Source organism: Triticum aestivum, chromosome 2A (assembly GCF_018294505.1).
Source record: "Triticum aestivum cultivar Chinese Spring chromosome 2A, IWGSC CS RefSeq v2.1, whole genome shotgun sequence".
Taxonomy (NCBI): Eukaryota; Viridiplantae; Streptophyta; class Magnoliopsida; order Poales; family Poaceae; genus Triticum; species Triticum aestivum.
In genome coordinates this window covers 737,773,662-737,845,750 of record NC_057797.1, presented here as the reverse complement: position 1 = coordinate 737,845,750, position 72,089 = coordinate 737,773,662, and the positions used below count along the sequence as shown (strand labels likewise).

General features: G+C 47.0%; 2 protein-coding genes and 1 long non-coding RNA gene across 9 annotated transcripts; 1 reads left to right on the top strand and 2 right to left on the bottom strand.

Moving 5' to 3' along the window:
- Positions 1-14,112: 14,112 nt before the first annotated feature.
- On the bottom strand, positions 14,113-20,355 carry LOC123190721 (uncharacterized). 7 transcript variants are annotated; one of them, XR_006496522.1, is made up of 8 exons: positions 20,252-20,355; positions 19,943-20,151; positions 18,801-18,897; positions 17,572-17,743; positions 17,401-17,472; positions 16,358-16,487; positions 15,602-15,708; positions 14,113-14,768 (listed from the first exon to the last, which is right to left on the bottom strand). It is a non-coding gene; the product is annotated as an uncharacterized lncRNA (long non-coding RNA). The 7 variants fall into 7 exon arrangements; XR_006496520.1 differs by having other exon boundaries at positions 17,401-17,743; XR_006496521.1 differs by having other exon boundaries at positions 17,401-17,740.
- Positions 20,356-25,088: 4,733 nt separating this feature from the next.
- Positions 25,089-29,487, top strand: LOC123190720 (AP2-like ethylene-responsive transcription factor AIL5). Its single transcript, XM_044603427.1, has 9 exons — positions 25,089-25,314; positions 25,427-25,784; positions 26,121-26,203; positions 26,370-26,378; positions 26,465-26,553; positions 26,694-26,767; positions 26,964-27,014; positions 27,113-27,189; positions 28,284-29,487. Exons 1-9 carry the CDS (start codon positions 25,254-25,256, stop codon positions 28,916-28,918), a joined length of 1,437 nt encoding a protein of 478 aa, XP_044459362.1. The 5' UTR covers positions 25,089-25,253; the 3' UTR covers positions 28,919-29,487.
- Positions 29,488-61,747: 32,260 nt separating this feature from the next.
- Positions 61,748-65,020, bottom strand: LOC123190719 (phosphatidylinositol/phosphatidylcholine transfer protein SFH6). Its single transcript, XM_044603426.1, has 9 exons — positions 64,902-65,020; positions 64,785-64,834; positions 64,587-64,686; positions 64,037-64,135; positions 63,574-63,687; positions 63,302-63,467; positions 62,692-63,080; positions 62,211-62,285; positions 61,748-62,124 (listed from the first exon to the last, which is right to left on the bottom strand). Exons 1-9 carry the CDS (start codon positions 64,989-64,991, stop codon positions 62,104-62,106), a joined length of 1,104 nt encoding a protein of 367 aa, XP_044459361.1. The 5' UTR covers positions 64,992-65,020; the 3' UTR covers positions 61,748-62,103.
- Between the last annotated feature and the right edge of the window lie 7,069 nt (positions 65,021-72,089).

Below are 72,089 nucleotides of genomic sequence, written 5' to 3'. Positions count from 1 at the left end.
GCATATCATCGACTAGATTCCACAAAGCATATCATTGGACTCTACACTAAGCATATCATCGGATTCACTAAGCATATCATCGGATAATTTGCATTTGTAAGTATAACAATAAAACATATATATATATATATATATATATATATATATATATATATTCAAATTACTACAGTCAGTATAACATACCATTTCATGCCGATCAACCATGGTACTTGTCAGGCGGGTCACGAATGGCACCCCGACAAAGTCATCATGTGGCGGAATTATGTCCCGTAGGTTGCACACCTCCTTCTCGCTCAGCCTCATTCTTTGAGCTACGATGGCTTCATGAAGTGGGTTCTCATCATCTTCATCGAGTGGGTCCTCATTATCTTCATCATCTTCGTCATCTTCATCATCTTCCACCAGGTTGAGATAAATGACAGCCAGCTTGGGTCTTTCTGCTCTGAAGGAGAAGCTGATCAACTCACCACCAGTAAGACGCATGCGGGTGAGGAAACGGGCCCATCCATCTCCTCCAATCTGCGACATATTGCGTCCTTTCTCGACCTCCATAGTGTACGCCCCCTCGGAGCCTCAAATTTCATAGTGTCTCCTGTGAGCTTGTTGAATTTCAACCTCACATTGCATGGGACGATCTGTGTAAAAAAGCAAAATGACACAATGCAGTAATGCCAACACTAAAAATAAAATAGTTGTTACATTTCATCTAATTTCTTACCGCCGCATGACGAAAACTCGGCTAGAAGTAGATGCCAAACAGCTTGCCAGTTGCAAGGCTATTGGCGCACCTTGACTTGCACACTACTAGGAAAAGGGCTATAGATGATATGGCCACTAATGGCGCACCAGATATGTGGTGCGCCACTACTATATAGTAATGGCGCACCATGAGTTGATGCGCCATTAGTGTGGTAGACACTAATGGCGCACCAGACCCACGGTGCGCCACTAGTAACAAAAAGTTTTTTATATATTTTTCCAAAAATACTAATGATGCACCAGGGAACAGTGCGCCATTACTAGTTTAACTAGTAATTGCGCACCTGCCACGCAGTGCGCCACTACTATTTTTTTTTGCAAAACTACTAATGGCGCACCTCAAGCCGACGACCCACCACACCCTCCCCCGCTCCACCGCCGCCGACGACCCACCGCACCCTCCCCTGCTCCACCGCCGCCGCCGCCGCTGACACCACCCTCCCCCGCTCCACCACCGTCGACGACCCCCCGCATCCTCCCCCGCTCCACCGTCACAAATGAATGCAACTAAAAATAAAAAGCAATTTTGATTATATTTTCAAATAAAAATTTTGATGATATTTTCAAATAACAAATTTGATGATATTTTTTTTAAAAAATTATTGTTTTTATAAAAATTTATTACTGTTTCATATTCATATGCATTTTCTAAAAAATTATTAGATGCAACCAAAAAAAATAAGTTACTTATGGCGCACCTCTGGCTGGTGCGCCATTGCTATGCAAAAAAAAGTTACTTATGGTGCATCTCTGGGTGGTGCGTCATTGCTACCTAAAAAAGGTTACTTATGGCGCACCGCTCGGGGGTGCGCCATTGCTAACCTTCCCCTCTCTATCCCTTTCCCCCCGAGCGCCGCCTCCTCCTTGATCCCAATCCCCAATCCCCCGAGCCCTCGACCTGCTGCAACGCCGCCGCCCCGACCCACTGCGCCGCCACCAGTCACCCCGCGCCGCACGGAGACGTCCAGGAGGACCGCCGTCGACTGCTTCTTCATCTACGGGTTCTCAATCGACCGGAGCTGCACTGTATCATCGCCATCGTCGTCTTCCCCAACCTCGGCCTCCCTCGTCCACCTCGTCACATCGCTCTGCCCCGGCCACCCCCGACCTCCCGAGATCATTGTCGAGCACCTCGGTGAGGCCCTTGACCGATTTCCTCCTTCCCCCATCGGGTTCGCCGCCGTAGCCGTCGTCGTCAAGCTCCTGCTTTGCCTCGCTGCTGCGCTGTCACTGCAGTCGGCCGCGCCCGCGCACACACGCACTTGCGTGTTGCCACCCACGGCTGCGCTCGCCCTCGCCTTGTTGCTGCTCCTCCCTCTTGCTTTACTCCTGCTTCTCCTCCTCTCAACGTCTTGCCGCTGCTCTTCTCTGAAACCTCGAAACTGCTGCTGCTCCTCCTCTCCACTTCCCTCCTGCTGCACTTTTCTGAATCTGAATCCTTGTTGTCTCCCTCTCTCTCTGTCAAATTTCTATGAATTTGAGAAGTGTACTGTTCAGAATTGTGTAATGTTCAGATTTTATATATTCTTGCAACCTATTAAATGTTCAGTTTAGATTCGTGTTTGTCTAGTTTAGATTCGTGATATATAAGGTATAGTGATACACAACATGCAGCTGCAGCCCCCATAGATACTTTTTTTGTTTTGAAAAAGCCGATATATGAAATGTGAGAATTCTTAAAATATGAATTACCGTGAAGTAGCTTGGTTGTGCCAAGAAAATGCTGCATTTTCGGTATTGAAAGGTTTATGCTGATTCAGCAAATACATGTGGCCTATTGAAAATTTAGAACTTGTGATCAGGAGATGTTTGGGAAAAAGGAGTGTAGGTACTGTTCTTGTGTTGGGATAATTTTGTAGATTTTTAGGAGCTAGGGGAAATAGGGTTGTAGTTGTAAACTGAAAATGGATCAGAATGGAAAAGTGGGTGTTTTTCTCAAAAATTTCAAAAGAGTAGGATGGGTCTTTGTTCAAAAATGATTTATAGGAATTATAGGGTCTCCCAAAAATTTTGTTGCAATTTTATAAAAATTATTTGAATTAGTTTTAGTGCAACAGAGGCAACTCAGAGTTTGAAAATGGCATTAAAGGAATTTGTTTTTGGGGTAAATTCTATTATGAAAAAACTCCTACTGTTATTTAAAATATAAATGAAATGATTTGGAACACCAAGCAAGAGTTAAGTTTCAAGTTGCTGAACCTTTTCATATAAGCTTGCAGAAGATTTAATTGATCATACAGAAAATGAAAAACGAAGGTCATACCGATCCTAGTTGGTATTATTTTTTATGGCTAGAAGATATATTGTTGTACCCCGAGTGAAGGGAAGGAGTTTGCTGGGTTTTGTCTCCGACCATCGTGTCGTGATGATTTTGCAAGTACCCCGAGAGGCCCTTGAGTTTGCCGGAATGTCAATTAACTTCTGTTCCGGCAAATTCGGGTACTCCATATGTCCTATTTTCAGCAAAGATCATGCTGAAATTTTTCGTGAATTTTAGCATGACTTCGCTAAAAATAGGACATATGGGGTACTTGCGACAAATGCATGGGCCGGGGTATCTTAGTACTTAATTAAGTAGGATCAACTGCCTCTTGTGTTATACATATAGAAGTGTGATATCAACTCATAGTTATTACTAGTGTCAGTTGCTCGTAATCGATAAACCCTAATCTGGAAGAGGAACCACTCATCCTATGTAGTTTTGAATTATGAACGTAGGATATGTCGTCATCGGACGACGAAAGTCTCCCGGGGGAGTGCGGCTGGTGCCACGACGATCGAGGTCTGTGCGACATGCCTCACCTGGACGATGATCGGCGCTTCAGCATTAAGCTCGAGGAGACCTTCGAAGTTGAAACGGTACGCAACGACGACAAGTGTTATTTTCATAATTAAGCATGACTTCAACTATTTCAACGTGTAATTTTCATCTTTTACAATTCGAGTATAGCTTATCCCATGCCATGCAAGACGCTATGTCTTGGAGAGGATGGATTTTGAAGACCATGAAATTTCTGAAACAAAGAAAATTCACCTAAGGACTCATCACGATGTGGATTTTGAAGTAAATCTGTATAATTCTGGGAGCGTAACCCATTTTGGTTGCAAAAATTGGGAAGCATTTTGCAAGATGTATGGTTTTGATGAGGGTATGCTTGTCACCATGGATCTTGGTGATCCTAAAATCGAGCAAGACAATATGGACATTTGGGTCCTTGTTGATACGCCTCCAATTCTACCGCTATGTGAGTTTCTCAAACATAGTTATTAGCTAATTTATATTGTTTATTTCAAAATAGTTGACAGCTTATTTCCATTGACAGCTTATTTTATTGTTCAAAGAATGTGCGGGAGATGGTAGACAAAACCCACTACACCGATGGCTCGAATTAACAACTTACAAGGAGAAAAATCATCTGGTCGGATTTTGTACTGACATTGAGAATTACAATATCTACAATCAAACTCCTCAACATTATGGTCAATACGTGCCACTAGTGCATGTGTTCAACTACGGTAACTACCATGGAGATACCCTGGTAAGATTTTTTACTATTACGACATCCGTGCATCTTTTGCATACTTCTAAAACTAGTACATCATTGCTAACTATGAAGTTATTACTATGTTTTTCAACAGATAATCCCAGAGAATTGTGTGCCTCATTTGATGTATCAGAAAGGTAGTCTTAATGTTTTGAACATACAGCCAGGTCATCCTACGAATCTCAACTGTCCATACGAGATTTCTAAAAGAAGTGGAGACATGAAAATCAAAGGATGGAAAAAATGTATGGACGGTTGTAAGGAGGTTCTTGGAAGCAAAAGGAAGCGAAGCGCAAGAATTGGAGACAGGATGATCTCCATTCTACATAATGGAGAGTCAGGGTCTATATTGTTTTATACTATTTTACCTTAAATAGGGTATTTAGGTCCTGCCTAATACTGATGATCATGTGCTAAGAAGAATTAAGTAGGGTTGGTTCGATGACTATCAAGATGATGATCGTATGACTTATTATTAATAACGAGTAGAAGTTGTATGATGATGATTAGTAGGACTTGTTAGGATTAGTATTACTTCCGACAAACTCGCTACTTGCGGTCTCGAGACTTGTAATGTTCTATCTTTGTTCGGTCTTTTGAATTCGGAGACTAATATGATGAATTGTATTTGGAGACTAATCTTCTATTGTATTCGATGAATCTGCTGTTGCTGTGTAGTGTTGTCTAAATTCTGTCCAATAATATATTTTGTAACCTGTGAAAATATCAGAAAAGAAAAAAATAATGCCTAATATTCATACTAGTGGCGCACCACCACATAGTGCGCCATTAGTAAGCCAGAGCACACTAATGGCGCATCATCCACCAGTGCGCCATTAGTATGCCAAAGCACATGGGTAAATATGGCCCCCTGGGAGGCATACTAATGGCGCACCATGGGCTATACTAATGGCGCACTGCGTGGTGCGCCATTAGTATATCAAATACTAATGGCGTGGTACTAGTGACGCACCTGTAGTGCGCCATTAGTAGCGAAAACATGTGTGCCACTAGTAGGCCTTTTCCTAGTAGTGGCACAGTCGACATGGTGGTGGTGGTGGCGCCATTTTCCTAAAGCAATATGAGCAAAGGATTAACGATCCATTTCACAGGAAAGAAAAACAGTAGCATGTGATATTTTTGGTTCTTCTTTAGTTATATTTTCATAGTGGAACCCGATCCCAAAAAGTAAACAACAAGCTCTCAATTAATTTACTAACACCTTCTATAATAGAACCAACAGCTAGCAGGCCAATGCCAAATTAGCCAACAAGACTCACAGACAACAAGTTCTCAATTAGCTTACTAACACCTTCTAGAATATCTCTAGATGAAGAGATTCTTCCGCGAGAAGCAATTTCAGGGGCACCTATTGCCAAAAAAACTATTTGGCCCCTACCAAAGGTATAATCCTAAGATCTGTAATAAGTTATCTACCAAATCAAGGTACCACCTACCAAGACACATTTCATCTAATTTGGCCCCTATTGCCTAAGATATCTGATTAAAAAAACAAGTTGCAAATTTAATTGGGATTAACTTAGCACTTGCAAACTAAATACTTGTACCACCTACCAAAGCATTTCAACTAAATTGGCACCTACATTTTGCAAAAAATAACTTATTATAGAAAAACGAAAGCATCTACTTATCCATATGAAATTCGTAAGCCCTTGCTACATCTAGGTATAGGGCAACCCTCGGGGGCTGCTGACGAGAAGGGGGGATGGCATGGTGACCTCGGTCGGGGGTGCTAATGAGGGAAGGTTGGCGACTTTCCTATGAGAGGGGCAACGACAGCGGTCGGCGAGGGGATCGAGGGCAGTCGGTCAAAGTCGCCTGGCCAGAGCTCGCGGGCGGCGACAGAGTGGGCGGCGAGAGGGTGGAGGAGCAGCTAGCATAGGGGCGGCGAGAGGGGGGAGGAGCATTACCTGCGGCGGCGGTGGTGGTGGCGCGCGATGGCGGAGGAGAAACCCTAACCGCAGCTGCCGGCGTCGGGCGGAGGGGGACGATTGAGAGATGAGCGTGCGGGGGGGGGGGGGGGGCGGGCTGCGTGTTTTGTTTTGTTGTAGCAGTAGCGTGGGTACAGGGAGCGCGCTACTGCTAAGGCTAAGCATGTAAAAACATCGAAAATATACATTGGTCAGCATTGATCTTTTTGTGTAGAATCTAAATAGTCAACATGAATCCTCACCGTACCTGTATAGGCACAGGTGAAGATTCATATTACAGCCACAAATCCTACACATACAGTTCAATGAAGACCAAGTGCTCGAGATAGTTTGAGAAGTAACATATTTAAGGTGGTAAACACCTTGTGCGCTTAGCAGTATGGGACTAAACTTAATTAGTTGCAAGATGGGATGATACTTAGCAGCAGCGAGTTTTAAAGAAAAACACTGCTACTAAGTACTTTAGCAGTAGCGCATCAAGGGGAAGGGCGCTACTACTATATCTAACATGAAGGCAACACCGTGGCAATTGTAGTAATAGCGCTCGTTTCACCTAGAGCGCTACTGCTACTGGGCTATTAGTAGCGCGGTCTTCTGAAGCTCGCTACTGCTAATTAGCAGTAGAGTTTGTTTTTAAACCTCGTTGCTGCTAAGATTCTGTGTATAACGTTTTCCCTAGTAGTGATGGTCAGGGCGACATGCATCGTCGTGGGGTCTGGCACCGTGTCGTCGTCGGATCCCGTAGGGTCATCATCGGAGACCTCGGGCAAGCTGGCCAGCATGCCCTGCTCGATCCGCCTGGCACAGCGGGACTGGCAGGCAACTACAAGGGCAACCACCTCATGCTTCATCTCCGACGACAGACTATCACACAGAGTGTTCCTTCTCACGGTTATGGCGGATGTGGAGCAAAGGAGGAGGATGTCTGATGTTGTGGAGTTAGCGAGGTGTGGTCGCCTTCAAATAGCGGATTCCGATGAGGTCAAGCGTCCAGATGCGTCAATGCGCGGCGCCGGAGTTGATTCCTCGATTGGCGAGCCTACTTAATGATGGTATTCGGACAAACTGGCATTGAACGGGCATGGTAGATATCCCATACAACAAACGTTGCCGTGACATTGAACAGATGCAGACAACGGGGACGCGACGCAGACGGCTCTCTCAGTCGGCATGATGCATCAATGTCGACGCCAGTGAGAGGTCGCATTCGCTCTAGGCCGGCGTCATTGCATAGTAGCCGCTCTATAGCGGCATGAATGCGGGCAGCTGGTGTCGGGTGGGAATGCACGCGGGCGAGGAGGAGGGTTTTGGTTGGGTCTGGATTATCGGGCGCGGACGTGGCAACAGTCTAGACGCCCGCACGCCCCCCCCCCCCCCCCCCCACACACACTTTTGTCTTCGGTTTTTGTTTGCGATAAAATGTGTATTTGAGCCGCCGAACAGACTGATACAAGACTGTGTTGGATGACACAATATGTCTGGACCTCAAGGTCAGAACGTGCCCGGGGGTTTTGAGAATCCGCGTTGGAGATGCCCTTAGAATCACTCGCGCGCGTGCTGATAATTAGCCAACAACCCAAAAATGCTAGACTTACAGATGGCTCCTACGGATTTTGCCTACAGACTCATTAACCTGTAAATCATGTCCCGCTTGATTTTCTGTAGTGACACCCTCTTCCTTTGATTTCCTGTCACATCTTGACATCTCATCCTGTAACTTGACTTCAATGAAAATTGTTCGTAGGTGTAGCGTTGTCCGCCAACTACCTCCGAGCAATGGATCCCATTATCGGTGATCCCATTAATTAAGACATGGGAAAACAATCCAGCGTTCAACTGATCCTTACTAACCCACTCTATTTGAGATGCAATACTCTCATAATCTGTAAGTCGGGGTGACTTTTGTCTAAATGTATTTCAAAGCTTGTGTAAACAAGATGCTATCGTACGGAGCATTCTTTGAAGAAACACATCTATGTGAGCCCGATTGCTGGTCATAGTCTATAAGGTAGGGTAATATTCAGGAAGCTCATCAACAACTCAAGAGTATGACTAATAAGCTCCACCCGTGGGGTTTATCTTTTGACAGCCATGTACTAACCGACTATAGGCGAAACTTCTGCACGCTAAACTGATAATTTAATGCATAGTCAATTATTCAGTTGTGAAGAAGTCTAATCCTATTATTGTAGGTGAAAGTTGAACTTAACAATCTCCACCGAAAATTCTGATATATCAAAACACTATTTGGAATAGATGACAAACTAATGTGCCTTGAGATCTAGTGAGGGACTGTTGAGTTATAGATGGGCTTTGGCCCACATAAAACAATAATTCCTCGTTAATCTCTAAGGCTCATGTAGATGCATGACAAGTGGTGGGAAATTTAGTACCATACTGCTGATGAAAGAAGAGTTGAACCTCTTTATACGGGCTGCTCTATCACATGCATTGAAAGCTTGGGAGAGGAGTTGTACACACGCGCTCCTCCTCCGCTGCCCGCCTCGTTGCGCGCCACGGGTTGCAGGAATGAACCGAGCTGAGCTCACACCTATACACTTTATTTTTTAATCTTGGATTAATTAACGAGTCGCTAACAGAAGTGTTACTTTCCAAGACGTTGGACCGTGGGTTGTTCATGGACTAGGTCGTGGGCCTAAGCCCAGGCCCATCTACCCGGCGGCCTATATAAGGAGGCGTTGGCCAGTGCAGCCAACACTCTCACTCCCTCCTCGTGCAACTATTGCCGTCATCTATTGTTTCTCTCCTTGTGCTGCATCCGACGATCCCATCCCGACGACTGCGTGCATGGCCTGTTGGGAGAGTAGGTGCCTCTGGAACCCCGTTGTCCAGCGTCTCGGTGCGCGTGCTCCCGATCCGTCCTCGTCTCCGTCCTCTGTTTCGACTACTTTCCCTGCATCTACTCCATGTCCGCCTACAAAGCCGCCAAGAAGAAGGCCGCGGACGACGCCGAGGCTGCTGTTGTCGCCGCTGCGCTGGTCTGACCAACCGGAGGGTATATTTTGTTCATCTCCTACTTGCCCGTTCATGTCCAAGTTGTATATGTTGTGTTCATAGATGTTTCGGCTATATGTACTGTATGCAAATGCTTAAGTGTCAGTATGAGTTGCATACTGTGATTGCCATGTTTATTATCTACTCGTGGATTAGATTAATATATAAAATGTGCTAATATATCCAGCAGGATGCATAAATGCCTGAGAGAAGTTTGCGTTTTCAAATGGACGTACGTACTTGTTCGCCATGTCGCACTAACCACTGCAACCGAGGCACCTACTCTCCAAACAGGCCGTGAGCTCCATTTATGTTCGTCGTCATGAAACACCCCCCACAAAAAAAGAGCTTTCACAAACACTGAACTGTGGGCAGGCAGGCATACTGTACACGTTGAAACTCCTACCACGCGCGCTGAGAAAATCAGATTGGGCGACACCGCGACGGCAAGCGGAGCGGAGCAGCCGACAGCGCCATTGTGATTCTACTGACGGCTAGACAGGCGAGTACATAGGTTCCACAAAACTAACACGGAGTCTGACCAGAGCCGCCCAGTAGTGGTATATTTTGTTAGTAAACTGGACGAGGCCTTGATTTGACTGGTACACCTCCACGTCAAGCAAACAAGTACTTGTATACATACATTGACAAATTGAAATACATATCAACACATGGTGTGCCATATCCGGAGGTGGTTGCCATGGACCGACCGACGTGATGATTGATGAAGCCATGGATGCCGCAAGCCCGCAACCTTGTTGTCTCCCCCGGTACTCGTGAACTGCGATCAAAGTATACTTTGTCCAGTTTCTTGAGACATGTGTTGCTGGTGGGTTGGAGCACAGGTATATACCGTACTTCTTCCGTCTCATAATGTAAAACGTTTTTTTTTTTGACAAAAAACGTTTTACATTACAGGGCTGTTTGGTTTGTGACTAATTTTGCCAAAAATTACCACATTTAAGATTAGATAAATTGATTAACTTAGATGAGTGTTTGATTCAAGACACACCTTAAGCAAACCACACTTGTGCCTCACATGAAATACACACAAAAAAATGTGGCAAGATTCCCTTAGCCTTAGCCAAGCTTGACAAAAATGTGTGACAAAATATGGCAATGCTAGTCCTAGAACCAAACAGCCCCTACATTACGAGACGGAGGGGTAGCTTTTAGAGTCGACAGTGGAGGTACTATTGTTTGTTTCCACTATACTCAGATTAGTGGCCGACTGGCCGTCAACCGCTAACCTTGGATCGCAAGCGCGCGGTGCTACTTGTGCCATCTACGTTGAGACCGAGAGCTCACCAACAACACGTACGTAGCCTTTCTGTCTGCCTTCCCTGTCTAGCTAAGCTCCATGACACAAACGAATCGGCAGGTGGTGCTCCTGCTTAAACAATCCTCGTCTCCTACCCCTTGGTCGCCATTCTCCCACTCCAAAAATGCATGCATGCGTGCATGTGCGACCTCTCCAGCTGGATCCCCTGACCTCACCCTGTCACATTATTGTCGCCCGGACTTTTCCCTCCAGCGACCGAGCCTGTAGGTATATACTGTACCTACGTGCGTGCTCGAAACGTGGTGCACACACTGATCGCCACGGCGCATCGCATCGCATGGTCAACCACCATCAGCAAAACCGTTACCACCTTTGGCTGTGCTGTCGGCGCGGCGCCGCTACTACCGTTTCTGTCCGAGAGAGAGAAACAGCCGGTTAGTTTGTGTAGAAGTGCATGCTCTAGTCAATGTAAGCAAAAAACCAATCTAATGAGTCCGCAGTTCAAAGGTAGAACATGCACATTTCATCTCTGCACCTCAACCTACGTACGCATACCGTACCAGCAGTTTGTCATGCGATCCCAGATTTTTCTGGAGTGGTTCGGAGACCAAACCTACCACCTTGCACCTGAACCGCAAACATGCAGGGAAATGCATGAGTGCTATGCACGTGTAGGCTGCGTCCACGTCGAGGGCTCTCCTTTCCTTGGTCTGATCCGTGGACGCAGCTCGCTCGCTAGCTAGCTGAGCTTAGTTTAAGCTTGGTTAGTACGTACGGGAAGCAAAGTAAAGACTAGCTGTAGGTACGTGTGTGTGCTTCCGTGCATATCCCTTTAGAATCACTCACTGATCGAGCGCGCGTACTGATGATTAGCCAACAACCTCCGGTCAGGGCGATGGCTCCCATTATCGGTGCGCATATGCGCCTGCCCCAGTGCCCCTCGTCCCTATCTCGTGCGGTGACTCACTAGCTGACGTGCCCTCCCGGCCATGAGAGGATCCGTGGTTATCTATCCCGTAGGCGTAGGACACCTATACCTCCCTATCGGGGGGTTGTTGGTGCATGTTAGCATGTAGGGTGGCACGGCTACGGTCACCGCGTTGCCTGCATGCCGGGGACGGGGGGCTACTTGGCACTTGGCTTTGCCGCCGCCGCGATGTTTAATTCGGATTCAGAAAGTCATACATGTACTAGTATATATGTAATTCACTGCCACATTATTGATCTGCATGCTGACGACGAATGTGAACGAGACCATGAAGACACTGCCGATCAGGGCATCTCCAGCCGTTGGCCCCCCCGATACATAAAAATATTCCCCGGGGGCGAGTCGGCGATACATTCGGCGCTGAGGGTGGTTGTGCGCCCAGTCGTCGCCCCCAGCTCATCCCAGGCATCGAAATTGGCTCACTTTGCAGCCCAATTTTGACGAATAAACGGCCCATATGGGCGAGAATAGACCCATATTCGGCGTGGTTTCGCCGTGTCTCGGCGTTCAATTATCAACACAATTATTTCTTATCACATATTTCATCACAGAAAAATCAAATACTTCAACAAAATAGTACAAGAACAAATAATTCAATACAAATTATATAGTTCAACAAATAAAAACTCGCATTTCATCACACAGCGTCCCCCTTGAGCCTACATAGGTGCTCAATCAAATCTTTCTGCAGTTGATGATGCACCTGTGGGTCTCGGATCTCCTGACGCATACTGAGATAGGCAGTCCAAGTTGCCGGTAGCTGGTGATCAACTTCGGCTAGAGGACCCTGCCTGTAGTATGGTTCAGTGTCAAACACTGGGTCTTCTTGCTCGCTCTCGATGATCATGTTGTGCAAGATGACACAGCAAGTCATAATCTTCCACATTTGATCTTTGGACCAGGTCTGAGCGGGGTACCGAACAACAGCAAATCGAGATTGGAGCACACCAAATGCCCGCTCGACATCCTTCCTGCAAGCCTCCTGAAGCTTCGCAAACCAGGCGTTCTTACCTCCTGCCACAGGGTTTGAGATCGTCTTCACAAATGTTGACCATCTCGGATAGATGTTGTCAGCTAGATAGTACCCCTTGTTGTATTGGTGCCCATTGATCTCGAAGTTCACCGGAGGAGAATGTCCCTCAACGAGCTTGGCAAAAACAGGAGAGCACTGCAGCACGTTGATGTCATTGTGAGTTCCTGGCATAACAAAGAAGGAGTGCCAAATCCAAAGGTCCTGTGTGGCTACCGCCTCAAGCACCACACTGCAACCGCTTTTGGCGCCTTTGTACATCCCCTGCCAACCAAATGGGCAATTCTTCCATTTCCAATGCATGCAGTCGATGCTTCCAAGCATCCCAGGAGATCCTCTTACTGAATTCTGGGCTAGGATCCGAGCAGTGTCTTCCGCATTGGGTGTTCTCAAGTATTGTGGCCCAAACACTGCCACCACTGCCCGACAGAACTTGTAGAAACACTCTATGCTGGTGGACTCGGCCATGCGTCCATAGTCGTCGAGTGAATCACTGGGAGCTCCATATGCAAGCATCCTCATCGCTGTCATGCACTTCTAGATGGAGGTGAACCCAAGAGCGCCAGTGCAATCCATCTTGCACTTGAAGTAGTTGTCGAACTCCCGGATGGAATTCACAATCCTGCGAAAGACCTTTTGGCTCATCCGATAACGACGCCGAAATGTTCTCTCGCCATGAAGTGGAGCATCGGCGAAGTAGTCGGAGTAGAGCATGCAGTAGCCTTGGAGACGATGCTGGTTCTTTGCTTTCACCCGCCCCGGCGCCGAGCCACCTCACCGCGGCTTTTCATTGCTCGCCAGCAGCTGGGCGAGGGCGGCGAGCACCATGAGATGCTCTTCTTCCTGGACGTCGGCCGCGGCTTCCTCCTCCAGCAGCGCGGCGAGCTCTTCCTACTCATCCGAGTCCATCGCCGAGACAGGCAAAACGCCGAACACCTTGCGCTCGGTGGGCGTGTACCGGCCGTTAAACCGCGCCTCCGCAGCCGGAAACGGCGGCCGGAAACGCCCAACTGCTGTGGGAGGGGCTGCAGCGGCGAAGCGCTGCTATTTTCCGGCAGGGAATGGCTATCTAGCGGAGCAGGGCGGCGGCCGTCGCCGGGATATAGCTAGTGGTGGCCGAGGGCGCGGGGGGTGCGAGGCGAGTCGGGGGAAGAAAACCTTGACTTTTCCCTGTCGGTGTGGGCCAGGCGTGCTTTTCCCTAGCGCCGGAGCCCCCAACTGCTCCCCAGCGCGCCGGGTTCGGCCTGTGACCGCCGGGCGGAAAAAAGGTCCGAACCGGCGATTTTCGGCGTCCTGAGGACGCGACTGGCCGTTTTTTCGGCGCCGGCGCCGAAAAAGTGATCCGAGGGGCCTGTTGGGGCGCGGGTGGAGATGCCCTCATAGTCTACTAGCTGCTCCCAACTCTCCCGGTGATCCATCGATCGATCAATCTCCGCTGGCTGCTCTGCTCAGCCATGCGGTGCGGGTCTGAATGTGATGTGAATTGCCATGCTTTCTCCATTGCGAGCTACCAGTCCAGTCGCCTCTATAAAAACTAGATGACTCGTTGCGCCAATGGCGCAAAGGCCGAGAGGGAGCCAAGTATTGTAAGAATATTTACACACCCAAGTCAAAGACCAAATGTGGCCAACACTCCTGCATCCTCTGCTTGGAAGCCGCCTCTTTTCTCACCGGATCTAACAGAGATACATGATTCTTCAGGAGAAAATTTTAGAGAAAATATAAAGCATGGAACGCTTCATTGAGACCATACCACCATATCTTCATTTAGTTTCTTTGGAAATCTAAAGGTCTAAGAGGATGGTACATGTGAGAAGCTGTGAATCCACAACAAAAAACTAAACTAACTTCCAAACAGACATTTCAAGTTTGGAAGCCACAAAGAAGCAGCCCAGATCTCTCGTTGTAGTGCAGGTACATGTCCTTAATCCTGCATCCACAGCCCATAATTTTTCAACACCTAAATCCACGAAATCCAACCAAAGGAAATCATGGCAGAAACATGCGCCATGGCTTACGTCTCCGAGAAGGACTTCTTGGCATTCTTGTGCAGGTTGGACACAGCAATCCTCGCTACGAGCTGCAGAAGAACCACACAGGCACCTTCCTTCACCTTGCCCTTGGGGAGGAGGAGGGCAACACTTGCAGCGCCGCAACAAGGCTTGCTCCGAGTGTAATCATCATCATTCTTAGATACCTAAACAAACAACCAAAAAAGAACAGGTTATGAGCAATCAAAAAAGAGGAATTACACGCACGAAATAATATTATTCATTTGACAATTAGTCCCAAACAAAGATAGGACACAGCCGCTTCTCTAGGAGTGCCCATACGATTCGAGTTTAAATTTCAACACTATTTTTCCAACCCATATAGCACACAGGATTTATGTATGCGTCTCGGAAAGGAAAGAAGCTTAAATCCCAGTCTCAATACAGCCAAAACTACATAGAGATACATTTCTTCAACGAATCACAGAAGTGTAAAGCTAAGATTAAATTATAAAGACTATATCCCTCCTTCCCCACCAAAATGTGGCCACATTCAGGCTTTGACATCCCTTAACTAAATTTCAAACCATTTGAAGATCACAACCAAATATACTTTCTTAGAAACACCACCATGTAAAACACAGTAAGCATTCTAATACAAAGTTGTGCTCTTGCATTGATATGTCCAGGATTAGATCTCCTTAACCTTACTCCCTCCATTCCAAAATAGATGACTCAACTTTGTACTAACTTTAGTATAAAGTTGGGTCATTTATTTTAGAACGGAGGGAGTACTTTACAATGATACATCTCTGGGATAATCATCATGTTTGTGGAAAACATAAAGGATTATATCTAACTAATGCATGATGTTTATTAAACAATTAGCACCTGAATGCAAACCTAAGGGCCTCTGCCTAGCATGATAAGGAAAAAAGATATTAAATGTTCAATCTGATTCTTTTGCTATAAATAATGCCTCAAAGTAATACTATAAGAAAGGAACAAAATAGGAAGAGACAGGGTACCATGCTCTCACCTACAATAATCTATGGGTTTTCTGTAGTACTGATCAAACCATCTTTAAATAGCAGTGCTGAACGCCAATTTTTGTTCGACACGCCAAGAGGAACCCAACAAATACACCTGCAAGCAATAAAAGATGGGTTAAAAGTTCACCCATCTAAGCAGGTATCCAACTAAAATCAGAAAAAAAGATATAGAATGGTCTAATTCCTTCAGGATATCGGCGAACCGAATTAGAGCAGATTGACAGGAGTATAAATACCTCGGAACTAAACATAGTAAAGTAAAAATAAAAATACTTTATCAGCACATTCTTTGTACCAAATAATTGCATAAGGTCATCGAACTACGCTGGTTTAAACAGGGCACATGGTTCAAAGTCAGAAATGGGAGGGGATGCTCCTGGCTGCTAAAGCAGACATAATTACTAAAACAAAACATTAAGCATACTGCAATAAGTAAGTTCTGTTTTCAATAGAATTCATGAGATTATTCCATTCTCAAGCAAGTGCACACATGCAGAACGCCTTTTGAGTGAAGAAGCACAATGGAAGACATGATTGAGGCAAGATTATAAATAAAATAAAAGGACAACCAACAAAATATTTGCGACAAATTATTCCAACAATATGGGTCATTAGTAAATTACCAGTATCATGTACCCCTTGGCTTCCTCTGCAAACGCCTGCTAAAGCAGAGTAGAGAGGTACCAAGTAGCTTGCTTTTTTGCAAGACACACAAGCAGGTGTGAAGCTGCACAAGAAGATACGTTAGAGAAGTCGTCAATGGAGCCAGTCGGAGCGAGCCAAAGAAGTGTGTGACCTTCCGGTGGCCATCATACGGGTCGGGGTACTCCTCACGGCAGAGAATCCTCATGGCGCCGTTATCGCGTGCTAGGCCTGGGGTGCAAAAAAGTTAGGGCGGCGAAAAATAAGGGTGATGCTGCAGCGGACGACGAGACTGTCTCTCAATATTAATATGCCATCATATTTCATATTGGCAAAAAGGAGATTGAAATGTAGCAACCTGGCATAACTAATTATATATACTAATTATTGTCGGATGATTGCATATAATCACTCATCATGAGTAACCGACAGACTGAATGATGGAGTGAGAGGAGAAATATATTTAAGAAATAGAGTAAGAGAGAGAAACTTGAAGGGAAAAAACTCAGCGCTTGCAAATGAAAAACATCATATAAAATGGATAATCACCAATCAGGCGATTTGTAAGATATAAGCTTGTTGGTGTGATTATCACAAATCTAGTTGATGGATGATTGGAATCAGCTATTTCATTGAATAAACAATGGTCATGGCAAAGTTTCACTGACGGGAATCAGCTACAATCACAGAAATGTTTATGACTGGTCTTAACAAGTAGCAAGCTTCAGTCTTGCTCACAGGAATAAGGGATTTGTATATCTATGCGACTATGCCATGTGTATTGCACCCTTTATTTAGACAAGCATGCAAGGAAAATATATTAATGGCACAGTTTCAGTTTTGTGCCATGAAGAGAGGTCGTCAAGTGTGTTGTCCAGAACAGAGATGACCATATGTATCAAGAATGTTGAGGTATGGAGAAAATACACTCTCTCGGGAACACAAGCAGGTTAGTATTTTTTTCTGCATTCTCTGGCAAATACAAATAGTTAATTGGGCGCGGAATATATCAAACTAAAAAATGAATTATTATTCCGTGATGGTAGGAAAAGCAAACTTCCCACACAGCAATTCATACTGTGATATTATGGGCATATACTAAAGTATTTTGAGAAGCATAGAAACAGTTAATCTTGTTTGGTACCTTCCTTCTGTAGCGATCGCTTCAGGTACATAATGTTGATGTGCCATCTGGTGTCCAAAGTAGATATGAAAGCTAGTATATTGTATACATAAAAATTATGCCAAGGATTTCTCTATTTTGACCTTCTTTAAGTAGGTAAGTATTTTCCAGATAACAACTTCGCTTTATTACCTCAAAATTGATCAACTGGTGTGCCAATGAATAGAGCTATAGAATTCGATAGGGTTTGTACTCATGTATTCCCAGATCCTTGCAATTCGGACAATAAACATCCAGCGATAGGACTTCCTGTTCACGTCCTTTAGCAGTCCTTTAGCAGCAGGACTCCATCAATTAAATCCTGCTGATGGTAAAAAGAGAAAGTGATTACTACAGTCCATAGGGTAGTTGGAGATTAGCCACAAAGAAAATAAAAGGGCAGAAAGCTCTAAATAATCTGTTTCTTATTTCCACACTTACATCATGTTCAAATACAAAAAGGAAGTAAGCCAGAATATTTATCCATTGCTCAGTGTCAAGAGAAAGCATGTCCCAGTTATAATTGTTTCTACTGGCAAATCGTCTAGTTTATTGATGCCTATGAATAACATATTAAATAAGGCAGCTCAACTCATGCCTAACAAAGATCCAAGTTTCAGTAAAGCGGAAGAATTGATGTTTTCCAAAAATTTCTTGCAGAAATTAGCACAAATCAAGGAAGGTCACCAAGAAAAACAGCAAGCTAAAAATTAAAAGAGAGGAAGAAACAACACTGTAATAATGGTTTGAAAAGCTTGATTTGGTGTGAGCACAAACTGTGAGAAAAATCTAATGTGTATGTTTAGTTCGTGTGTCAATTTCACAAAAGAGCAGGACCTAAGTTACTGCTGCCCAACATAGAGTAGCACTACCCTCAGTTGCAGCTTCAGTCCATATAAAATAGTCAGTCCACCAGCAACAGAGGCTATAAACCTCTTCTACTCTCACATAACTACTTCAGTCTGAACGTACAGTAGAGTTCATAACTGAATCAAGGGGGAAAATGAGATGTTATTTTTTAAACGAGACGGCATTTTCTAATTTAACTTAACGTATTGTAAGTACATGAGTTCCTGACATGGCAGTCTCCCCAACAACAGTTTGAAGTTGAAGCGAAATTGCACAAATTTTGTTTTAGCTACCACACCCACCGCTTTTCAGCTTAGGTGCCCTCAGAAAAAATCATAAACACATCACACTAATCAGTCTATATACATGACTTTACTCGATAATTAGAATCACCTCCTGCCTCATCATGTTAAATGTGTGTGCAGAATGTTTGTATTGGTAATGTGAGCTAGTCCTCATGATGCATGTGGCATTGCATCTTTGCAGGATAAGGATGCGTGTGGCATTGCATCTTTGCAGGATAAGAGCTTCACCTTTATCTTGAAGACACCTCCTGCCTCAGTACTGCTCCTCAAGGCTGCAGGTATGCACCCGGTTGATTAGCACCAACTTTTACATAATTTGAGGTTCCTGCACCAAATTGAAGATATATGGGGATAATTGGGCAAAAGGGAAATGCAGTAGCTAGATTGATTTGCTAGTGTCTGTGGGGGCCTAGGTTGTTCAAATTCCATAATGATACCATGGTTGAGTTTTAAGCATGTGCAGACAGTAGAGGGACTGATTAATGATTCATTATGCTATTATTAATAATTTTAATTATAAATGCATATACGAAAATGTTAGCATACTGACAGGGAAAGTGGTCTGTGAATTGCTATCTGCACACCAATTTTGCACACATGGGAGATACTAACCCTTTATCTGTATCTGATGAATTGCATATGGACCTCTACAAAAACAATCCTTTGAGTTAACACTTATTTGAATTATTTGGGTACAATGCAATATGCATAACTTAACACATTAAATTTTCTGTTCAGCTAACACTGGGGTTTCTACTTGGCTCCAAGTTCAGAGTATATAAGCCTCACCAAATTTGGTGTCCATTTCATTTTCCCTAACTCTCATTCTAGGCTTTCGTTACTCCATAAGGCATTGCATCACTGACAAGCAGGCCAAAAAAGCTACATAAAAAATAAGCAGGCAAAAAAACAGCTTGAACCGCATCCGCTACTCCGTTATATACATACAGTTTCTTTTTTGGCTTTACTTGGCACAACTTCATACTGTCTGTTGGATTGATAAGTCATTAGTTTCTCTGAAATAAACAAGTCATAAGTTAGTCACTAAAATTTCTACACATTTGGTTGATTCCTCAACTTTCTGTTTAGTTTATCTTAGGCTTTATAGCTGCTCAGTGAACTACATGGTTCCTTATCTCCATTTTATTAATTCTGATTCCCAGGCGTCGAAAAAGGCTCAAAGGAGCCACAGCGACCAAGTACGCACGATCGCCCAGGAGAAGTTGCCTAACTTGAACTGCAAAACCATCGAGTCCGCCATGAGAATCATAGCGGGCACTGCCGCTAACATGGGCATCGATGTTGACCCGCCGATCCTCGTGAAGAAGGAGAAGGTGGTCGAATTGATAGAAAAGGTAATATGTAGTCACCTGGCTGCTAGAGCATATAGAAGATAAGCATGGACGATGAAGAACTGACACCACGGACGCCTCCTGTGCATCAGCAACTGCACAACCACATACAATGGCTCCGACTAACATAGAACACCAGTCCGCCATTGAGAATATGAGCTCAGCCAGCGGATCACGAATCGACGGGCACATCAACCCCACCATCGACTTGATGGGAACACACCCATCTACAACAAAGACCAAAGGAAAAGCAAGAGCATGATTACTGAGTTGGAAAGAAAGTAAGAACAAAACACAAATCGAGAAAATAAAGTAGGAGATCATCACCACATATAAGACGCATCCGACGACGATTTCCCTGCCACCGCACCTCTTTTCCTCTCCCTCCTCTCCTCCTTCTCTCTCCGTCTTATCTTCTCTCTCTCCTGCAGACCAAATCGAGAGAGGAAGGGGATTAGAAGAAGGAACTCACGGGGGGAGATGCAACCAGAAGAGATGGGGAATGAGATGGCGCCTGATATCGCAGAGGTTGCGGCGAGGCGCGTCGGCTGGCGCGGCTACTGCTTCCCTCCTCCTGCCGAGTCCGGATCGAGGTCGCGCTCCTCGGCTCGAGCTCCTCCTGCCGAGGACGGATCGAGGGCGAAGGGCACCGATGGAGCACGGGGCGCGGCTGCTGCTCCCCTCCTTATATTGAGTCCTACTCAAGGGCGAGCTCCTCCTGCCGAGGCCGGATCAAGGCCGACGGGCGCCGGCAGAGCAGGGCCGGCCGAGGCCGAGGCGGCGACGGCGGCAGGAGAGGAGGCGGCTGCGGGGGCCGGGGCTAGGTCTGACTGCTTTTCCTCTTTTCTCTCGCTGCCGCTTCCCCTTTTATTTTCTGTCGTGCCTGCTAGCCCAGGTCGCCCGCTCGGTCGTTGCTCTCTCCGAGGCGCGCACCCGCGAGACCGACAGATGGGCCCGTCGCGGCTGAAGCGGAGGCGCGGCCGCTGGGTGCAAACGAGGACGGTAAAAAAACGCCCTGCCAACCCACGAACGCCCCTGGCAACCCACCATCGATCGCTCCTGTTTTCACCCGGACACAGAGACGCACACACCGTATCGCTGCTAGGCTGGCCCCCGCGCAGGCCTGGCCCACTTGTCAACTGCTCCCGGGCCGATCGCGGGGCGTACAGAAAAACGAGCGGTGGGATTTTCACCAGGGCGACAGAAATTACTGTTACGCCGCCAGCGAGGTGAAACGTGCGCGCAGGATGAATCTGAATCCGCGATGGCGCTGGATGGGCAGGTACTCTAGCAGCTTTTATATGTTAGGTGGGCACGCCCACGTGACGCCCACTCTCTTCTCTTCTCTTCCTTGTTCTAACCCGAGCCCTCCGTTTTGACCAGATTCCTTTTGCTGCCCTGTTCCGGCCGGTTGGATTCGCACAAGCCACGGCCGGCCGGCCACGGTTCCGGCCGCACGTGCGCCTGTAGGGACACGCGCGGCAGAGACGGTTAAACGCAGCGGCGGGCGGTAGCCAAGGCACGGCGCACGCGTCCCTCACGTGCTGGTGCTCGGTGCAGGCAGCAGCTGCCTGCCGACTTCTCCCGCGGCGCAGCGCAAGCTCCGGGCGCCCGCGCCGCCCGCGCGTCACGTGCCGAGCCGAAGGGTCCATGCATGGCGAGCTCAACGACGGCTTCGTTTTATAATGATCGAGCCCATTCGTAGAAGCAAGCTTCTGTATGAACTCGCGAAAATACGACGGCACGCGGATCTCTCGTCACACGCTCAAGAACGTTCATCACCGGAGCGGCCGCAAACAAACAGCTTTTTGCATGCGACCGAACCCAACGACCGACAGCCAGCCCAACGGCGTCCGGCCATGTGGGCGCGTGCATGCAGCCCACGGCGACGTGCCGCCCGCGGGACGGCCGAACGACGCCAGCCAAAGTAAGTAAACGCCGCGGCGGACGCATGCATGCACGATGGGTCTGGCTGGGCATGCACGGCATGGGCTTAACCGCGGCGCTCCAGCAGCATATTTTCGGTGGACAGACCGACAGCTGCTTGCTAACAAACGCGGGGCCCGGCTGGCATGTCTCCCGGCGGGCGCTTGTAGGAGTAGTACTACGTACTCCCTCCGTTCAGAATTACTTGTCTCGAAAATTGATGTATCTAGAACTAAAATACATCTAGATACATCCATTTTCGCGACAAGTAATTCCGAACGGAGGGAGTAGCTGATGATGATGCTAATTCCTTGCTTCCTCCATGCGAGACATAAAGCCCCCCATCCTGCTCTCCGGCCTAGTACAAAGTTGTTGCTTCACCACTACATCATGTTTTATGGTCGTGTATGCTACTAATCATGGTGTCACGGTCAGTGTCATGTGTGTATTTCTGTCCCAGATGGCCGGTGCACCTAGTATATGTGCAACAGTCTTGCTGAGTCTCGTGAGATCTTACATTAATATTCCTGCAAATTTTCTTTTCAGTTTTTCTTCTCTTGCATGTTATATAATTGCCTGAGATTTAACCAAATTTCAGTCGACTGAGACCTAGCTATACCCTATGTGCAAATGTTCATGGATTTCCAGCTCAAAAATTTAAAAATAGATTACAGATGGTAGCACAAATTTGTGATTGCATCAAAAAACGCCCCGCTTCCCTGCCCCGTCCCCAAGGGGCGCGGGTGGCGTGGCGACCAACCTTACCTGCTGCCTCCTGCCGTGTCCCCGTTGCTTACCGGATCGTCGAGTGTCATCGTGTGACCGTGTCATCCACGACTACCTTGGCTAGAGTGTCCACTCAGAACACACCTCTCGGGCATCGTGCATCACCAAGATCGATATTGATCATACATACTACTGATGTCGATGATAATGTGTCACAATTTCGAGGGCTACTTACTATCGTCATAAGACCATGTCCCCTCCACCTTAGGCTCTCGGTGAAAACTCTTGGTCTGTTTTGACAAACTAGGGGACCGTGGTGCTAAGAGGACAACCCTCTTTCATAGGCTATGGATTGGTAGCCTTTCGTCTTTGTTAGCCGGTCATCACGTGGTTGGTTCATAGTCAGTGTCTGGGTTTCTATTGGTGTGGTTTCACTCAACTATAATGTTCTTCTCTGAGTCCCTTCTATCCACAGTTGGCATTGTTCATTCGAACTCTCTGGTTAACTTTCTTGTTGTTTGATTGATTGATACCCTTCAAGACATGATGATGGGATCACAAAGTGTTCTTCGACAAATGGCACCAAGATAATGTCCGACTTTGTTTTGAAGCAAGCGAGGTCTTTTTTATGACGTTTTGTCAACCTCCAATTTTTTGGCCGTGCACTCTCCTCATCCCTTGGTTCAACAAACTTTAGTCCCATGTATTCAGGTTGTGCTCCTAGTTTAACATGATGTTTGTCTTGCGGTGCTTTTTATTGGCACCTTCGTATTAGGTTCAACCTGTTCAACCATTTAGGCTTTATTAATTTAGACCATCCAAACTAAGTTCTAAAACTTGTAGAGACGTTAACTTGTCAAGAGTATGTACATTAAAATAAATAAAAGAAACGATGTAGAAATTGAAACTGTCCGAGATTCTTTTATAATCCCGATTCATCAATAAACCCACGCTGAAATTCACACAAGCGTAAGAGAAATATATTTCACAAGCGATGAGTCGGGTATTGGAAACTCTTGATCAACTTGTATATATATATACATGCCTATACCACTCCCTCCGGACTAGTATACAAGGTCTACCATAACCATCGATTTAACTAAGAATTAGTATGAGTTATTTATCATAGACTTGCATTATGATGAAGTTTGTAACGATATAATCCATCCATTTTAAAATATTTGAAGTTTTAGGTTTGTCCTAAGCTAAACTTTTAGAAATTTTGACCAAGTTAGTAGAAAAGATGTGCCAACGTATAAAATACCAAGTTAGCTTTGAAGATGAATAAATCTTAAGTTTTTCTCGCAAAAAAAGGTTAATCATAATATATATTTTCATACTACACATATTCCAAGATGTGGATTTTAGCATTTTCTTTCTTTCTGAAAAGTTGATCAAACATAATGGAAGTTTGACTTAAAAAAACCTACAGCTCCAGGTATTCGGAACGGAGGTGGTTCCTCTTAGTAGTGAACATAACTCGTATTTCCTTGTTAAACCTGTGGTTAAAATTAGACCTAAGTACAATGGGACCTTCCGACCTTGTATACTGGCCCAGGTCGAGCGGGTGTGTGCACTACTATTTTGAGCTAAAGAAAAAGAAAATGCACTGTAGTTGGAGCTAGCTGTTGTCCGGTGCTTTGGAATGTCCGGTGACACGAAATCATCAGGACCTCCTTAATTCCGGTGTCCGTTGCGAGCAAGGAAGGACCGTGCCGCGCTCGCCTTTTTCCCTTTGGCCACTTTGCGATCGCCGCACACCTGCTTTATTCCCAGACACGTTTGACCCGTTGACCGTGATGTCTTGCTGCCGGCCGGTAGTACCACGGTTCGTCCCGCCGGACATCCATCGACCTGATGCATGCATGCTACGGGACGCTATCTGATCTGCATGCATGCGCCGCAGATCCACAAGCGTACACACGACCAAAGGCATGAAAATTTGTACACTGCCGTGCACGGACGGCTGCCACAGAAGCACGGAGCATTTGTCACCTTCTGTTGGCCGATCGAGCTGGCCGGCATGGACATGATCAACTTGATCGATCGGCACGCAGAACTCTCCGATTAAAAGAAGAAAAAAGTCGGCTGTGTGAACAAAAGAGGACCGCGGTAGTTTTCCTCAAAAAAAGAAAAAAAGAGGACCGGTAGAAAAGAGAGGAGCCAAGCCAGAGCTCAGCGGCAGCAAGAGGCCGATCGAGCCTATCCGTTCAGCGCTGGGCACGCCATGGCATGGCATGGCATGCATGGCCGTGCTTTGCTTCGAAGGCGGTCAAGATATATACCGCCTCCCCGGCCACCCCTACCGCGCCTCCACCTGTAAAACACCACGTCGCGGCGCCTCCCCTCTGCTACCGGGAACCGCTGCCACGGTGACCGGCCCGACGCTTGAGCAAAAAGCCAAGGCCAAGGGCACGGAGGGGCGGGGGTAAAAAGCATCTCTCACCGCCTCGGAACCCACATAGAAATATACCGCGGCTGGCAGGAAGCACTCCTACCGTGTCCAGTCTGCTTCCTCTATTTTAACGCCCCCCGAGTCCAGTCCACCGCCCATTCTTCACCGCCCCACAAAACCAATAGCCTTCCTCCTCCTCTTCCCTCGAGAAGCGAAACATCTCTCGCTAGCTCGCTCGCATCGAGGAGTTTGCTGGTAGGACTACTCATCATCGTTCTGAGCATGGACATGGACGCCGCGCATGGCCACTACCCGTGGCTCAACTTCTCCCTCGCTCACCACTGTGAGTACTACTGTCCCACTCCGCCTCGATCCCTTCCTTCTCTTGCTCAGTTACCTTCCTTCTTGGTGCGCCGCCGTGCTGATGTGCTTGGTATATATGTGTGCGTGCGCAGGTGAGATGGAGGAGGAGGAGCGGGGAGCGGCCGCCGAGCTGGCCGCCATCGCCGGGGCCGGGCCGCCGCCCAAGCTCGAGGACTTCCTCGGGGGCGGCGCCAACGGGAGGAATAATAATGACGCCGGCCGCGGCGACCAGGTTGTGTCTGCAGCGACCGCCGAGATGTACGACTCAGAGCTCAAGTTCTTGGCCGCCGGATTCCTGAGCGGTGCTAGTGGAACCACGGCACCCACTATCTCCCCAGCGGCGGCTCCTCAGGAGCAGGCCGACCCGAAGATGACGGCCCCGACGCCGGAGCAGAAGAAGGCCGTCGACTCCTTCGGGCAGAGGACCTCCATCTACCGTGGCGTCACGCGGTAAGCCAGCTCTATGCATGGCGGTGGTCGATCGATTGATCCATCTAGCTATTTGCCCAAGAAACCTATACAAAATGGTGCCCTGCTTGGGTCCTTGAGCTCTGTAGTCTGTACTGCTTGCATGCAAATACCTGGTCGATATTCGTCTAGATGCACATATGGCACACAGATTATCCCGTAACCTAACCACATCATAGAAAAAGAAGAAATGATGGAACTAATTAAGCTGTTGATTTGGTGTAATAAGCTGTTCTGAATAAGGTGTTCTTTTTCCTATGCTCGATCAAGTTTTGGCCTGCGCATCTGATTTTACTGTCCATTTTGGGTGATTTTTAGGCACCGTTGGACGGGTAGATACGAGGCGCATCTGTGGGACAACAGCTGCCGGCGTGAAGGCCAGAGCCGCAAGGGCCGCCAAGGTGAACACACGATACTACTCTCTGCTTACCATGCACATACTTCTGCTAATGATCAAATGCACTCATCATTTTGCTGTTCTTAACTTGTGCTTCTTGATGTTCTTGACATATCAACTTGATGTGTTCCTCCTTCATGGCTGTTATTTCTGGTGTGTTCTCTCTCCAGTTTACCTCGGTAAGAAACGAGAGCCTTCCAGTTCTTGCATTAAAAAAAGTGTATCGGTGTGGGTGATGCTAAAGTGTTGGTGCTGCATGGAACAGGTGGCTATGATAAGGAGGAGAAGGCGGCAAGGGCGTACGATCTCGCCGCGCTGAAGTACTGGGGGTCTAGCACCACCACCAACTTCCCGGTAAGACGATAGATTGATGGATTGCAATGCATGATTGCAAAAACTCCTGGATATGTGCAAGAATGTGCAGCAAAGCATGGGCATATCTACCGATGTGCTGGCCGGATGTGTATCTTTATGCGGCAAGTGTTCTTTTTTAGGTTGCCGACTATGAAAAGGAGGTGGAGGAGATGAAGCACATGACACGCCAGGAGTTTGTAGCTTCACTTAGGAGGTACATACATACATACATATAGGCTACTAATAATGACCACTTCTAGTCTTCTGATGTTGCACTTGCATTGTGTGCATGCTTACATGCATGCGTGGACATTCTATATAGGATGCATGTTTCATCACTTAATACTATAGCATTTTTATGTTATTCAAGTAGTAATTTTGATGAGGAAAAAACTTGTAATCTTGTGCAGGAAGAGTAGTGGATTCTCCCGTGGCGCTTCCATATACAGGGGTGTCACAAGGTTCATATTCTCCTCCATGTTTTGCTTGTGTTGATCATGTTTGGCCTCTTGCATGTGGTGTCATCTAAAAGTGTTTGTTTTTGCATTCTATCATCTAGACATCACCAGCATGGTCGATGGCAGGCTAGGATCGGACGTGTTGCTGGCAACAAGGATCTATACCTCGGAACATTCAGTAAGTACATACGTCCTTGTACAAAAATCCATTTCCTGTACTTAGTCGGATGCAGACATGCATGTTCGTCTACTTTCTCACACTGCACCCACTGGTTACTAAACCAGGGCGTTTTTTTTTTTATGAAACCAGGATATATCTTTGCTGGTAGCTTACATTATCTCTTTTGTTCCCAAAAGGAGAGTTATGTGGATAAATTAACCAAGAGTTAAGTGAGAGTACAATCTTGTCTTAACTTAGTTGAGTAATGAAATCTCAAGTAGGAGGGGAGCACGTGTTAGCCCTCCCCTCGAAGCGGGCATTAGTCGCATCTTTCCATTAACAACCACATTACAATACTCTTTGCCGTGCACGTAGGTTCATCTTAATTTACAGTCTGTTCGTACAGGTCTTGTAGCTAGATTCGTCGACATATTTTTTATCTAGGTCAAAAACCATCAAGTTTGACCAGATGCACCCATGGACCACGTGTATCTTACAGGCATGGATGCCCACATTTGATTCCCATTTGTCATCTTTTATCATGGTTTTCGGGCTTTTTGCATGGAGGGTAGGGGGTAGAGAAAAGAAGAAACCATGGCCATGCATGCTTGCTTGGAATGTATGTAATGCTCAGATGGGAGCCTGGGCACTTTCTTCCTGCATTGCATCTAGCAACCTGTATTTAGAACTTGGAATCTAGTTACTGTTTTCGCGGCCAGCTTTCCACAAAGCGTCTGACCGGTGATTATATTAGGAGTGTACGTTACGGAGACGGTCATTATTGCACTCGGTTTAACTAAGCTCATTGCACTCATGGGCTTGTCAGTACTAGCAGCTAATTAGTCAAAAGTCTTAATGATGCAGCTTGCATTGCTGTCTAGGAGCTGGAAATCCATGGGCATTCTTCTGCATACTTTTGTCAATGTGCTTGTACCATATGTTCCATCTGTGTTTGTTTTTTCAAGTGAAATGTTTCGTATGTGTTCTTTTTTTTGTTGTAGCAATGACTAATGTATGTTGATTTTACTGCAACAATATTAAGAATGTTACTTGCTCTCAAGCAACTGATATTTTGATAAAAAAATCTAACAAGTGAGATTCTGTTTACGTAGGCACGGAGGAGGAAGCCGCGGAAGCCTACGACATTGCGGCCATCAAGTTCCGGGGCCTGAACGCCGTCACCAACTTCGAGATCGGCCGGTACAACGTGGAGAGCATCATCAGCAGCAACCTCCCGATCGGCAACATGTCCGGCGGCGCGGGGCGGGGCAGCAAGGCCCTGGAGTCCAGCTCCCCGGAAGCCGCTCCATTGCCCGTCGAAGCGCCGCACTCGCTGGCGTTCACGGCGCTGCCGATGAAGTACGACCAGCAGCAGCAGGACTACCTCTCGTTCCTGGCGCTCCAGCACCACCAGCAGGGCAACCTGCAGGGGCTGGGCTACGGGCTCTACAGCTCCGGCGTCAACCTCGACTTCGCCAACGCCGGCCCCGGCGGCGCCATGGCGCCTCACTGCTACGGTAGCAACGGCGTCGACTTGCACCTTCAGCAACACGACCATCAGCAGGAGCAGGAGGGGGAGGGGCAGCAGCAGCAGCATGATCAGCATCAGTCCATGGGGTTCGGCGCGTCGACGCCCATGGCGGCTTTCAGCAGCGGTGGGCCCTACGAAAGCTCGGTGACGGCCGGGTCCTTTGGATACTATCCAAATGTGGCAGCCTTTCAGACGCCGATCTTTGGAATGGAATGATTCGGGGCGGTGGAGAATGAAGGTGGCCTGGCCCTGGCCCTGATGGATGCGATGTGATGAGATCAAGACTGACATAGTTCTCAGAAGCCACACGACACAACAAAGAGGTAAAAGAGGAGGTGGGGGGTAGGGTAGGGCATGATGATATGGTGCAAATATAGGAAGCAGCATGCATGGATGAGACGCTGACAGGTCAGACGCAGGGTAGAAGACGACCACTGTGGTGTGCTAACAACAAGCAAGCTAGCTAGCATTTGTTTCTGGTTGTATCTTCTGAACTTTTCTTTTCCCTTTCGTAGCTTTGGCCACTTTGCGTCTGTGATGGCTGGGCTTTGTTGTTTGCTGCTCCTTTGAGCTTTGTCTTTCTGCTGGAGCCATCATAGTTTTAGCCAGCCAGCCAGCCCTGTAGAACGTAAGCAGAGCAGGGACATCTTTGTAGCTTTTGCTCTTTTGTGCTCTTTTGTAGGTCGATCGCTTTAAATTAGAGCCCCCCTGCATGTACACCTGGAACGGTATGGTCGCTCCAGGGTTAGTCAGAGAGGAGATATAAATTCCAAGGTTCATGTTTACTCCATGCTTGTTGCTGAAACATGATACTACCATTTTACATCTAGAAAACGTACTACTGCCATCGTATCTGTAACTATGAAATATGAATGATTAGGGCCTCTTTGATTCGCAGGATTTTGAAAATGTAGGAATAGGGAAAGCATAGGATTGGGATGGCATGCCAAGTTGGATCCTATAGGATTAGCAGGAAGTGTTTGATGCCACATGGAAAGCAAAGATTGTAAAAAGAGATTAAAGTGTATGTTAGATTTTCTATGAAATGTAGTATAAAAGATTTATAGGAAAAATTTCCATGGGATCCAAACCTATGAATCAAAAGGCCAACATAGAAAAATTTTCTAAAGAATTTTCTAAGGATTTAGATCCTTCAGATATCCTATAGCTTACTGATAGTAGCTTCCTGAGAAATGGCATGCAGTATGTGCTTGAATGTACTACCTCCATTCCAAAGAGCTTGTCTTACTTAGGGCTTCTTTGATTCAAATGAATTTAATGATTTTTGAAGGATTGAAATATTTAGATTTTTTTATGTTGGTTTATTGATTTATAGAATTGGATTCCATAGGATTTTTTCTATGGAATCTTTTATACTACATTTTATAAAAAAAATCTAACATCCACTTCAATCTTTTTTTATATTTTTTTGTTTTTCCTGTGACATCAAACATTCATTGCTAATCCTATAGGATTTAAGTGGGCATGCCACTCCAACCTTATACTTTTTCTATTTCTATGTTTTCAAAATCCTACAAACCAAAGTGTCCCACATTCGTACCTAAATAAATGTAAGACAAGCTGTTTTGGATGGAATTTAAGCTGGATCTTACCCTGGTTTGATTTTTTTCAGGATCTGACCATGGCGGTAGGAAAATGGTCAGACCCCCAAAAAAATTCAAATGAGGGTCAACTTTCATAGAAGGTTCAAAACACCATATTTGCCGAAGGATCATCGATATGTGGATAGTGTTTACTGTTTGATCGGAAAGAAGCGGTGCCAGGTTTAGGTTACCCTCGTGCTCCCTGGATGCAAATGCAATCATCGTCGGCATGCTCGCATCATGCGCAAGCAAACATTCTTTTGCTGTGTACATTGTATTCAGGCCAACTCCATCGCGCAACCTAAACGGACGTGCATTTTACCCGGATTATATATGTTTGGATAGGGCAATGGGATCGTGTCCGGGCCGTTTCTGGAATGCGGTGGCCTGCGTCCAACGCGCGGATACATCCCGGCCGCATTCTGTCCGCGTACTTTTTTCTTTGCTAACCCTTTACTTTTTGTTATCATTCATTTTTGATACATGAGAATACATCATCAAATTTTGACTAGAAAAACAAGACCCAAAAAAATAAGAACCACAAAAATACATTTTAAAAGATATCAAACTTTCATAACTGCTCTTGTAAGTTGGATTAGTGCCTTCTTGATGCATTCGTTGTTGATCTGCAGAGGAGGCTCAATCTTGCGTGCTTCTTTCTTTTTTGAATCTAAAGAAGTAGAGGTTGCTTCTTCGCATCTAGTCTCGTGTCTAGCCTCTAATCTAGCAACAAGTGCATTTGTCTCATCTACAGCCTCTATGATAGCTAAAACTGCACGAACATCTACTAAATTGCGCTCTATCAATATATCGATGTACTCTTCTTCCCAATACCAAAACTTGCATCCATGCTACACAATAACATTTGAAGTTAGCACAACTAGTCAAATCTAGAGCACAAACCGAAGCTAAAAAGAGCACATACCCCATCATTTAAGCACTTGATGAACACCCATCTGGGATGTTCCGGCGTTGTAGACACGCGGCGCACGACCTTCTTTGGGCAGTGGTCGCACTTAATGAGTGATAATGGTGAGCCGACGAGCTTTTGAGCTAGCACCGAGCCCGGCCGACCGCCATTCGTGTATCTGTCGGCGGACCACCGACGGTGTAGATCCAAGCGGCTAGAGGTGGAGCCACTGTCTGCATGTGGCCTTCCGGCCCTATGCCCGGCCAGTCCATGGCGCGGCACGGCCTCCCATAGCCGGACGAGCTGAAGACCAACCGAATCCGTCCCAAATACGGCCGGCGGGTGCGCAAAGCAGGTGGCCGTGGTTGGATAGCTCGGGGGCGCCGAGGGGAAGGGGCTGGGCGAGCGCGCGTTCGAGCTGCACAACTGCAATGGCAGCAGCGGCGGCGGCGAGGGAAAGAGTAGGGAAGAGTGGAGGGGGTGCGGCCGGAGAAAGGAGGGGGGCGGATAGAAAAAGGCACCCCTATGACACCGACGGGCGGGCCAGGGGAGGACACGCGCAGACGGCCCGCGGGTCCGCGTGATGTCCGTTCACCCAAAAAGCGATGCAAACTTGGACTGGGGATGGGTCGAGAGCGGACAGAAAACGGACAAAAATCCGTTTGCGTCTGCGCGCTGGACCGTCTGGTTCGTCTGTTTTACCACAGACGGACGCGCGTGGAAAGGATGGGCTCGTGCGGTGGAGTTGGCCCCACTCCACGGTGCTACTGTAGCACCAGTACCATATCCAGATCTCTCCTCTCCTTTTCTCTTTGTGTCGGCCATGCACGCCTCCGAGGCCCGGTGTCGCGTAGCGCGCGGTACCGCTGCGCGTGGCAGCCTCGGCGCGTGCCATGTTTGGGCCTCCTTCCGTCGTCTTCTCACCGGCGGCCCAGACTGGCTGGTCACCTCCAGCCACACGGCCCGGCGAGGTCTCACCGACGGCATGGGCAGTGCCTTGGCGCTAGCACCACGCGTTCCGGTCGCTCCTCGATCGTTGCTCTTCTGGAGGGACGTCCACACGCTTTTTTGGTGTGGATCTGAGGCATCTCAGAGACCGAGACTGCTGGTGCTGGACAAAAAAGCATCAGTAGCGAGTTCCTGATCGGACATCCCCCATGCCGCCACCGCCGAATTCCCGATCCGGCCGTTCACCCAGTGCTCGCCGTAGCGGCTACGATGATGAACACACACAACGATCAAAAGGATAAAAGACCACAGTTTGACAGTACAGATTGCCTCCATCGGTGGTAGCCTCACTACTCATTACAACAAGTGAACCAGCCACCATGACACAGCAAAATGATCTTCACAAACATATAGCAAAATGATCTTCACGAACATGCATATAGCTGGACAAAATGCATCACCCGCGTTTCCTGATCCGGCCGTCGGCCATGCCGCCACCGAAGAATTCCTGATCCGGCCGTGCACCCATCGCCGCCTCTGCTACGGTGCTAGCTAGTGGTACTCACCGCCCAAGAGGTTATGATGAACACAACGATCAAGAAAGATCAAAGTACCACCAAAAAGAAAAAAGATCAAAGTTCCATACAGATTGCCTATAGCTCAGTACTCATGGTCAGAACAATCGAAACAGCCACCATGACACAGCAAAATGGCGTCCATAAGCATACAAGTACGTATTTTACAACCGATCTATACTGCAGAAGCGCAGATACATTCAACGAGACGATGAAATTCAAAAGAGAAGCAGAGCAAGCCGAGCCGTCCGTCAGGGTCAGGTAGACAGGATGGAGCCACCCCCTCGCGTGGCGCGCTCAGCTCCTCAACCGCCGCCCCCACCGCCCCCGTGACCGCCTCCACCACCGCAGCCGCCGCCGCCGGCGCCATCACCTCCGTAGCCGGCGCCGCTGCCGCTGCCCCAGCGCTCGCGGCGGCGTCGCTTGGCCCTCCCGTCGTCGGCGCAGCCGAACGCCGCGATGGCCACGACGGCGACCGCGGCCACGAGGACGAAGAGCAGACCCACGACGGCGCCGGGCGCGCGCTGCACGGAGCCGGCGGCGGCGGCGGCGAGATCCAACGCCCTCACCATTTCAGCTGCTGGAGGCTCCGCCTTTTGTGCGGGCCAGCTGGAAGTGCCGATACCGCCTAGTTGAAGGGCCGAGGGTGCGAACTGATCCTATTCCCACCGTCACGAATCCACGCGCCCCGTGTATCGTCCGGCGCGTTTAAACTACGCTGGAACGGGATCGATCCGTGTGGTGGCGAGCTGCATTTCGTTGCCAACAGCGGCAGCAGCAGGCGTTAACACGTACGCTTGACGTGTGTACCACTCCCTTCGTCGACAAATACCAGGCATTTTGGATATTTCCAGTACATACAGATTGAAATGAGTCAACAAACACATTAAAATATGTCTATATACATCTGATTCAGGCAAAAAGAAAGTTAGAACATCTTATATTTGTAAACAGATGGAGTACTTCTTATTACTCACTAGTAAGGTTTGCTTGACGCACCAGCAGGAATCAATGAGGCTAGTGGCATTGAATTGCCGGTGTTTGGGGAATGGCTCGCCAATTACAGGTCTCCTGGATGTCCGGAAGAAGGAGGACCCGATGCCTAGGGGAAGGGTTGGAGTGGCTGAGGTGAAATTGATTCAGAAAATTAATGGTCAGAGTGGCCGGCTTGCTGTGTTTTCAGGAAATGTATGCAAGGACGGGTGATGCTCAAGGTACCACATTGGCACAAAAAAAAATAAGGAGGATGGTTTTGAGTGGGGTTTTAGAGGGTCTGTGGAGATTAAAAAATGGACAAGAAGGAGGTGACATGGCGCCTTTTAGGGACCTTACAAAACCATAGTAACAAGCCTTGGCTGGGGGCTTGAGATTTTAATGAAATATTGTTGCTGTGTGAGAAGGACGGAGGGGTGGCTTGCCCCTAGGCTGTGATGGACAATTTCTAAGGTGCTTTGGAGGATTGAGGTTTGCACGATCTTGATTTTGCAGGTGACCCGTTCCCGTGGTGAAACCATAGTCATGAGTCGGTTCAATATATCAGGGATGGGTTGGATAGACCTATAGGTAATGTTGGGTAACATAGTAGAAAACAAAAAAAAAAGTATCATCCTACGTACAAACCTAGGATCACTCTGAAGATGCATAACAGGTTAGATCAGATCGTTATCAACTCGGAGTTGCATCGGAAGAATTGTTGGTGAAGATCGTCGCCGCAGATTTCCGCAGCTGGAATTTGCAACCTCCCAACAGGGATAATTTTCTCCCTCGAACAAACACCGAAAGCACGATCTCTCCACCAGATTGTACGCGTACGAGGTCCTTGATCTGGTAGCGCTTTGCCTTCCAGAACTCAACGTCGCCAAAGAACTAGGGGTGGAGCAGCCTTGCGGCGTGTCGGAGTTAAATCCGGCATATCTCGGGTAGGGGGCCCCGAGCTGGTGATCTAAGCTAGATGGTAACGAGATGAACAAGGAAGACGACGTTTACCCATGTTTGGGCCCTCTCGAAGAGGTAAAACCTTACATCTTACTCTTGTTGTATTGATTGTGTTGGAGTAGAAAGTACAAGATGATCTACCTCGAAATCGTATGTGAATGTCTAATTCTCTACCCTATGCTCTAAACCTCTTGGGCTTATATAGGGGCCGAGGGTATCTAGGGTTACATGTAGGTCGGTTACATCTAGGGATAAGCAGGTCGAATATTCAAATGTGTCTTGGAGTATGCGCCAAGTGAAGGAAATATGCCCTAGAAGCAATAATAAAGTTGTTATTTATATTTCCTTATATCATGATAAATGTTTATTATTCATGCTAGAATTGTATTAACCAGAAACTTAGTACATGTGTAAATACATAGACAAACAGAGTGTCACTAGTACGACTCTACTTGACTAGTTCGTTGATGAAAGATGGTTAAGTTTTCTAACTATGGACAAAGAGTTGTCATTTGATAAACGAGATCACATCATTAGAGAATGATGTGATTGACTTGACCCATCCGTTAGCTTAGCACGTTGATCGTTTAGTTTACAGCTATTGCTTTCTCCATAACTTATACATGTTCCTGTGACTATGAGATTATGCAACTCCCGAATACCGGAGGAACACTTAGTGTGCTATCAAGCGTCACAACGTAACTGGGTGACTATAAAGATGCTCCACAGGTGTCTCAAATGGTGTTTGTTGAGTTGGCATAGATCAAGATTAAAATTTGTCACTCCGTGTATCGGAGAGGTATCTCTGTGCCTCTCGGTAATGCACACCACTATAAGCCTTGCAAGCAATGTAAATAATGAGTTAGTTACGGGATGTAGCATTACGTAACGAGTAAAGAGACTTGCCAGTAACAAGATTGAACTAGGTATGATGATACCGACGATCGAATCTGTTGGGGAACATAGTAATTTCAAAAAATTTCCTACGCACACGCAAGATCATGGTGATGCATAGCAACGAGAAGGGAGAGTGTGATCTACGTACCCTTGTAGACCGATAGCGGAAGCGTTAGCACAACGCGGTTGATGTAGTCGTACGTCTTCACGGCCCGACCGATCAAGCACCGAAACTACGGCACATTCGAGTTCTAGCACACGTTCAGCTCGATGATGATCCCCGGACTCCGATCCAGCAAAGTGTCGGGGAAGAGTTCCGTCAGCACGACGGCGTGGTGACGATCTTGATGTACTACCATCGCAGGGCTTCGCCTAAGCACCGCTACAATATTATCGAGGACTATGGTGGAAGGGGGCACCGCACACGGCTAAGAATATGATCACGTGGATCAACCTGTGTCTAGAGGTGCCCCCTTGCCCCCGTATATAAAGGAGCAAGGGAGGAGGAGGCCGGCCCTAGGAGGGGGCGCGCCAAGTGTGGAGTCCTACTAGGACTCCCTAGTCCTAGTAGGATTCCACCTCCCATATGGAATAGGAAAAGAGGAAGGGAAAAGGAGAAGGAAGGAAGGGGGCGCCCCCTTTCCCTAGTCCAATTCGGACCAGACCAAGGGGAGGGGTGCGGCCACCCTTGAGGCCCTTTTTCTTCTTTCCCGTATGGCCCAATAAGGCCCAATACGTATTCCCGTAATTCTCCGGTACTCCGAAAAATACCCGAATCAATCGGAACCTTTCCGATGTCCGAATATAGTCGTCCAATATATCGATCTTTACGTCTCGACCATTTCGAGACTCCTCGTCATGTCCCCGATCTCATCCGGGACTCGAACTCCTTCGGTACATCAAAACTCATAAACTCATAATATAACTGTCATTGAAACCTTAAGCGTGCGGACCCTACGGGTTCGAGAACAATGTAGACATGACCGAGACACGTCTCCAGTCAATAACCAATAGCGGAGCCTGGATGCTCATATTGGCTCCCACATATTCTACGAAGATCTTTATCGGTCAGACCGCATAACAACATACGTTGTTCCCTTTGTCATCGGTATGTTACTTGCCCGAGATTCGATCGTTGGTATCTTAATACCTAGTTCAATCTCGTTACCGGCAAGTCTCTTTACTCGTTCCGTAATACATCATCTCACAACTAACTCATTAGTTGCAATGCTTGCAAGGCTTATGTGATGTGCATTACCGAGAGGGCCCAGAGATACCTCTCTGATAATCGGAGTGACAAATCCTAATCTCGAAATACGCCAACCCAACATGTACCTTTGGAGACACCTATAGAGCTCCTTTATAATCACCCAGTTACGTTGTGACGTTTGGTAGCACACAAAGTGTTCCTCTGGCAAACGGGAGTTGCATAATCTCATAGTCATAGGAACATGTATAAGTCATGAAGAAAGCAATGGCAACATACTAAACGATCGGGTGCTAAGCTAATGGAATGGGTCATGTCAATCACATCATTCTCCTAATGATGTGATCCCGTTAATCAAATAACAACTCTTTTGTTTATGGTTAGGAAACATAACCATCTTTGATTAACGAGCTAGTCAAGTAGAGGCATACTAGTGACACTCTGTTTGTCTATGTATTCACACATGTATTATGTTTCCGGTTAATAAAATTCTAGCATGAATAATAAACATTTATCATGATATAAGGAAATAAATAATAACTTTATTATTGCCTCTAGGGCATATTTCCTTCAGTCTCCCACTTGCACTAGAGTCAATAATCTAGTTCACATCGCCATGTGATTCAACACTAAGAGTTCACATCACCATGTGATTAACACCCATAGTTCACATCTTCATGTGACCTATACCCAAAGGGTTTACTAGAATCAATAATCTAGTTCACATCATTTATGTGATTAACACCCAAAGAGTACTAAGGTGTGATCATGTTTTGCTTGTGAGATAATTTTAGTCAACGGGTCTGTCACATACAGATTCGTAAGTATTTTGCGAATTCTATGTCTACAATGCTCTGCACGGAGCTACTCTAGCTAATTGCTCCCACTTTCAATATGTATCTAGATCGAGACTTAGAGTCATCCAGATCTGTGTCAAAACTTGCATCGACGTAACTTTTTACGACGAACCTTTTGTCACCTCCATAATCGAGAAATATTTCCTTATTCCACTAAGGATAATTTTGACCAATGTCCAGTGATCTACTCTTAGATCACTATTGTACTCCCTTTCTTAATACAGTGTAGGGTATACAATAGATCTGGTACACATCATGGCATACTTTATAGAACCTATGGCTGAGGCATAGGGAATGACTTTCATTCTCTTTCTATCTTCTGCCGTCGTCGGGCTTTGAGTCTTACTCAATTTCATACCTTGTAACACAACAAAGAACTCTTTTCTTTGACTGTTCCATTTTAAACTACTTCAAAATCTTGTCTAGGTATGTACTCATTGAAAAAACTTATCAAGCGTCTTGATCTATCTCTATAGATCTTGATACTCAATATGTAAGCAGCTTCACCGAGGTCTTTCTTTGAAAAACTCCTTTCAAACACTCCTTTATGCTTTGCAGAATAATTCTACATTATTTCCGATCAACAATATGTCGTTCACATATACTTATCAGAAATGTTGTAGTGCTCCCACTCACTTTCTTGTAAATACAGGCTTCATCGCAAGTCTGTATAAAACTATATGCTTTGATCAACTTATCAAAGCGTATATTCCAACTCCGAGATGCTTGCGCCAGTCCATAGATGGATCGCTGGAGCTTGCATATTTTGTTTAGTACCTTTAGGATTGACAAAACCTTCTGGTTGCATCATATACAACTCTTCTTTAAATCCATTAAGGAATGTAGTTTTGTTTATCCATTTGCCAGATTTCATAAAAATGCGGCAAATGCTAACATGATTTGGACAGACTTAAGCATCGCTACGAGTGAGAAAATTTCATCGTAGTCAACACCTTGAACTTTGTCAAAAACCTTTTTCGACAAGTCTAGCTTTGTAGATAGTAACACTACTATCAGCATCCGTCTTCCTCTTGAAGATCCATTTATTTTCTATGGCTTGCCGATCATCGGGCAAATCCATCAAAGTCCATACTTTGTTCTCATACATGGATCATATCTCAGATTTCATGGCCTCAAACCATTTCGCGGAATCTGGGCTCATCATCGCTTCCTCATAGTTCGCAAGTTCGTCATGGTCTAGTAACATGACTTCCAGAACAGGATTACCATACCACTCTGGTGCGGATCTCACTCTGGTTTACCTACGAGATTCGGTAGTGACTTGCTCTGAAGTTACATGATCATCATCATTAGCTTCCTTACTAATTGGTGTAGTAGTCACAAGAACAGATTTCTGTGATGAACTACTTTCCAATAAGGGAGCAGGTACAGTTACCTCATCAAGTTCTACTTTCCTCACACTCACTTCTTTCGAGAGAAATTCCTTCTCTAGAAAGGATCCATTCAAAGCAACGAATATCTTGCCTTCGGATCTGTGATAGAAGGTGTACCCAACATTTTCTTTTTGGGTATCCTATGAAGACGCACTTCTCCGATTTGGGTTTGAGCTTATCAGGTTGAAACTTTTTCACATAAGTATTGCAACCTCAAACTTTAAGAAACGACAGCTTAGGTTTCTTGCCAAACCATAGTTCATACGGTGTCGTTTCAACGGATTTAGATGGTGCCCTATTTAACGTGAATGCAGCTGTCTCTAGTGCATAATCCCAAAACGATGGTGGTAGATTGGTAAGAGACATCATAGTTCGCACCATATCTAATAAAGTACGGTTATGACGTTCGGACACACCATTATGCTGTGGTGTTCCAGGTGGCGTGAGTAGTGAAACTATTTCACATTGTTTTTAACCGAAGGCCAAACTCGTAACTCAAATATTTTACTTCTGCGATCATATCATAGAAACTTTTTATTTTTGTTACAATGATTCTCCACTTCACTTTGAAATTCTTTGAACTTTTCAAATGTTTCAGACTTGTGTTTCATCAAGTAGATATACCCATATCTGCTCAAATCATCTGTGAAGGTCAAAAAATAACGATACCCGCCGTGAGCCTCAACACTCATCGGATCACATACATCAATATGTATTATTTCCAATAAGTCAGTTGCTCGCTCCATTGTTCCGGAGAACGGAGTCTTAGTCATCTTGCCCATAAGGCATGGTTCGCAAGCATCAAGTGATTCATAATCAAGTGATTCCAAAATCCCATCAACATGGAGTTTCTTCATGCGCTTTACACCAATATGACCTAAACGGCAGTGCCACAAATAAGTTGCACTATCATTATTAACTTTGCATCTTTTGGTTTCAATATTATGAATATGTGTATCACTACGATCGAGATCCAATGAACCATTTTCACTGGGTGTGTAACCATATAAGGTTTTATTCATGTAAACAGAACAACAATTATTCTCTAACTTAAATGAATAGCCGTATTGCAATAAACATGATCAAATCATATTCATGCTCAACGCAAACACCAAATAACACTTATTTAGGTTCAACACTAATCCCGAAAGTATAGGGGTGTGCGATGATGATCATATCAATCTTGGAACTACTTCCAACACACATCGTCACTTCACCCTTAACTAGTTTCTGTTCATTCTGCAACTCTCGTTTCGAGTTACTACTCTTAGCAACTGAACCAGTATCAAATACCGAGGGGTTGCTACGAACACTAGTAAAATACACATTAATAATCTGTATATCAAATATACCTTTGTTCACTTTGCCATCCTTCTTATCCGCCAAATACTTGGGGCAGTTCCGCTTCCAGTGACCAGTCCCTTTGCAGTAGAAGCACTTAGTCTCAGGCTTAGGACCAGACTTGGGCTTCTTCACTTGACCAGCAACTTGCTTGCTGTTCTTATTGAAGTTCCCCTTCTTCCCTTTGACCTTTTATTGAAACTAGTGGTCTTGTCTACCATCAACACTTGATGCTTTTTTTTGATTTCTACCTTCATCGATTTCATCATCATGAAAAGCTCGGGAGTCGTTTTCGTCATCCCTTGCTTACTATAGTTCATCACGAAGTTCTACTAACTTGGTGATGGTGACTAGAGAATTCTGTCAATCACTATCTTATCTGGAAGATTAACTCCCACTTGATTCAAGCGATTGTAGTACCCAGACAATCTGAGCACATGCTCACTAGTTGAGCGATTCTCCTCCATCTTTTGGCTATAGAACTTGTTGGAGACTTCATATCTCTCAACTCGGGTATTTGCTTAAAATGTTAACTTCAACTCCTGGAACATCTCATATGGTCCATGACGTTCAAAACGTCTTTTGAAGTCCCGATTCTAAGCCGTTAAGCATGGTGCACTAAACTATTAAGTAGTCATCATATTGAGCTAGCCAAACGTTCATAACGTCTGAATCTGCTCCTGCAATAGGTCTGTCACCTAGCGGTGCATCAAGCACATAACTCTTCTGTGCAACAATGAGGATAAACCTCAGATCACGGATCCAATCCGCATCATTGCTACTAACATCTTTCAACACAATTTTCTCTAGGAACATATCAAAATAAACACAGGGAAGCAACAACGCAAGCTATTGATCTACAACATGATTTGCAAAATACTACCAGGACTAAGTTCATGATAAATTTAAGTTTAATTAATCATATTACTTAAGAACTCCCACTTAGATAGACATCCCTCTAATCCTCTAAGTGATCACGTGATCCAAATCAACTAAACCATGTCCGATCATCACGTGAGATGGAGTAGTTTCATTGGTGAACATCACTATGTTGATCATATCTACTATATGATTCACGCTCGACCTTTCGGTCTCCGTGTTCCGAGGCCATATCTGTATATGCTTGGCTCGTCAAGTATAACCTGAGTATTCCACGTGTGCAACTGTTTTGCACCCGTTGTATTTGAACGTAGAGCCTATCACACCCGATCATTACGTGGTGTCTCAGCACGAAGAACTTTCGCAATGGTGCATACTCAGGGAGAACACTTCTTGATAATTAGTGAGAGATCATCTTATAATGCTACCGTCAATCAAAGCAAGATAAGATGCATAAAAGATAAACATCACATGCAATCAATATAAGTGATATGATATGGCCATCATCATCTTGTGCTTGTGATCTCCATCTTCGAAGCACCATCATGATCACCATCGTCATTCGCGCGACACCTTGATCTCCATCGTAGCATCGTTGTCGTGTTGCCAATCTTATGCTTCCACGACTATCGCTACCTCTTAGTGATAAAGTAAAGCATTACAGCGCGCTTGCATTGCATACAATAAAGCGACAACCATATGGCTCCTTCCAGTTGCCGATAACTCGGTTACAAAACATGATCATCTCATACAATAAAATTTAGCATCATGTCTTGACCATATCACATCACAACATGCCCTGCAAAAACAAGTTAGACGTCCTCTACTTTGTTGTTGCAAGTTTTACGTGGCTGCTACGGGCTTAAGCAAGAACCAATCTTACCTACGCATCAAAACCACAATGATAGTTTGTCAAGTTGGTGCTATTTTAACCTTCGCGAGGACCGGGCGTAGCCACACTCGGTTCAACTAAAGTTGGAGAAACTGTCACCCACTAGCCACCTTTGTGCAAAGCATGTCGGGAGAACCGGTCTCGCGTAAGCGTATGCGCAATGTCGGTCCGGGCCGCTTCGTCCAACAATACCGCCGAACCAAAGTATGACTTATATCGCCCACAACTCACTTGTGTTCTACTCGTGCATATAACATCAACACATAAAACCTAGGCTCGGATGCCATTGTTGGGGAACGTAGTAATTTCAAAAAATTTCCTACGCACACGCAAGATCATGATGCTGCATAGCAACGAGAGGGGAGAGTGTGATCTACGTACCCTTGTAGACCGACAACGGAAGCGTTAGCACAACGCGGTTGATGTAGTCGTACGTCTTCACGGCCCGACCGATCAAGCACCGAAACTACGGCACCTCCGAGTTCTAGCACACGTTCAACTCGATGACAATCCCCGGACTCCGATCTAGCAAAGTGTCGGGGAAGAGTTCCGTCAGCATGACGGCGTGGTGACGATCTTGATGTACTACCGTCGTAGGGCTTCGCCTAAGCACCGCTACAATATTATCGAGGACTATGGTGGAAAGGGGCACCGCACACGACTAAGAATATGATCTTGTGGATCAACCTGTGTCTAGAGGTGCCCCTTGCCCCCGTATATAAAGGAGCAAGGGAGGAGGAGGCCGGCCCTAGGAGGGGGCGCGCCAAGTGTGGAGTCCTACTAGGACTCCCTAGTCCTAGTAGGATTCCACCTCCCATATGGAATAGAAAAAGAGGAAGGGAAAAGGAGAAGGAAGGAAGGGGGCGCCCCCTTTCCCTAGTCCAATTCGGACCAGACCAAGGGGAGGGGTGCGGCCACCCTTGAGGCCCTTTTTCTTCTTTCCCGTATGGCCCAATAAGGCCCAATACGTATTCCCGTAATTCTCCGGTACTCCGAAAAATACCCGAATCACTCGGGACCTTTCCGATGTCCGAATATAGTCATACAATATATCGATTTTTACGTCTCGACCATTTCGAGACTCCTCGTCATGTCTCCGATCTCATCTGGGACTCCGAACTCCTTCGGTACATCAAAACTCATAAACTCATAATATAACTGTCACTGAAACCTTAAGCGTGCGGACCCTACGGGTTTGAGAACAATGTAGACATGACCGAGACACGTTTTAATAACCAATAGCGGAACCTGGATGCTCATATTGGCTCCCACATATTCTACGAAGATCTTTATCGGTCAGACCGCATAACAACATACGTTGTTCCCTTTGTCATCGGTATGTTACTTGCCCGAGATTCGATCGTCGGTATCTTAATACCTAGTTCAATCTCGTTACCGGCAAGTCTCTTTACTCGTTCCGTAATACATCATCTCACAACTAACTCATTAGTTGCAATGCTTGCAAGGTTTATGTGATGTGCATTACCGAGAGGGCCCAGATATACCTCTCCGACAATCGGAGTGACAAATCCTAATCTCGAAATACGCCAACCTAACATGTACCTTTGGAGACACCTGTAGAGCTCCTTTATAATCACCCAGTTACATTGTGACGTTTGGTAGCACACAAAGTGTTCCTCCGGCAAAAGAGAGTTGCATAATCTCATAGTCATAGGAACATGTATAAGTCATGAAGAAAGCAATAGCAACATACTAAACGATCGGGTGCTAAGCTAATGGAATGGGTCATGTCAATCACATCATTCTCCTAATGATGTGATCCCGTTAATCAAATAACAACTCTTTTGTTTATGGTTAGGAAACATAACCATCTTTGATTAACGAGCTAGTCAAGTAGAGGCATACTAGTGACACTCTGTTTGTCTATGTATTCACACATGTATTATGTTTCCGGTTAATACAATTCTAGCATGAATAATAAACATTTATCATGATATAAGGAAATAAATAATAACTTTATTATTGCCTCTAGGGCATATTTCCTTCAGAATCTCGGGCAAGTAACATACCGATGACAAAAGGAACAACATATGTTGTTATGCGGTTTGACCGATAAAGATCTTCGTAGAATATGTAGGAACCAATATGAGCATCTAGGTTCCGCTATTGGTTATTGACCAGAGATGAGTCTCGGTCATGTCTACATAGTTCTTGAACCCGTAGGGTCCGCACGCATAATGTTCGGTGGCGATCGGTATTATGAGTTTATGTGTTTTGACGTACCGAAGGTAGTTCGGAGTTCCGGATATGATCACGGACATGACGAGGAGTCTCGGAATGGTCGAGACATAAAGATCTATATATTGGAAGCCTATGTTTGGATATCGAAATGGTTCCAAATGAGTTCGGGCATATACTGAAGTACCGGGAGGTTACCGAAACCCTCGGGAAGTATACAGGCCTTATTGGGTCATAGTGGGAGAGAGGAGAAGGAAGCCTAGGAGGGGGCGCCCCCCAAGCCCAATCCGAACAGGGTGCCCCCCCCGAGCCCAATCCGAATTGGGTGGGGGGCCCTTTCCTTCCTCCTTCCTTCCTCTCCTAGTCTAGGACGCGCCATAGAAGGCCAGCCCTCCCCCTCATGCACTCCTTTATATACGGGGGAGGGGGCACCCCATGTTGGGGAACGTAGTAGAAATTCAAAATTTTCTACGCATCACCAAGATCAATCTATGGAGAAGTCTAGCAACGAGGGAAGGAGAGTGCATCTACATACCCTTGTAGATCGCTAAGCGGAAGCGTTCAAGTGAACGGGGTTGATGGAGTCGTACTCGTCGTGATCCGAATCACCGATGATCCTAATGCCGAACGGACGGCACCTCCGTGTTGAACACACGTACAGCCCGATGACATCTCCTACGCCTTGGTCCAGCAAGGGGAGAAGGAGAGGTTGGGGAAGACTCCATCCAGCAGCAGCACGGCGGCGTGGTGGTGGTGGAGGAGCGCGGGACTCCAGCAGGGCTTCGCCAAGCACTACGAGAGACGAGGAGGAAGAGGGGTAGGGCTGCGCCAACAGGGAGATTGAATCGTGTGTTGGGCTGCCCCTTTGCTCAAGTATATATAGGGGGAGGGGAGGGGCTGCGCCCCCACCTAGGGTTCCCTCCCTAGGGGTGGCGGCCAGCCCTAGATCCCATCTAGGGGGCGGCCAAGGGGGGAGAGAAGGGGGGCGCACCACTAGGTGGGCCTTAGGCCCATCTGAGCCTAGGGTTTCCCCTTTTTCCCTTCTTTCTTTGCCTTGGGCCCTGGTGGGGGGCGCACTAGCCTACCTGGGGCTGGTCCCCTCTCACACTTGGCCCACGCAGCCCTCTGGGGCAGGTATCCCCACCTGGTGGACCCCCGGGACCCTCCCGGTGGTCCCGGTACGTTACCGATAGCACCCGAAACTTTTTCGGTGACCAAAATAGGACTTCCCATATATAAATCTTTACCTCCGGACCATTCCGGAACTCCTCATGATGTCCGGGATCTCATCCGGGACTCCGAACAACATTCGGTAACCACGTACATACTTTCCCTATAACCCTAGCGTCATCGAACCTTAAGTGTGTAGACCCTACGGGTTCGGGAGTCATGCAGACATGACCGAGACAACTCTCCGGTCAATAACCAACAGCGGGATCTGGATACCCATGTTGGCTCCCACATGTTCCATGATGATCTCATCGGATGAACCACGATGTGGAGGATTCAATCAATCCCGTATTCAATTCCCTTTGTCTAGCGGTACGATACATGCCCGAGATTCGATCGTCGGTATCCCGATACCTTGTTCAATCTCGTTACCGGCAAGTCTCTTTACTCGTTCCGTAACACATCATCCCGTGATCAACTCCTTGGTCACATTGTGCACATTATGATGATGTCCTACCGAGTGGGCCCAGAGATACCTCTCCGTTTACACGGAGTGACAAATCCCAGTCTCGATTCGTGCCAACCCAACAGACACTTTCGGAGATACCTGTAGTGTACCTTTATAGCCACCCAGTTACGTTGTGACGTTTGGCACACCCAAAGCACTCCTACGGTATCCGGGAGTTGCACAATCTCATGGTCTAAGGAAATGATACTTGACATTAGAAAAGCTTTAGCATACGAACTACACGATCTTGTGCTAGGCTTAGGATTGGGTCTTGTCCATCACATCATTCTCCTAATGATGTGATCCCGTTATCAACGACATCCAATGTCCATGGTCAGGAAACCGTAACCATCTATTGATCAACGAGCTAGTCAACTAGAGGCTTACTAGGGACATGGTGTTGTCTATGTATCCACACATGTATCTGAGTTTCCTATCAATACAATTCTAGCATGGATAATAAACGATTATCATGAACAAGGAAATATAATAATAACCAATTTATTATTGCCTCTAGGGCATATTTCCAACAGTCTCCCACTTGCACTAGAGTCAATAATCTAGTTCACATCGCCATGTGATTAACACTCACAGGTCACATCGCCATGTGACCAACATCCAAGAGTCTACTAGACTCAATGATCTAGTTCACATCACTATGTGATAAACACTCAAAGAGTTCTGGGTTTGATCATGTTATGCTTGTGAGAGAGGTTGTAGTCAACGGGTCTTGCCATATTCAGATCCCTATGTATTTCGCAAAACTTTATGTCATATCGTAGATGCTGCTACCACGTTCCACTTGGAGCTATTCCAAATTGTTGCTCCATTATACGTATCCGGTATCTCTACTCAGAGCTATCCGGATAGGTGTTAAGCTTGCATCGACGTAACTCTTTACGTCGAACTCTTTATCACCTCCATAACCGAGAAACATTTCCTTATTCCTCTAAGGATAATTTTGACCGCTATCTGGTGATCTACTCCTAGATCACCTTTGTACCCTCTTGCCAGACATGTGGCAAGGCACACATCAGGTGCGGTACTCAGCATGGCATACCGTATAGAGCCTATGACAAAAGCATAGGGGACGACCTTCGTCCTTCCTCTTTCTTCTGCCGTGGTCAATCTTTGAGTCTTACTCAACTTCACACCTTACAACTCAGGTAAGAACCCCTTCTTTGACTGATCTATTTTGAACTCCTTCAAAAACATGTCAAGGTGTGCGTTCTTTGAAAGTATCATCAGGCGTCTTGATCTATCTCTATAGATCTTGATGCCCAATATGTAAGCAGCTTTATCCAGGTCTTCCTTTGAAAAACACTCTTCAAACAACCGTTTATGCTTTCCAGAAATTCTACATTATTTCGGATCAACAATATGTCATCCACATATACTTATCAGAAATGTTGTAGTGCTCCCACTCACTTTCTTGTAAATACAAGTTTCTAGCAAACATTGTATAAACCTAAAAGCTTTGATCACTCCATCAAAACATATATTCCGATTCCGAGATGCTTGCTCTAGTCCATAGAAGGATTGCTGGAGCCAGCATACCTTTTAGCATCCTTAGGATCGACAAAACCTTTTATTGTATCACATACAACTTTTCTTACGAAAACTGGTAAGAAAACTTGTTTTGACATCCATCTGTAAGATTTCATAATCGAAAAATACAGCTAATGCTAACATGATTCCGACGGACTTAAGCATCGCTACGGGTGAGAAATTCTCATCGTAGTCAACTCCTTGAACTTGTGAAAAGACTCTTTCCCACAAGTCGAGCTTCATAGACGGTAACATTACCGCCCACGTCCGTCTTCTTCTTAAAGATCCATTTATCTCAATGGCTTGCCGATCATCGGGCAAGTCCACCAAAGTCCATACTTTGTTCTGATATATGGATCCTATCTCGGATTTCATGGCTTCTAACCATTTGTCGGAATACGGGCCCACCATCGCTTCTCCATAGCTCGTAGGTTCATTGTTGTCTAACAACATGATATCTAAGACAGGATTACCGTACCACTCAGGAGTAGTACATATCCTTGTCGACCTACGAGGTTCGATAGCAACTTGATCCGAAGCTTCATGATCACTATCATTAACTTCCTATTCAACAGACGTAGGCCCACAGAAAACATCTTTCTGTGTTGCATCACTCTCTGGTTGAAGTAAAGGTTCGACAACCTCATCAAGTTCTATCTTCCTCCCACTCAATTCTTTCGAGAGAAACTCCTTCTCGAGAAAGGACCCGTTCTTAGCGACAAACAATTTGCCCTCGGATCTGAGATAGAAGGTATACCCAACTGTCACCTTTGGGTATCCTATGAAGATGTGTTTGTCCGCTTTGGGTTCGAGCTTCTCCGGCTGAAGCCTTAAGCATCGCAGCCCCAAACATTAAGAAACGACAACTTTGGTTTCTTGCCAAACCAATGTTCATACGACGTCGTCTCAACGGACTTAGATGGTGTCCTATCTAAAGTGAATGCAGCTGTCTCTAACGCATAACCTCAAAATGAAAACGGTAGATTGGTAAGAGACATCATAGATCGCACCATATCTCATAGGGTTCGATTACGACGTCCGGACACACCATTACCTTGTGGTGTTCCAGGTGGCTTCAACTGTGAAACAATTCCACAATGTCTTAAGTGATTGCCAAACTCATAACTCAGAAAATCCCCTTTTGATCAGATCGTAGGAACATGATCTTATTGTTATGATGATTCTTAACTTCACTCTGAAATCGCTTGAACTTTTCAAACGTTTCAGACTTGTGCTTCATTAAGTAGATATACCTATATCTACCCAAATCGTCAGTGAAGATGAGAAAATAGCGATATCCACCGCACGCTTCAATTCTCATTGGATCACACGCATCAGCATGCATGATTTCCAACAAGTCACTTGCCCGTTTCATTGTACCTGAAAACGGGGTCTTAGTCATCCTGCCCATGAGGCATGGCTCGCATGTGTCAAGCGATTCAAAATCAAGTGACTCCAAACATCCATCGACATGGAGTTTCTTCATGCATCTTACGCCAATATGACCTAAGCGGCAGTGCCACAAGAAAGTGGTACTATCATTATTAACTCTACATCTTTTGGCGTGAACATGTGTATTACCACGACCGAGATTCAATGAACCATTCACATAGGGTGCATGACCATGAAAGGTATTATTCATGTAAACAGAATAACCATTATTCTCTAACTTAAATGAATAACCGTATTGCAATGAACATGATCTAATCATATTCATGCTCAACGTAGACACCTGATAACATTTATCTAGGTTCAATACTAATCCCGAAGGCAGATGGAGCGTGCGATGGTGATCTCATCAACTTTGGAAACACTTCCAACACACATCGTCACCTCGCCCTTAGCCAGTCTCCGTTTAGTCCGTAGCTTTTGCTTCAAGTCACCAATAATAGCAACTGAACCGGTATCCAATACCCAGGTGCTACCAGGAGTACTAGTGAGGTACACATTAATAACACGTATATACTTTGTTGAAGTTGCCAGCCTTCTTATCTACCATGCATTTGGGGTAATTCCGCTACCAGTGACCGTTCCCCTTACAATAGAAGCACTTAGTCTCGGGTTTGGGTTCAACCTTGGGTTCCTTCACTGGAGCGGCAACTGGTTTGCCATCCATGAAGTTTCCCTTCTAGCCCTTGCCCTTCTTGAAACCAGTGGTCTTGTTAAACCATCAACACTTGATGCTCCTTCTTGATTTCTACCTTTTGCGGTCTTAAGCACCGCGAACAGCTCCGGGATCAACTCCATCCCTTGCATGTCATAGTTCATCACGAAGATCTAGTAGCTTAGTGATAGTGGCTAGAGAACTCTATCAATCACTATCTTATCTGGAAGTTTAACTCCCACTTGATTTAAGTGATTGTAGCACCCAGACATTCTGAGCACATGCTCACTAGCTGAGCTATTCTCCTCCATCTTGTTGGCAAAAGAACTTGTCAGAGGTCTCACACCTCTCAACACGGGCATGAGCTTGAAATCCCAATTTCAGCTCTTGGAACATCTCATATGTTCTATGGCGTTCAAAACGTCATTGGAATCCCGATTCTAAGCCGTGAAGTATGGTGCACTAAACTATCAAGTAGTCATCAGGATGTGTCTGTCAGGTGTTCACAACATCCACAGACGACGTTGTAGGGGTTTGCACATCGAGCGGTGCATCAAAGACGTAAGCCTTCTGTGTAGCAGTGAGGACACTCCTTGGACTACGGACCTAGTCCGCATCATTGCTTACAATATCTTTCAACTAAATTTTATCTAGGAACATATCTAAACAGTAGAACTGAAGCGCGAGCTACGACATAATTTGCGAAGACCTTTTGACTATGTTCAGGATAATTAAGTTAATCTTATGAACTCCAACTCAGATAGACATCCCTCTAGTCATCTAAGTGATTACATGATCCGAGTCAACTAGGCCGTGTCCGATCATCACGTGAGACGGACTAGTCATCATCGGTGAACATCTTCATGTTGATCGTATCTACCATACGACTCATGCTCGACCTTTCGGTCTCTTGTGTTCCGAGGCCATGTCTGTACATGCTAGGCTCGTCAAGTCAACCTAAGTGTTTCGCGTGTGTAAATCTGTCTTACACCCGTTGTATGTGAACGTTAGAATCTATCACACCCGATCATCACAGGGTGCTTCGAAATGACGAACTTTCGCAACGGTGCACAGTTAGGGGGAACACTTTCTTGAAATTTTAATGAGGGACCATCTTATTTACTACCGTTGTTCTAAGCAAATAAGATGCAAAAACATGATAAACATCACATGCAATCAAATAGTGACATGATATGGCCATCATCACTTTGCTCCTTTTGATCTCCATCTTCGGGGCTCCATGATCATCATCGTCACCGGCATGACACCATGATCTCCATCATCGTGTCTTCATAAAGTTGTCTCGCCAACTATTACTTCTACTACTACAGCTAACGGTTAGCAATAAAGTAAAGTAATTACATGACGTTTATGTTGACACGCAGGTCATAAATAAATTAAGACAACTCCTATGGCTCCTGCCGGTTGTCATACTCATCGACATGCAAGTCGTGATTCCTATTACAAGAACATGATCAATCTCATACATCACATATATCATTCATCACATCCTTTTGGCCATATCACATCACAAGGCATATGCTGCAAAAACAAGTTAGACGTCCTCTAATTGTTGTTGCAAGTTTTTACGTGGCTGCTATAGGTTTCTAGTAAGAACGTTTCTTACCTACGCCAAAAACCACAACGTGATATGCCAATTTCTATTTACCCTTCATAAGGACCCTTTTCATCGAATCCGATCCGACTAAAGTGGGAGAGACAGACACCCGCTAGCCACCTTATGCAACTAGTGCATGTCAGTCGGTGGAACCAGTCTCACATAAGAGTACGTGTAAGGTCGGTCCGGGCCGCTTCATCCCACGATGCCGCCGAATCAAGATAAGACTAGTAACGGCAAGTAAATTGACAAAATCGACGCCCACAACAACTTGTGTTCTACTCGTGCATAGAAACTACGCATAGACCTGGCTCTGATACCACTGTTGGGGAACGTAGCAGAAATTCAAAATTTTCTACGCATCACCAAGATCAATCTATGGAGAAGTCTAGCAACGAGGGAAGGAGAGTGCATCCACATACCCTTGTAGATCGCTAAGCGGAAGCGTTCAACTGAACGGGGTTGATGGAGTCGTACTCATCGTGATCCAAATCACCGATGATCCTAGTGCCGAACGGACGGCACCTCCGTGTTCAACACAAATATAGCCCGGTGACATCTCCTACGCCTTGATCCAGCAAGGGGAGAAGGAGAGGTTGGGGAAGACTCCATCCAGCAGCAGCATGATGGCGTGGTGGTGGTGGAGGAGCGCGGGACTCCAGCAGGGCTTCGCCAAGCATTACGAGAGACGAGGAGGAAGAGGGGTAGGGCTGCGCCAACAGGGAGATTGAATCATTTGTTGGGCTGCCCCTTTGCTCAAGTATATATAGGGGGAGGGGAGGGGCTGCGCCCTCACCTAGGGTTCCCTCCCTAGGGGGGGGGGCGGCCAGCCCTAGATCCCATCTAGGGGGCGGCCAAGGGGGAGAGAAGGGGGGCACACCACTAGGTGGGCCTTAGGCCCATCTGAGCCTAGGGTTTCCCCTTTTCCCTTCTCTCTTTGCCTTGGGCCCTGGTGGGGGGGCGCACCAGCCCACCTGGGGCTGGTCCCCTCTCACACTTGGCCCACGCAGCCCTCTGGGGCAGGTAGCCCCACCTGGTGGACCCCCGGTGGTCCCGGTACGTTACCGATAGCACCCGAAACTTTTCCGGTGACCAAAACAGGACTTCCCATATATAAATCTTTACCTCCGGACCATTCCGGAACTCCTCGTGATGTCCGGGATCTCAGCCGGGACTCTGAACAACATTCGGTAACCGCGTACATACTTTCCCTATAACCCTAGCGTCATCGAACCTTAAGTGTGTAGACCCTACGGGTTCGGGAGTCATGCAGACATGACCGAGACAACTCTTCAGTCAATAACCAACAGCGGGATCTGGATACCCATGTTGGCTCCCACATGCTCCACGATGATCTCATCGGATGAACCACGATGTTGAGGATTCAATCAATCCCGCATTCAATTCCCTTTGTCTATCGGTACGATACTTGCCCAAGATTCGATCGTCGGTATCCCGATACCTTGTTCAATCTCGTTACTGGCAAGTCTCTTTACTCGTTCCGTAACACATCATCCCGTGATTAACTCCTTGGTCACATTGTGCACATTATGATGATGTCCTACCAAGTGGGCCCAGAGATACCTCTCCGTTTACATGGAGTGACAAATCCCAGTCTCGATTCGTGCCAACCCAACAAATACTTTTGAAGATACCTGTAGTGTACCTTTATAGCCACCCAGTTACGTTGTGACGTTTGGCACACCCAAAGCACTCCTACGGTATCCGGGAGTTGCACAATCTTATGGTCTAAGGAAATGATACTTGACATTAGAAAAGCTTTAGCATACGAACTACACGATCTTGTGCTAGGCTTAGGATTGGGTCTCGTCCATCACATCATTCTCCTAATGATGTGATCCTGTTATCAACGACATCCTATGTCCATGGTCAGGAAACCGTAACCATCTATTGATCAACGAGCTAGTCAACTAGAGGCTTACTAGGGACATGTTGTTGTCTATGTATCCACACATGTATCTGAGTTTCCTATCAATACAATTCTAGCATGGACAATAAACGATTATCATGAACAAGGAAATATAATAATAACCAATTTATTATTGCCTCTAGGGCATATTTCCAACACCCCATAGACACACAAGTTGACAATTGTCTTAGCCGTGTGCGGTGCCCCCTCCACCATAATCCACCTCGGTCATATCGTTGCAGTGCTTAGGCGAAGCCCTGCACCGGTAGCTTCATCATCACCGTCATCATGCTGTTGTGTTGACGAAACTCTCCCTCAACACTCAGCTGGATCTAGAGTTCGTGGGACGTCACCGAGCTGAACATGTGCAGATCGCGGAGGTGCCGTACCTTCGGTGCTAAGATCGGTCGGACCGTGAAGACATTCGACTACATCAATCGTGTTGTCATAATGCTTCCGCCTACGGTCTATGAGGGTACATGGACAACACTCTTTCCCCCTCGTTGTTATGCATCACCTAAATGGATCTTGCGTGTGCGTAGGTTTTTTTTTTGAAATTACTGCGTTCCCCAACACCAAGTCTTTAGAGGATTCCATTTTGAGTACGCCTTGGGTCATGGCAATCTTGTCCCATTCAATGATGATCCAGGGGTCCTCGGCCCGGGCCACTATGATGGGGCCGACATGGTTAGCACCCTCTAGTCCAGGACACCGTCACGACATACGGTTTTTTCGATGGAGAGAGGGGGGGGGGCGCAGCCCCAGCCACCAAAGATGTGTTCCAAGGGGCTGCCCCTCCTATCTATTTATATAGGTCTGGGGGCGCCCCACCCCCCAACTTGCCCCTCAAGGCAAGGGGGCGGCGGCCCCCACCAACTTGGGCGCACCCTTTGGACCATCCTAGTTGGCAGCCCCATGGGCTCCTCTAGATCAGGATGGTTGAGGAACCTTCTTGAACCATCCCGTGGATTTTTAGGGTGTTCCGGAATGTTTTTGGTTCTCCAGTTTTTCACTATTTTCACTAAAACTTTTCCGGTTCTCTCTCCGAAACAATTTCAGCATATCCATCTAGTATTCAACAGATGAATGACCCTTAAGCGCGTGACCCCGCAGGTTCGCTAAAGTATAGACATGACCGGAACTCCTTCCATTCAATGATCAATAGGTTGAACCACGGGCATCCTCCTTTCATCATGCCATGATTGTGAAATGTGTGAGCAATCAGTATGTAGAATGACATTCTTAAAACCTCTTGTGATCAACGCCTCCACTTCATCCCAGCAAGCAAGTAATTCCACTACGAAAGAGCCCTCAATACCCTTATTTTTTTGAAAGATCTCAATACCCCTTATGCTGTGAAGAACAGACTCATGAAAGGTTCCTTCATGATTTCGGATGACATTGCATGAGCCAGTATAAACGAGAATTGGTTTGAGGGAAGACGCCTCTCAAGGGGTGATCGGCTCATATATTTATAGCAAGATTACAAGTCTTGGAGACCAAGAAAGAACCTATACGCGTATATGTACAACCGTATGCAAACGGGAATACGCGCTGTTAGCTATACAAAGTCACACTTTAACATCCCCCCGTAGTTTGTGCGTCGGTCGAACGCATAAACTGTACCGAAAATCCTCGAAGAGGTGCGACGGCAACCCCTTCGTCATGACATCGGCAAACTGCTGTGAAGATGGCATGTGAAGAACCCGAATCTGACCGAGAGACACCTTCTCACGAACAAAGTGGATGTCGATCTCGATGTGCTTCGTGCGGCGATGCTGGACCGGGTTACAAGCCATGTAAACAGCACTGAAGTTATCACAGAAAACAACGGTCGCTGACGGAAGGGGGCGATGAAGCTCAAGAAGAAGCTGGCGAAGCCAACAACACTTGGCCACGGCATGCGCCACCGCTCTGTACTCCGCCTCGGCACTGGAGCGAGACACTGTGGCCTGGCGTTTGGAGGACCAAGACACTAGGTTGTCGCCGAGATAGACATAGTATCCAGATGTTGAGCGGCGTGTGTCAGGGCAGCCGGCCTAATCCGCATCGGAGTAGGCAGTGAGCGAGGTGGCCGGCGTGGAGTGGAGCTAAAGGCCAAGGTCGAGGGTGCCACGAACGTAGCGGAGGATCCGCTTGACGAGGTTGAGATGAGGCTCCCGAGGGGCGTGCATGTAGAGGCACGCCTGCTGGACGACATGAGCAATGTCGGGGCGGGTGAGCGTCAGGTACTGAAGTGCCCCGGCAAAGCTCCGGTACTCAGTAGCATCGGTGACGAGTGGTCCCTCATCGGCAGAGAGCTTGCAACGTGTGTCGATGGGCGTTACACACGGGCTGCAGTCCATTATACCGGCGCGCTGAAGAAGGTCGATGGCGTATTGGCGCTGTGAGAGAAGCATGCCCAAGTAGAGCGGGAAACCGAGATCCCGAGGAAGTAGGACAAGTCCCCGAGATCGGTCATGGAGAACTCACAGTGGAGCTGGTCGGTGATGTGTTGAAGAAGCCCAGTGCTGGAGGCGGTGAGGATGATGTCGTCAACATAGAGGAGCAGGTAGGCCATCTCGGTACCGCGCCGAAGCACGAAGAGAGACACGTCACTCTGGGACGCCACGAACCCAAGGCGATGAGCATGATGAGCGAACCGCTGGTACCATGCGCGGGGCGCCTGTTTAAGTCCATAGAGGGACTTGTGAAGCAGGCAGACGTGCTGGGGGCGCGTAGGGTCGATGAAGCTGGGTGGCTGCTCACAATGAACCACCTCATCAAGGTCACCATGAAGAAAGGCGTTCTTGACATCCAGCTGATGAACTGGCCAAGCGTGGGAGACAGCGATGCTGAGTACAACGCGGATCATAGCCGGTTTGACAACAGGACTAAAAGTCTCGTCGTAGTCAATACCAGGCTGCTGGGAGAATCCACGTACGACCCACCTGGCCTTGTACCGAGCAAGACCGCCATCAGCGCCAAACTTGTGCTTGAAGATCCACTTGCCTGAAACAACACTAGCGCCAACCGGACGAGGAACCAGAGACCAGGTGCGGTTCTGAATGATGGCACCGTACTCCTCGGACATGGTGGCACGCCAAAGAGGGTCCTGAAGAGCGGAGCGATAGGTTTTGGGAATGGGAGAGATGTGGGAGTGTTCAGCCGAGAGATTAAGTCTGTCAGTCGGCTGGACGATGCCACGCTTGGCGCGCGTGAGCATGGTGTGGGTGTTGGTGGCGGGAGCGGTGTTGCTACGAGAGCGACGAGGAGGGGGAGGGGTGGCGGCGGTGGTGGTGAAGGGGAAGGGGACCGGCCGGGAGACGCGGGTGGAGTCGGCGCAGACGAGGCGGGTGCGTCGTGGGTGGGCGTGGGCGGCGCGGAGGCAGTGCCATGCATAGCGGGCTGAGCCGATGAGGCCGGCGCCATGCTGGTCTGGCCCGCCAAGGGTGTGATGATCGCGGGAGCCGGGTGCGTGGCGACCAGGTCGAGGAGAAAGTCGAGGTCATCCGGAGAAGAATCAGTGCGATTCGTGGCGAAGGGAAAGGTGTGTTCGTCAAATATGACGTGGCGAGAGATGATGACACGACGGGTGGATAAGTCGAGGCATCTATAGCCGCGATGTGAGGTCGGGTAGCCGAGGAACACGCACGCGGTGGAGCGCAGAGCGAGTTTGTGAGGTGCCGTGGCGGATTGATTCGGGTAGCACAAGCACCCGAAGACACGAAGGTCGGAGAAGGAGGGTTTTTGTTGGTAGAGAAGGGTATATGTGATAAGGAAGTGCAAGGCTTGGCTGGGGCGGCGATTTAGTAAGAAGGTGGCGACAGCGAGAGCCTCGGCCCAGTAGGGAGAAGGCATGTAAGCCTGGAAGAGGAGGGTGCGAGTGATGTCGTTAAGTGTGCGAAGAGCACGCTCAGCCTTGCCGTTTTGAGGAGAAGTGTACGGGCAAGACATACGTAGGTGGATGCCGTGGCAGGCAAGGAACTCAACAAAGGTGGAGTTAACGAACTCAGTGCCATTGTCGGTTTGGAAGGACATGACCGGGAGATTGAATTGTGTATCTGCGTATGCTACAAAGTTAACGAGGATATCACATGTGTCGGATTTCCGACATAGTGGGAAGGTCCACATAAAATGAGAAATATCATCGACAATAACCAAGTAGTATTTGAAGCCAGAGTTACTAGCAACAGGTGATGTCCACAAATCACAATGAAGCAATTGGAACGGAACGACACAAACTGTGGATGATCTAGAAAACGGTAGACGCACGTGCTTGCCAAGTTGGCATGCATGACACACTTGAGTGCTTTTATTACATGGAATAGCAAATTCTGAAGATAAATGTGACATAGAGTCATGACCCGGATGTCCTAAGCAACGATGCCATAGCTCCGATGCGGTGGTGGTGGCGACGAGTCCAAACGGCGAGGTGGTGGTGTTGGTGTTGGCGAAGAACTCGTAGAGTGTACCAGGGCTACTGCAGCGAATAATCTCGCGCCGAGTGTGAAGATCCTTAATAGAAAAGCCACACAGGTCATATTCAACAGAAACTGAATTATCAATGGTGAACTGACGAGTAGAAAGAAGATTTTTGATGATATCTGGAACACCTAGAACACTGTTAAGGTGGAAAGTGTGGCTAGGTGTGCGGAGAGTGACGTGGCCGGTGGCGGTGATGGGAAGTGGATCGCCATTGCCAACGGTGACACGAAGGGAAGGAGGAGGATGGGAGGGAGTGGAGAGTATACCAGGGTCGGGGACCATGTGCGAGGTTGCGCCGGAGTCCCTGACCCATGCGCCCGGTGTGGAAGGGCCGGCGGCTGGAGCGCCGGTAGTGGCGTTCAGGGAGGCGACGAGGGCAGAGCAGTCCCATGCCAGGCCGGGGGTGTAGGGCACCGTGGGTGGGGGCGGGTTAGTGCCCAGGCCTGGCCGTGCAGCGGTGCCAGTTGGGTCGTGTAGGCGACCTGACCTGGGGGCACCCAGGTAGACTGACAGGGCGGCGGCACTGAAGAGGCAGACCGCAGGGCCGGCCTGAGTAGACCAGCGCCCCCGGCAGGAGGAACCGGCGCGGCGTGGGGGCGCCAGGCGGGCTGCATCTGCTGAGTCTGGCCGGTGTACGGGTTAAAGCAGATCCATGGGCCGGATGCCGCGACAGGTTGAGTGGTGGTGGAGTTGGCTGCACCCCCGCCGGCGTTCTTCTTCTTCTTCGACCAGCGGCCGCCGTTGCCGCCCGAGTGGCCGCCCGAGTTGCCGCCGGTGGAGGACCCGGCGGTGTTGCCATAGAGAGCGACTTGGGACGAGAGGGAGCCACCGGGAGCGGTGTTGGCGAGCTGGTTCTCGCGCAGAAGGAGGATGGAGCGCGTCTGCAGGAAGGTGGGAGCCGGAACCTGCATCGTGACGAGGGTCGTGATGTCGGAGAAGCGTGGGTTCAGGCCCCGAAGGCAGGTGAGGACCAAGGTCTGGTCAGTCACGGGCTGCCCCACATCCGCCAGCGCGTCGAAGAGGGCCTTCAGGCGGTGGCAGTAGGCGGTGATGGTGAGGTCGCCCTGGACGAGGGCTCGGAACTGTGCCTCGAGGTAGACGGCCCGGGTGAGCTGATTGTCAAGGAAGAGGTTCCGGATCAGCGCCGTAGGCGTCATACGCCGTCTGATCTTGGGCCATGATGGTGTCCAGGATGTCGTCGCTAATGGAGTCGTAGAGCCACGAGCGGACGACGTAGTCCTGGCGCTGCCACTCGGCCGTGCGAGCGTCCGGCGGCGTGACGGCGGAGATTTGATCCATGAGCTCGTACTTGCCAAGGAGGACGGTGATGAGCATGCGCCACTTGGCGTAGTTGGACTGCTGCAGGTCGAGGACGACGGGGACGTGCGTCTTGACGCTAGCCACATGGACGGCCTGAGATGCCGGCGACGTGAGGGCGGGCGATGCGGCGGCGGCGGTGGAGGTGGTGAGGGCTCCGGACGTATGCGCCCCGAGCATGGACGACGAGGATGCGGAGGTGGACATGGTGGCGATCTGGGAGGGGAGGCGGAACCGCGGCGGTGCCTTGGGTTTAGGGCGGCAGCGGATGGGGTTGGAGCGGCGGAAGCTAGGGTTTTAGAAAAGAAGGGCTGATACCATATAAACGAGAATTGGTTTGAGGGAAGACGCTTCTCAAGTGGCGATCGGCTTATATATTTATAGTAAGATTACAAGTCTTGGAGACCAAGAAAGAACCTATACGCGTATATGTACAACCGTATGCAAACGGGAATACGCGTTGTTAGCTATACAAAGTCACACTTTAACAGCCAGACAGCAAGTTTACTGCATCAATAGCACCATCAACATTATCTGCAAACCAGAAGGTCTTCTGGTTGTGGTAGCCACCAAGGTAAACGGCACTGGAGGGAGTCGCCGTCGTCGGCCCTAGCCCAAAAGGGCATTTGCTGTAGCAACACCCTACCATAGACCGAGCACGCGACGTCCAACTTAACACTTGGCACTTGGCGACGCCACCTACATGTTCATGGCCGGCCTCTGGCTATGAACAAGTACTCAAAATTACGAATAGTACAATAAAGAAAAGTTACGAGCACAATATATGCATGGTATCTGCACAGATAGTGCTCAAAACCTCGGTAGCTCATCAAAACGGAGGCAACAGGTGACAAGCCAAATGGAATCAAGAAACAAATATATACATGGTACGTGGTACAAAACTACAAATATATTCACAAGTCAAAATATGCATGAAATTTCCATAGGCACACAAATATGACGGCGGTGCAATAGTTCTAACAGATTGTAACGCACAGTCCCCATATATGTCGAGGACTGCTCTGCACGACGCGCTTCCTTAACAGCCTCCACCCCCGCAGCCACCGCCTCCTCCGCAGCCTCCCCCTCCTCCCCCGCCACCGCCGCCCCAATGGCGCCGACTACGTCTAGGCTTCACACCGGACCTGTCGGGGCCATCGGCGCAGCTGAACACGGCGATAGCCACGACCGCGACGACGGCCACGAAGACGAAAGCTAGGCCCACGACATTGGCAGGCTCGGAGAGGCCTTCGGTCGCAGCAAGATCCAGCATCCTAACCATTGTTGCGGATTGATCTCCTTGAGCTTGAGCTTTGTTTTGGGAAGGTCGGCCCCTGGAGCGGTATTTAAGGCCCTGGGGGCCGCAGAGGAAGCTGGAAATGTCAACTGGTTGCTGCCTCTTGAAATTTTCAGCTCATTACCCTCAATCACCTATTGCAGGAGTAAACATTTGGCATTCCACTGGTTGTCGAAGGGAACAACTGTTAGACCTGAAGTAGTTTTGGGGCAAGCTTGACCGTGTGTTGTCATATGATCGAATTAAAAAGGGGATTGGACAAGTCTTAGACGCGTACGTGAATCAGTATTAGTCAGCTCAGAGATTGCGCGGCACGTTCTAGTTCATCAGGTGGCAGTTTCCTAATCCTAGCTCGCAGAATCGTTTGACAGATAAAGGAAGTTAATGTTGTCAAGGAAGACTGGTCATGGTCAAGGGCTCGCAAAACTGTTGACAGAAAAATGTAATGCAGTGTTGATCAGGGTTTTTTTTTGTGAGCGATCAGTGTTGATCAGCTACTTGACCCACAATCCCTATTCGACGCTCACTGCATCAATGCTCACATGCGCGCGAATGGCCCACTCCTGGTACAATAGGTTTCTCTTTCTTTTTTAGTTAATTTTATATTTTACTTTTATATTTCTATATCTGTACCCATTTTATTTTCCTTTGATTTGTGGTTATTTTTATTTTTAGATAACCTTTTGCAGTATATGAAGCATATATTCACACCTGTATGACTTTTTTTGAAACCATGATTTTTGGAAAATACGTAAAAAATAATACATGGATAATTTTTTATATATTTGTTGTATAGATGAACATTTCTTAATATGAAGTTTTGAAACAGGTAAGTTTTCAAATGTATGCATATTTTTAATATATATGAACATTTTTTAATACATGATGAATATTTTATTTTGTACATACAAACAATTATATGTTCATACAAGACATTTTTTTTGGCAATGTTTTAAATAATAATCAAAGTTATTTTAATTTCATTTTAAAACATGTTTCTAAACGTGGTAGTGTCGATCGTCGGGCATTCAGTCTAGCGTGGTTAGTGTTTGTGAACTCTGACGTGTTTTAGTTCTCTAGTTCCTCTCCGTCCAATGAAGCTCAACCATATGCGGTTCCGTCAGGGAACTTGTGAGATTTGTGTCACCCTCCTTTGTTTAGCAGTATCTTCTTGCCCTCTATTGTGCCAGCTTCTCCGGGATGGCAATCTATAGACCATTGTATCTAGCTTCTTATCTGCAAGATTTCCCAACCGCTGCTTGTACAAGCTTTTGAGTTCCAACAAGCGCCGCCCGTGGATGCAGAAGAATTTGCTTGTAATTTCAAATTCTTAAAAGGAAGGTCTTGTAATGGCTAGTTTTATTTAATATATGGCCTTGGACCTTACCTTGAGAAAAAACTGACATCAGCCCACTGTACATGGCCTAGCTATATTTCGACATAACATATACGTGAAGCACATTTATGGCGTCCGTCCATTATCCTCTTTGCAAACATGAAAAACAGACAAATTCTTGGGAGTTACAACCTCTGTAACAAAATGTAGGACGTTTTACTGAAGTCAACTACACCAAAAAACGTCTTATATTCGTTACAGAGTGAGTAGAAGATAACTAATGAAACAGGGTGATTTCACTATGACCGACCAACACCCGTTATTTGAGCCAATCTGAACTTAAAGTACATTTGACACTCGTTGGATCCGTCTTATGCATAACTTTTCCCGCCAAATTTGTCCCCCCAAATGTTGTCTCAAGTTTAATTACCCCCATGGTGCGTATTGTTAAGGAGTTACGATGGTTTATTACGCACAAAATCTTCGCCTCTGCATAAACCAATTAAGAAGCAGTAAAATGGTGAGGCTGGCAATGCAGTTACAAGCGAAAAAAAGAGGGAAGCAGTTGATCTTACGTGCAGCTTTGACAAGATAACTTCGTCTATTGAGTCTGCAATTTCTAGTTGCTTCATCACAGTAGCCTGCAGAACCTGATTAATGGAAGGGGATATTTTTTCATATTACATCTGAGATTGGCAGCAAGATATATTTGGTAATTCCTATATGAAAATAAAGATAATTTCCAAAGGATGTAATAATGGAGCTCCTTAGCTGAAAGTACTGTTAAGAAAAAAAGCCTATTCACTCCCCGTCTTTCCTAACAAAAATGTTCAAGTTGTCTTTCAAATTCTTGAGACATTCTTGTTGCTTGATCATTTCCAACATTTTCTTATTAAAATATTTCCTGACAAAAATGTTCAAGTTGTCTTTCAAGTTCTTGATCTCAGCATTCTTGTTGCTTGACCATTTCCAACATTTAGAACACAGTGTATTTCCTAAACTTTGACACGGAGATATATATTTATAAGAAAAACAATGGTGTTAACAAACACTTACTTTCTTCGTCCTTTCGAGGTCAGATTCGATACATTTGATCCTATCCCATGAATCCAAGAGGGAGCGTTCTTTCTCCAGGGGAATCTCTGGGGGCTTGCTGCCGAGCTCATCAACCCGACCCTCGAGCTTCTGAAGGCGCTCAATGACAGGACTGACAAGGTCCACACTGAACGCTTCAACTGCTGGATGATCACCAGAGATGGGTTCAAACTCAGGAGCTGGAGGTAGTGGGTTGTTGACCATCGTTATCTCTGGCTGACTGCATACTGTGCGTAAGAAGGTAAAAACCCTAACAACCAGAACCAGCAGTAATCTGAGAAAACGATAGAATTTCCCTTCCTCCGGAATCTCTTTGGGTACTAGTATAGCACGACTGTTTCTTGAAGAGCCTAAAGAGAGTAAAAAAATAATATGAACAAACATGAGGAAATCTTGAATATTTATTTTCAAAAATCTTAGTTCATTGCACTATCTGTTCATTTTGATACTAATAGTAATACATTCAGTAGGAATTAACAAACCAAACAAAATTTTATAGGGAAAAAGCAAAAAATAGCACATCACTTTATATCTGCATAAAGTGACCTCAGAAGACCACAAGTAAAAATACCTGGAGTGTTTTGTGTGCCTGAAGGCTGGGCTTGTACTCTTACTTGTGGGGCACTGCGTTTATCTGGCATTGATCCTCCTCTGCCATAATCAACTGTTTTGTCCACCACCACAAAGTGATCATCGCAACTGTAATAAGCCGCAGACTCTCGTGCTCTCATCTGCATCTGTGTTAAACATAGGAGATTCAGAATTTTGAGGTAAAAGTTTAGGAGATTCAGTATACTCAGATCAATCATTTGTATATTCAGTATATTCAGGAGGAAAGCTCACTTCTTCACGAACTGGAGCTAGTCGACTGCACCCCAATGTGCTTCTCATCATAGGAGAACCTAGATCATCAACATCTGATCCTGACTCAGCTGTTGACGTGTCACTGTTTCTACCCTGTTATTCACAATGAGAGAAAAAAAAGGCAAATTGTTATGGATGCTAAGATGAACATTGCTGATGAAACCACAAAGGGTTCCAATTTTTAATAGGCACAATCAATACACGTTACTTTTCATTTTTGTGGAAACTCAATATCAGTACCGCAAAGAAGTGCATGGGTTAAAGTTAAACGTGAGGATAGGTAATCACGACAACATGTGGCGTGTACCCTACAATCGGCTTCTTAAAACCGATAGGTCCCGAGAATTGGTAAGTTGCTAGTAATGTTTACACCAACACAAAAGGTTTCAATCATATGATGAGTAAGTAAATAACAAATAGTGGTTCGAAGTACTGAACTTGCCTTCAAAAGATGTAACCTAGCAAATGAACCCCTTCGTTGCTCGATCTCAGATAAGCGTCTTGTATGCCTTACAAACTTTGCTTCTTTGTTATGTGCAACCTACAAGCAAACACATAGTACTGCAGTTGAGAATGCTGTTGTATATCATGTGTGAAAGACGTGATGCTGAAATTGCGAGGAAAAAAAAACTTTGCAAGAAAATTTAACGAAAGCATATCAGGAGTTTCAAATTTAGTGGTATATTCAGCTGGACCGGACACCGTGAATTGCGTGCAGTAATATCCTTTGAAAGAAGAAAGGCCAATTCACAAAATTGCCCAGCAGTTGGGAAGTACATCGCCTTGAAGTATGCCCAATACAAAGCTAGTTTTGACATTTCATGTATTTACCACTACAAAGCTATTTATGGGATTTCGTATATTTATGATAATCTTTGTTAACATGGCATTGTCAAGTTCTTAATATTCAAAAACTCAACTGAAAATCTAAGTTTCAGAAAAGCAACGAAGGAGAAGCACATATAATTCCAGAGCAAATAAACCAAATTCACCTTCATAATGTTAGGGTCATTCCATGGACCTTTGTTAGACTTGAGGCATCCTCCCTGACCCGCACATGTGCATGTTCCACCCAAAAATTCAGGAAGTTGGCTGCAAATAGAAAAAAGAAGTGTTCAGTCAAAGGTACCAGGAGAAAGCTTTCTGATCAATAACATTATATAACAAATTGTTGTGAATGAGAAGTGCACCTTCCATCTATTACTTCAAGAAGTTTGCTTTGGAATTTTGTTCCCAAAACCTAAATTTGAGGATTCATCAGAATTATTTATTTGAAAAGAGGAAAATAACAGCAGACTCGTGCTCACATGTATCTTTGAGACCGTTTTAGGGTCAAGAAAACCTTTCACTGAATTCCATAGTAGCTTGAAACCACCGCCAGCATTTACAACAAACATCTGGTGCAGTGTCTGAGCATATCAAGCACGATGTGGACCGCCTCCAGCCGCCGACCTCAACGGCGACGACCGCCGCGAGGTGCTGCTCCCCACACACGATGCCAAGATCCAGGTCCTCCAGCTTCCGGCCCACGACGGGCTGGCCTCCGCGGCCGCCCTCGACGGCTTCCACGAGGCGCGCGTCATGGCCGAGATCTCCTTGCATGATTGACAGCATGCACGGGGTCGAGATTTTTTTTTGGTTTTTCAAATTAATAGTAGTAGCGCGGGTCACAGACATGCGCTACAGATAGTTAGTAGTAGCGCGTGTCGAACCCGCGCTACTACTATCACACGTAGTAGTAGCGCGGGATGCGCCACGCTACTACTACTAGTTAGTTGTACCGCCGTAGTAGCAGCGCAGGCACCCGCGCTACTACTAGGCTTTTTCCTAGTAGTGTATATAGGTGAATGAGGGGTACGATTACACAGGCCCAAGTCGGCTTACATGGCTTGTTGCCCAAATTACTCTGCTAATACATCTCTCTCGGAATACAAGTGGTTGGCGCCATATTGAGGGCGGACTTCTGGGATGCCTCCTGACTTGGGAGGCCTCGCTTCTAGGAAGCCCCCTGGCTAGGAGAGGGGCCTAGACCGTAGCTAGACCCTGAGGCCGGCCCACTGTTGGGCTTCCTGGTAGGCAGGCCACCTCCGGTGTAAGACTACCCACAATGGGAGTAACATAGGTAGTAACATCACGCATATTTAGATAGAATGGATGATGTGGCGAGCAATAAATGAAGAAAGAGAGCAAAGTAGTAACATAGCTAGTTACTAGTAGTATGAAGTAACATCACACATATCAATGCAAAATGAGTCTATGGCTTAATAAATGAAGTGTTGCATGTTACCACATATATGTTACTCCCCACTATAGAGGTAGTAACATAGACTAATAACATTGACATGTTACTACTCTAAGTTACTACCCATTGTGGCTAGTCTAACGCATCATCACCGTGTAGACCATAGGATCCAATGGCACTGGTGATTGGGCAACAGTTGTGTATGGCACTGGGCCAGCAGTTCGAGGGCCATGTGGTGGCCTCCGAGTGTTGTGAGCGACAATGACTTGAGAATCCATCCAGCTTTCCCTCCCATCAATGGTCGCTCCCCCGTGTCTCTATGTCAACCTCTTCCTTAAGGGAAATGATGAACCCGGCCAAAAGGGTGCGTGGGATTGGCGGTCGGAGAGCATCTCCCACCAACATACCCTTTTTTGCGGGTGAACATACCCTTATTTTGACTCCCTAAACAAATTATTGGCCGAGGATAGAGAGATTTGGACAACAAATTTTTCTCTTATGATTTTGTAGCATACCCAAAACTAGATACCCATATTTGTGCATATGCAATAGTCTAAACAATATCAGAAACATAAATCTAACACGAGTTAAACACAAATAGTACCTAATTATTACATAGTTCATCAATCTGCAATACAAAATCAAACACAAATAGTACATACTTAGCTCATTAATCCGGAATCTCATGACTCTTTTGTCAGAATTTCGTCGAACATGTTGAGCGTGATGAGCTCACTTTCTACTGAGAGAGGGCAACAACGATGAGAGGGAGGCGACACGGTGAGGAAGGGCAAGGGCGATGCAAGGCTTGCCAACCACCGTGAACTCATAGTGGTTGCGACAAATCACGGCCTCGCGTATGCCTCGTGTCTCCAACTCAACCATGACCGGGGCGACACGGAGGCAGAGCACCTCTTGACTCGACGGGGGCGCCGTTGCCTCAGAAGAAATCGAGGCGTGGTGGCGGGGAAATTGTAGGCAATAGGTTTGCGGTAGGTCAACGCTCGCCGAAAGAGCGTCGGGAGGGAGGCGGGGGCAGGGGAAGGGTCACCAGAGGCCCTACAGCGGAGTCTGGCCACCGAAATATGGTGGGGACATTGATGGGAGGGGTGGCGGCTCGAGCAGGGCCAGTTGTCCCTTCCAGGGTAGAATGGGTAGTGGGGGATACCTTTTTTGGGGTCTTTGGGAGTGAAAAAATTAAGAAACTTGCTTGGTTTTGAGTATGCTGCTGAAGCTTGTTTCGGGGGCAAATACCCACATTTTCAGTTTTGGGGTATCTAAGGCGTGATACACACACGCTGGTTGCAACAAGATTCTTGTTGTAGAAACATCCTGCAACAAGAGCCCTGTTGCAAAAGAAAAACATCTGCGGCTCCCGCAATAAGAGTCTTGTTGCAAGAAAAAACATCTTTAACTCATGGGGGTGTCCATCGTTATTGCAACAAGAGTCGCGTTGCAATTACAACATGACCCATATTATGATCTATATACGCTTTTTCTCTCCACGTGGGCCCGCGCCTAACCACGAGCACAACCGAGCATCTCCATGACCTCGCGCCACCCACAACCGTTTGCCTCGCCTTGACGGGCCACACCAACATTTCCCTACACACCTCCGGCTTCTTCCTCTCACTCCTCACTTGTTCACCATGTCCGCCCAATCTTGGTGGTCGTCCTCGCAGCCACATCACTACAGGACACACCGGTCGCCATCGACTGTTCTTGCACGCCCGCCCACCAGTAGTGTCGAGCTCCATCCGACCTCCATCGCCATGGCCGTCGCTTGGGATCAGCCTCGGATGTTGTCCCATTCCTCGCCCGGTCCGGCCTCCCCCTTGACCACAAGTCCCCTGCCCTGAGCAGCTTCGGCCGCCCCACGGTCCTGTAGAGCCCCTGCCTTCAAAGCCATCGGCCAAGGGAAAATCATTCTGGGGGAAAGACGCTCAGCTGGACAAAGGGGAAAACAATTTGGGGGAAAAGACACTGGGCTTCTCGGTTCACAACACACCTTATGTGCGCTATTTGGAACATGGCTAATGTTGCAAAACATGTGTGTGACGGGGAGGGTGTTGTGCACCGCACGATCAAGCGTTGATTGGATGGCCTTGGGGCAGCTGACACGCGCCAACGATCAATCAGTTGAGCCCAAGTGTTTCCCAATAAAATACTCCCTCCTTAGCTTGCAAAAACGTTTTACAACATGGGACGAAGGGAGTATGTGTGTTTGCTATTGAAGATGTCCAGAGTCCACCTCCACGACTCTCTCTCCCTCTCGCATTGGGAGATATTCAGGTTACCAGCAGGAGACTGTGCCGATGTCTTCGCGCGCCTACGGGGTCAGAGGTCTCTTCGCTAATTATGGTGTAATCAATCACTCAAACAGACAAATCCCATAAATCACACGTACTGTATATGTTATATTCTGATCTATCTTGTGCATGCGTGAGTGTACCTGAGGAGCTGCCTCTGTCTGAATTTTGCATGACAAGTCTGCTACTGCATTGGGTTTCTTCAGGACCATCAACAATCAACACTATCGACATGGACCATCCACATTCAGGCCAATATGTATGCATGCAGAGAAAATATATTTTAAAATGTCTCTGCCTTATCATACAATCCTACCACTACTTTCATGGATTTGTTTATGGATCATTTACAGTCGTCAAGTTTTTATGGTCTCTAGGCAAGCTTGATGCAATTTCACATGAGACAGTGGTGCGCTGAACTATCTCCTGCTCAAACCGTTCTGAACATACGAGTGCCTAACCATTATCACCACTTTGCTTTATGATACCTTAGTTAAACGTTGTTCTAATTTCAGAGTTTTGTTCTTCAACAAGTTCAGAAGACTACAAATCTAGAACTGTGTGGATAAGTTACAGAATAAGCATTAACTTGGGAGTACTGATTAATTTGTGTTAGCTTAATAATGGGCATTAGCGTAAATGCATAGGTGATATTCAGATAATGCCAGAAGGAGTAAACGATTTAATGAATAATTCGGTAAATGGAAAAACTAAAAGAGGGAAGAAAACACAAGGCGTCAAGTCAACAGAGTATTCACTCTGTGTAATACCTGGTTAAATATGCTGGTCTTATTTCTCTCTCTGTTTGACGAGTTCATATGGCTAGACCACTTCATCAGAGTGTTACTTTATTTCCTGCTTTTGTTCGTGTTAGTTCCAGTCTGAAGTTTGGATACCTCCATCAGTGTTACAAGTCTGGCAGACGTATAGAGATTTTGCTGAAGTGCTCTTTGCCTACTGTAATTGTTATATACAATTGACATGTTCTGCTTTGAATCTATTTTTGATTGTTTCTCGCTAATTTGGATATGTATGTTCACCACTTCAATGTTTATTTCGTTCTCTAGGTTTACTATATGCTAAAAATGATGGTAATTTGGACTCCCCTAATTCCATCCCCTTGGCGAGTATGTCACTGGAGAATGTTGCCAGTGACAGTGAGACTTGGAGGTTCAGGATGACAAGCATCCAGGCACGGGCAAAGGTTCCTTTTGAGAAAGGCTTAAGCTGACTCGTACACATCCAGATGTAGCAGGTAAATTATGAAAGACATTAGGTGGGATTGTTTTTGTTTTGTTTTGAAAAAGGAGGATAAAACCTTCGGTTTGACAAAAACATACATCAAGCCACCAGAAACTATCACTCACACGTACAAATTCGATAATGTGCAATGCTCTCACTCCCCACATCTAAAATCGGTGTTGTCGTCGATCCATCAGTATAACGTATCGGAACCTACAACCGGTGCAGCAAACCTAAAGCGTACATCACATGCACACGTTTTAGAAGACGCCATCATCATCGAACTGCTGACCCATCTTCAAGAAAGAGATCCACATCATTCTTGCCAGTCTGGCCATCCGTCGACGCCACCACGACGCCCAACGGCACCACCTCCCTGCGCGCAAACTGCTAAGCACATCGCGGTCATCGTCGGTACACCGCATCACCATGCCGCCAAGTACCACCACCCGACGCAGCTTGAAGTCTCTGGAAAATCTGTCGGTGCGTAGCACCTGCCGAACAGATATGACAGAACATAGTACCTGTCGGCCAGGCATGACTTGGCATCTCCATCGAAGCTCCGTGCAAGATGAAGCCGCTCCATCTCCGGCCGCTGTCTTCCAGCCCTGCTCCACAAAATGATGCTCCCAAGAGAGAAACGGCACCACAGTGCCGCCATTATCCGATCTGGAAGACCAGATCCTAGGGTTTCCTCCAGAGCAACATGAGTGGGTTGACAGTAGTTACACGATGAATCCTTCATCAAGGAAACGACATAGAACGTCGCTGTCACCCGCCGTCGGCTCGGTTTTCACCGGCAACTATGTCCCCCCGACTCGCAGCCGAGACTAGATGACGGATCTCGAGATCCGACCACCCAGCCTCAGGACGACCACCTCTGACAGAGGAGACGACCACCACCGCCAAGCCCAGGGTCGCCGCCCTGGGTGCCCACGTGATGCAGATCAAGACCAGGAGTGCCACAACGATCCGAAGCCGAACCGGAGGTTGAGCGGCTGCAAAATGGCCGACGCCGCCACGTGCCGCTGCGGCCACGGACCTGCCGCCACACTTTAGCCATCGTTTCCCGCCATCACCTCCGAGGAGAACAAGGTCGGCACCGCCGCATCGATCTTGAGCAGCTGACGCGCGAGAAGAAGGCCTTTGCCACCGAGCCGCTCGGGCTTTTCCCTGGCGGCGTCGCCGGCGGCGGCGGAGAGAAGAGTGGTGGCGGGGACGCCCCAGTGTGTTGTGGATCGTAGCAGAAATTCAAAAAATTTCTACGCATCACCAAGATCAATCTATGGAGTAATCTAGCAACGAGGGGAAGGAGAGTGCATCTACATACCCTTGTAGATCGCTAAGCGGAAGCGTTCAAGTGAACGGGGTTGATGTAGTCGTACTCGTCGTGATTCAAATCACCGGAGATCCTAGTGCCAAACGGATGGCACCTCCGCATTCAACACACGTACGAAACAGAGACGTCTCCCACGCCTTGATCCAGCAAGGAGGAGGGTGCGCCCCCTTTAGGGTTTCCTCCCCAAGGGGTGCGGCAGCCCCAAACCCATCTAGGGTGGCGGCCAAGGGGGGGGGGAGAGGGGGAAACTTGCCCCCCAAGCTAGGTGGAGGCGCCCCCTCCCCAAACCCTAGGCACCTTGGGCCCTTGTGGGGGGGGGGGCGCACCAGCCCACCTGGGGCTGGTCCCCTCCCACACTTGGCCCATGCAGCTCTCCGGGGCTTGTGGCCCCACTTGGTGGACCACCGGGACCCTCCCGGTGGTCCCGGCACATTACCGATAAAACCCGAAACTTTTTCGGCGACCAAAACATGACTTCCCATATATAATTCTTTACCTCCGGACCATTCCGGAACTCCTCATGATGTCCGGAATCTCATCCGGGACTCCGAACAACATTCGGTAACCACGTATATCTATTCCATATAACCCTAGCGTCATCGAACCTTAAGTGTGTAGACCCTACGGGTTCGGGAGTCATCCAAACATGGCCGAGACAACTCTCAGGTCAATAACCAACAGCGGGATCTGGATACCCATGTTGGCTCCCACATGTTCCACAATGATCTCATCGGATGAACCACGATGTCAAGGATTCAATCAATCCCGTATACAATTCCATTTGTCCATCGGTATGATACTTGCCCGAGATTCGATCGTCGGTATCCCGATACCTTGTTCAATCTCGTTACCGGCAAGTCTCTTTACTCATTCCATAACACATCATCCCGTGATCAACTCCTTGGTCACATTGTGCACATTATGATGATGTCCTACCGAGTGGGCCCAGAGATACCTCTCCGTTTACACGGAGTGACAAATCCCAGTCTCGATTCGTGCCAACCCAACAGACACTTTCGGAGATACCTGTAGTGTACCTTTATAGCCACCCAGTTACGTTGTGACGTTTGGCACACCCAAAGCACTCCTACGGTGTCCGGGAGTTGCACAATCTCATGGTCTAAGGAAATGATACTTGACATTAGAAAAGCTTTAGCATACGAACTACACGATCTTTGTGCTAGGCTTAGGATTGGGTCTTGTCCATCACATCATTTTCCTAATGATGTGATCCCGTTATCAACGACATCCAATGCCCATGGTCAGGAAACCGTAACCATCTATTGATCAACGAGCTAGTCAACTAGAGGCTTACTAGGGACATGGTGTTGTCTATGTATCCACACATGTATCTGAGTTTCCT

Bases quoted from the DNA above. Each gene is read 5' to 3' on its own strand.
- LOC123190719 (XM_044603426.1), bottom strand. From the start codon at position 64,991: ATGTTTGTTGTAAATGCTGGCGGTGGTTTCAAGCTACTATGGAATTCA. The intron at 64,136-64,586 runs GTGAATTTGGTT...GTTTGCTTGTAG, and splicing joins ATGACCCTAACATTATGAAG to GTTGCACATAACAAAGAAGC. The intron at 63,081-63,301 runs GTATTTTTACTT...TACTCTCTTTAG, and splicing joins AGGCACACAAAACACTCCAG to GCTCTTCAAGAAACAGTCGT.
- LOC123190720 (XM_044603427.1), top strand. From the start codon at position 25,254: ATGGACATGGACGCCGCGCATGGCCACTACCCGTGGCTCAACTTCTCC. The intron at 25,315-25,426 runs GTGAGTACTACT...GTGCGTGCGCAG, and splicing joins CTTCTCCCTCGCTCACCACT to GTGAGATGGAGGAGGAGGAG. The intron at 27,015-27,112 runs GTTCATATTCTC...TCTATCATCTAG, and splicing joins ATATACAGGGGTGTCACAAG to ACATCACCAGCATGGTCGAT.